General features: G+C 44.1%; 1 protein-coding gene across 7 annotated transcripts; it reads left to right on the forward strand.

Annotated features, from left to right (window-relative positions):
* The first annotated feature begins 21,220 nt into the window (after window positions 1–21,220).
* On the forward strand, window positions 21,221–58,737 carry ISL1 (ISL LIM homeobox 1). 7 transcript variants are annotated; one of them, XM_078675056.1, is made up of 6 exons: window positions 21,221–21,542; window positions 36,390–36,579; window positions 42,549–42,808; window positions 48,137–48,423; window positions 54,823–54,990; window positions 57,510–58,737. In XM_078675056.1, the coding sequence occupies exons 1-6, from the start codon at window positions 21,464–21,466 to the stop codon at window positions 57,639–57,641; spliced, it is 1,116 nt and encodes a 371-aa protein (XP_078531182.1). In that variant the 5' UTR covers window positions 21,221–21,463; the 3' UTR covers window positions 57,642–58,737. The 7 variants fall into 7 exon arrangements, with proteins under 7 accessions (XP_078531182.1, XP_078531180.1, XP_078531179.1 ...); XM_078675054.1 differs by lacking the exon at window positions 21,221–21,542 and adding an exon at window positions 32,250–32,394 and having other exon boundaries at window positions 48,140–48,423; XM_078675053.1 differs by lacking the exon at window positions 21,221–21,542 and adding an exon at window positions 32,252–32,394.
* Window positions 58,738–64,936: the final 6,199 nt, after the last annotated feature.

Genomic DNA, 64,936 nt, shown 5'->3' on the forward strand with positions numbered 1-64,936 from the left:
CCATCACTATAAAGCATATAACAAATGGCCTATCACCAAGAGGTGGTAGGGTAATTATTTGTCATAGAGGCACATGAATATCGGCAGACAGAGGTATTCTATTTATGGATTTTCTTTCCTGAAGCAAATGCAGTATCACATGTGTTTCACTTCTACAAAGTAGAGGAACATCCAACGGAACATTTATTTATTTATTTATTTTTATGATTTATACAGTGCGAACAAATGCCCGTGGGCGTCTCGGCGCTAAGAACAGTGCGTAGAATTCCCCCTAAAAGCTTAGTCGGACGCTATTCTTGGCAAAACAGCCAGGTCTTTGTTTTTCTGCGGAATTGCATCAAGGACGGGCTTTCCCTGATGGCTACTGGCAGTGAGTTCCAAAGCCTGGGAGCAGCCACCAGGAAACGCCTATCGCCCCAGGTGACTGAAAGGAACACACTCCTTTCTAGGATGTTGAAATTCCACTAACATACCAAGAGCATGCGCTCTGGTTTAAAGGCACCCTACAACATCAAAATCACATTACCAGGCTCGGTGCACTAGGTAGACTTACTCCTTCCTTCGTACTAGACTTATGTTAGGTACATTGGGGTAGGCATATTTTAGAAGCACCAGTTGAGTACTTTTAGCCTTTGTTATTTATGTATGTATTTCTATATGGTTTAGAAACCATACCATGCTTTTACAGTATTATTTTATAATTCTATTCTCACTGTACGCATTATACTTTGCAACCTGCATTATGATTGTAGCAGTTCACTTTAGTTGCATGAGAAAGAAGACTGTTCAATAAATCCTTTTATTGAAAACGCCTGTCTCTCTATTTCTCTGCACCTCTGATGAAACGAAGCATCCACGATTGACTGAGTTAAAAATGTATCTATTGTTTCCACGACTTTGAAGATACGTTTATTCTTGGGGAAACAATGTTGTCATGTTTATGCGGTTGTCAGAAACTAATACCTTCTTGTGAATTCCAGAAAGTTTCTAGTGACCTCTGAGCTAGCTGGCACTCACAATTAAGTTTAGTATATTCGATAGAGACCTAGTCGACATAAGTCTTACGTCAAACCTATAGGATATATTATTCCAATGCGCAGAGCCTATTGGGAATATAGGAAATATACTACACATGGGTCACGTGCTTGCTATGCCACCGGATTCAAGCTAGCCTGGCGGACGAGGGGTGATACCCCAAAACCAGTCCCACAATGTTTGTTACTGGTCGAGGGAGGATCTGGCTTGGCAATACAGGCTTGTCTTTTCCCATCTGGAGAAGTGTCAAGACTGATTTGTATCTGGCTGGTTCCAAACTGGAATGGCATGGAAGGAAAAAGCAATTAATTTAACCCAAATCTGTTGTGGGGTGAATGTTTGATTTGTTCAGCATTTTGTCCATCATCTGTTCCTTTTGCATCTGTCGCCCTGAGTGGGAAGGGTATGCCCAGATGAGGGTCTTGTGCTCACTATGCCACCAGATTCAAATTAGCCTGAATGATTAGGGTTTGATACCCAGAAACCAGTCCCAAGATACTTGTTTCTGGTCCAGGGAGGACCTGGCTTGGCAATTCTGGGTGGACTGTTCTCATGAAGAGCAGGGTCAAGACTGATTTGCATATGCTGGGTCCCAAACTGGAATTGCATGGTGAGTAAACAAAAGCATGGATTTAACCCAGATCTGAGACTGGGGGTGAATATTTGATTTCTTTAACATTCTGTCCATCATCTGTTATTTTTGCATTTGTCACCCTAAGTGGGAAGGGTATGCCCAGATGTGGGTTCCATGGCCCCTATGACATTGGATTCAAGCTCGCCTGACTGATATGGGGTGGTTCCCTGAAACTGGTCCTAGTATGCTTGTTTTTGGTCCAGGGAGGACCTGACATGGATTGGCAGTTAAAACTGGACTGTTCTCATAGGGAGCAGGGTCAAGTCTTTTTTGCATATGCCTGTGTACAAACTGGAATGGCATGGCAAGCACAAATATGATGGATTTAACCCATATCTGTGACTGAGAGTGAATGTTTGATTTGTTCATCATTCAGTCCATCCTCTGCTCTTTCCTCATTTCCCACCCATTGATTACAGAGGAGAACTTGAGTCAATGCACCACGATGAATGTGAAAGACAGGTGACCCTTACGGTATCATATTTAATCTGTAAATTGACATAGAAGTATTAATTTTGGGTTACTAACAATCCTATGAATGGATCTGGGACAGTGCAGTAGCAGTCAGAAAGCTCACTTCATTTATTTATAGCATTACACACAACCTGTACTAAGAAGAATGAACAATTCTAAGGTAAAAAACATTTATTACTACAGGAATAATTGGTTTCTCAGTAGGTCTGAAACAACTATACAGAATATTATAAAAACAGCAGGCAGGAACATAATTAATAATGCGAATAAAATGAACATTTCTAGCACTATGCACCTAGTCAATCATCCATTCACACATCTATGCACAGAGTTACACACAACCCATCCAACCACACACAAACTCAGTGCCCCATACAAATAGTCACCCAACTAATCAATAACTAATATACACACTCATGTAGTTAGTGACCAACTGATGCAGCATGTTATACAACAACAGAGACAGTGATGTACACATTCACATAGTTTAGTTACTAATCCATGTATTAAGTGAGACACTTTTAATTACTCACTTAAACAGACAGTCAGACAGCTACTAAATCCTCCATCCAGACTGTTATATATCCACTCAATCTTCAATACAGATTGGTATATATATATATTACATACTTAAATTTCAAACTAAACCACATTCACTGGATGATGTCATCAGTGATGTCATTTGAGATGCCATCAGTGATGTCATCAGTGATGTCACTGACCATGTCATGAATGATGTAATATCTGACATCATCAGCAGTGCATTGCGGGCGCGCGAGTTATAGTTAGCAGAACTAACTATAACGGAGGAATTTTTAAGGTGTTGTACAAGTGAAATGTCCAGCTAACTATAACACCCCTGAAACCTATGTTTTTGTCTGTGAAAAAAAAAAAATATATATATATATATATATATATATATATTTTTTTTTTTTTGGACCAGCAAGCTTGTAGAAATTGCACTCAAAAACACAGAGCCTTTCGTTTTGAAGCGTATTTATTTCAGCATGATAGAAACCGCCACCAACACCCACCAATGTTTCGAACAAAAGATGTTCTTTCTCACGGTATCGTGAGTCCTTATTTGTTATACTTGAAATGAATTGAAGAAGAACAAAATGTAAAGCAGGCTGATTTTTCTTAAGCAATACAGGGACCAGAATGCACTGTTCTGGGTTTTTAATCTAACATTATAAAAGCTGAAAGAAAAGAAGGACTCACGATACCGTAAGAAAGAAGGGCGGACACACGCCCCCAGCGTTTGTCACGCCCCGAGCACACGCCCACAGCCCACAATGTGATGGCCGTACCACACGCCCCCAGCGTTAGTCACGCCCCCAGCCCATGCCCACAGCACAACGCACACGCCCACAAGGGACTACTTTGCTGGCACGGTTCTTTTACCTTTTAAATGTATATGGTGTCCTACGGTACAATTGTATGTCTTGCACTGTATGATTGTGATGAACACCACTGTTTCTTGAAAAGTTATTAAAAACAATTTAAAAAAATGTATATGGTGGCCGTTTGCATTGCCAATGTCCTTCTGCTCCAACTGCTCTTTCCAACGCTGTATTGGGTGTTGTGATTGGTGCTGTGATTACTGAGATTACCCGCCTCAAAGTTATTAGTATGGATATAATAAGAAAGTGAATTATTACTTGGGGTGGAAGTTAGTCCACTACAAGTAATAAAGTCACCCTCTTTCTCCAGGCAAAGGTTTAAGAAAAAATTATACACTCACACACACACACATACATATTAACATATGAACATTCTAATTAGCAGAATATTGGCTTTCTTAGGGGGAAAGCGAGGGGAGATGTTCAAAGTATGTTGAGTAAAAAATATTTTTTTTTACTTTTATTTGACTTTTTTATATCATTTTAACATTTTGAAATGCAATTTATAAAGGCAAATTATAAAGGCCTGTATGTAGAGGAAAAAGGTATATTTATAGTTCTAATTTTATTTTATTTTTATTTGAAGTTGTAAATATTTCTTTACATATTTTTCATTCAATATTTTCTTTTTACATTCAATTATTACTTATTTAATTTAATGTTCCGGTGATGTTATATGATGTATTTTGTGTTAATGAAGATTAAAATGGCTACATTAAAAAAACAATGTTTTACTTTAACATTTAGAGGCTGAGTATGATGGTGGTCAGACCCACACCAACAGGCCGTCAGTGGCAGTCTGATCTCTGACAGCCCTCCGTTCCGACTGCCATATTTTAATGCTGGCATTCAGACCCACAGCAGGCAGAGCCCAGACCGCCTCCTCCGACAGTATCTCAGGTCAGAGTCATGGCTCAGAAAGGCGGCGCTGCTAAGCCAGGCACCGCCGTCAGGATTTGGATACCCCTTTCCGACAGCCTGTTCATGGAAGGAACACCATCATCTACAGGCTGTCAGAAAGGGATTTCGGGGGCCCCAAAGAGGTACCCCGTTCCTCGTGGGTCACTGAAAATTGGCCCTGTGGCACACCTCCCTGCACTATGTTTCATGCACCACATGGTGCATGGCACATGGTCCCTGGAAGTGCAAGAAGCGTCCCTTTTCACAGTGGCTTGTGCAGCTGTACTTTTCCTCGGCCATTGCACAAGCTGCAGTGGAAAGGAGCACTTTGAAACTGCCAGCCCAGCGGTTGCATTCTAATGCAGTAGCCACACCGCCGTCTGCTTGTCGTGCGGTCTCTTGACTGATGCAATAGTGATTGGCAGTCCAACCTACTGCTTTCATAATCACCCCCTACGTTATTTATTTAATTTTCTCTTTCTTTTTTCTTACAATAAAAATAAATGTATTTATATTTATTTTAAATTAAAAGCATTTGTTTAATGTTTTCTTTAAAAAGCTCATGTTATTTGCTTTTTACAATTTAAATAAAATGATTGATATTATTTTTCAAGTTGTTTTGGGGTTTATATGGGAATAGGTGGGAATTTACTTTGCTATATCTATTATTAGAAATATATTTAAATTAATGTTGTTTATTATAAGTATTGTATTAACAATTTTTAATTTAAGAACATTATATTTTGAGAAGCAACATTTTATATTTTTAATTTATATATACATTCATTGAATTATTGTTCATGTTTTTAAAACACAAATATAAATAACTAAATAATTGTAACCATTGAAAGTATTTTTAAATGTTTTAAATATGAATTTAAAACATATTTTAATGTTGTGTTTATGTGCATTGTTCATACATTTTTTATTTTTAAATTTATATATGCTATTTTTATTTTATATGTTTCAATTCGAAACAAATAATTAATTAATAAGCTGTTATTTTCCCAGTTTTGTAATATTTATATTATTAATAAAGTTTACAATGTTGCAGTTCATATACATTTCATTTATTTAATTATGGATTTTTATTTTTAATTGCATATAAATATAATTTTTAATTTTGTGAGTTTGTATTTATTTTTAAATGTTCACATTTGAAAAAAACATCTTATATTGTTTAATGTTTATATTTTTGAACATTTATGTAAATTTTAAATATACATTGTAAGTCATATTTATTTGTTTTTGTTGCTATTGATTGATTTTCAAAATAATGTATTGTATTGTATGAATAGTAAATGTTAATTCTTAAGGGCCTAATTAGGAGTTTGGCAGTCCTTGAGTGTGCCGTCACACCAGCACCCAGCTCCACGACTGCCAAACTCGACCGCCGCGTACCTGCCAGATGATGAGTAATCTTGTGGTCTGGCGGACAGTCCTTTTGCATTACCATGGTGGTGCCTTTTGAAAAGGTTCCCCAGTGGGAACACTAAAGCCCGTTCCTGCATATGGCATGGACTGCTTAGTCCATGCCGTGCAGGAAAGGCGGTGACTACACTCCAAGGGGCAACCCTGCAGGCACTCCATGACCCTGAGACAACTGGGGGCCTTGAAGGGCCACCTTTGGTTCCCCACCACCACAGTTTTCATGGTGGCCTCACTGCCATGAGAATTGTAGCGGTGAGGAATGTTCTAATAAGCTTGAAGGTGCCACAGCGGCACCACAAGCATATTTGATATTCTTACTGTTGCGCCACCACAGCGGTATCCATGATCCCCGGCAGTTGCGGCGGTCCAGGGCGGCACCACTGCCATATTCATAATACGGCGGGTGGATCGCCAGTCAGGTTCATAATCAGGCCTTTAGGGTTCAATATCTTCCCCAAAATGGCTACAATTTAGAGTGAGAATAGTAAGAAAACCCCCATTATTTTCCAATACCTTTTTCAAAATGTTTTACATTGGAGTTGGAATAGTACATTTAACCCCTTTAATGTCAAACAACTTCCTAAAAATAGTTTAGACTGGAGTAGGTATGGTAGCCCCTTTAGTGTCCAACGTCTTTCCCAAAATGGTTTACATTATGGTGGCAATAGTAAATCAACATTTTTTACAGTTAAACACATTCACAAAAATGGTTTAGAATGGAGTGGGAGTATTAAATGTAACCCCTCTTGTGCTGAACACCTTGCCCAAAAAGGCTTAGATTGATAAGTACATGGTAAATGTAACCCCTTTGGTATCCAACATCTTCCCAAAACTGGTATCCATTGGTGTGAGAATAGAAAATCTAAATACTTTCATCTCAAACATCTTCCCCAAAACAGTTTAGATTGTAGTGGGAGTAGTAAATCTAACCCCTTTAGAGCCCACCACCTTCCTCCAAATTGGTTTACAGAATAGTAGGAATAGCACACCTAACCCATTTAGTGTCCAATACCTTTTCCAAAATGGTTTAGATTGGAGTGAAAATAGTATATGTTACCTCTGTAGTCTCCAACACATTCCCAAAATGATTTAGATTGCAGTGGGCAGAGTAAATGTAACCTCATTGGTGTCCAACATTTTCTGCAAAATGTTTTACGCTGAAGTTGGACTGGTAAATCCATATATTTCTGTGCCAAACACTTTCCCCCAAATTTTTCATATTTTTGACAGAATGGTAAATATAAACCCTTTAGTGTCCAACACCTTCCTCAAAATGGTTTTAGTTGAAGTGGGAATAATAATTTTCTCTGTGAAATACCTTCCTAAACACGGTTTGCACTTTGTATTTTAGTATATAGTACATGTCAAACTGTTTACATATTTTTTATGTTTATATTTTATATATTGTACATTTTTAGTTATTAGTTTTCATGCATACTTTTTCTACAACACACAAAATACATTATTTTACATGTTACTGGGGTAAAACCTTTTTTGCCCTTTTTGATACAGCAACACATACTGTCGTTTTTTACACTTTTCAAAAACATATTTATTTTTAAACATTTATACAAAAATGGTACAAATTTGTTTTTTTACATATATTTTTAAACATAGGACTCTGTATTTTGTAACATTGTTTAGTATATTAACTACTAATATTAAATATAGTAATGTTTTTCTACTACTATTTAACTTATGTTTTACATAAATATTTTTTTTAGCTTAATACATTGATTAACATTTTTTTTAACGTTTTATTACATTTTTTATATTGAATTTATAGGCTTTTTAATAATTTATGTGACATTTCAATTGATTTAAATACAAAAGATATCCCTTTTTCATTTTCATTTAGCGCCCATATTTGTTACCACTATCTGTATTTTGTGCTTTATTAGTGAAATTCTGAGGTGGATTTAATTTGTGTCAGTTGTGGTTGCCTGCTGTTGTTCGCCAGACAAGGTAATGTTTTTGTTTAAGTTTTTCTTTAGGGTTTTAGACATAGGTGAATGTGGATAGGTGTAGTTAGTGTGGTTATGGTGTTAGTTATGTTTCTTAAAGTTGTTTACTAGTATGTTTATTGTTTTATTATATAGAGTAATGCAGCAGGCCTACCTATAATTTTGTAGTATTATGTCAGTGTAATTAAAGTTATATATTTTCATATATTTTTAGAGTTGTAATGTTATGTTTCTATTGTATTTTGTGATGTATATATTGTGAGGTTGGATATGGTATTTTTTTAACTGTTTTGGAGGTCGGGGTGCAATGCTAGGAGCTATATTTATCATGTTTTAAAGGAAATTATTTAGATTTATCTATAACCATCTTTGGTTTTTAATTTTCTTTGATTTTTCAGCTTTCCTGGATCCGTTTTGTACTTTTATTTTTGGGGGGGTTTGAGATTTCTAATGACTGTGGATTGCTTCAGTGGATTTAGTTTGAACATTTCATTTTTGTCTTTTTGTTTGGGTCATTTACTATTTATTTTTTACTTTTTTGTGGATTGGAATTTTGGGAGATGGAGGTGGATCAAGAACTACAGCTTCAGACTGTAAGTACAATATTTTTATTTATTTGTGGTTGGTAAATATTTTAAGGTCTATATGTATTCTACTGTAACTGCAATAGAAAATATTTATTTTTATGTATGTTTTAATTTGGGAGCTGCTTTCTTTATTCTCAATATTATATCTTATTTTTTTCTGTATGAATACTTTTAATTAAGTTTAAAAATATATATTTTTGCTTCTCAGTCCTAATTTGTAGTTTATTAATATTTTGACTGATTTATAAAAGTAACCAAGTTAATATTTATTTTAAAATGTTTATGTTACAGTAGTTCTAGATGTTGATGTATTTTACTTATGAGTAGATTGGTAGGTATGTAGGTAGTTTATAATAGCGATTTAGCTATCATTTCTAGCTAGTGTAATCCTCTGTTATTTACATCCCAAGCCTCCTACTACTGCTATGACCTCCAAAACAAAACAATTCTTTTTTCAAAATCCAGTAGCGCATACATTAGGCATACGTTAGTGTTATGATATTCACCAAGTATCATGTATATACGTGTGAATGGTAGATGGCGCATTTTAAAAGTTTCACAAATCCTCCACATGCTACATTGGCTTACTCTTAGGAGGTTGTTTTCAGCCGTAAATATGTTTATTTTTCTATTGGTATAGTGGTTGCCGTGCAGGAAGAGGTTCATTGTTATGTGTATTGGTTAAGTGTCCTAAAATCTGTATCTCTTGTTATCTTGTAGGGGCAGCAAGGCTTTGTGTGGTGTTGCTGCTTGCAGGCAGTGGATTGTATGGGGTGTGATAACTGTGAGGTAATGTAGAGTGTGGGATATGTCAATGTTCTATGGAGGGCGGATGATGGACTTGGAACTTGGAAATGGAAGAGGTCGGCCCATGCTTTGTCCAGCAGTTGCAGAGTTGTGAATAGAGGAGCTTTATACATTTATATGAGCATATATCTTTTACTACACTTTGCTTTTTTAAAATGTTATATGAGGTGATTTAAAGTAGGAGTCCCTGGAAGAATACCTGTAATGTGCTCAGGTACTTTAGGAAGTATGTCAATTAAAATTGCTATAGTGGTCTCTTGGGAACTGGTGCTTGCCTCTTTTAAACCTTGCCTTACTTCTGTCTCTGCTGCATTTGGGGAGTGGATGTGTACTCTCATATTTATTACAATATTGTATTTTATTGTAGCCCTCCCCTAAAAACACATTTGGATAATATTTTGTACATTTACAATTCACGTTCTAGGTGTCTGTAGTATATGTGGCACTTTCTGCCATTCTGTCTGAAAGTAGTAGTTTCAAAGTTATTATGTAAAAAAATATCTTGTACACTAATATGCTGTAAATATGATTTAAAACATTTTACATTTTATACGTATACATGTGTTGTTCCTTTAAGTTGCACCTGGTTTTCTTCTGTTAGTATTTAATGTCGTTAAGACTGGCATTCTTTTGCTGATAATTTGTTTGTTTTAGCTACATATTTAAAATACATACCGGTTTCATTCGTTTTTGGGATGGTGGGTTTTAGTTTTCAGTTTACCATGTAGGTTTTGTTTCCTTTTTATAAGTGTGTTTGCTTTTCTTAATTTGAAAGTGACTTTGTCCAGAAGTATGAGTGTGGAGTTGGATTTTTTGGTGCAGTGCTTTGTTTTTTATTGAATGGTTATTTACTCTCTAAGAAATAATATAGATAATAAAAGAGAGTTTATTACTTTATATATAGATTTGCATTTTGAATTATATCAGGTGAAATTGCTTTTGTTTTAATTTTAAAACTTACTTGTGAAGGTGTCTTGTTATTTTTCAAGTTTTCCTTTTGCCTTTTCTTTGTGCAGTTCTGCAGAGTATCATATCCTTGCACCTGCTAAGGGCCTTATAATGAAGTTGGTGGTCTGATGGACTGCCAAACTCACAGTGGCGGTGGGGTTACTGCCACTTTGACGGTCTGACCAGCTTATAACCACCAAATGGAATTACACCAAATTTGGCAAAAAGGTAGTCCTTGGTTCAGAAAGAGTCATTTTTGTTAAATAGTGTAAATCCATTCAGTAGTTCCTGAAAATTTTGAAAAAGAAAAAATATCAATATCTAAGGACGCCGTGGAGTCACGACCCCTTCCAAGCATGAGCTTCACTCTGATTGGCTGGCAACACTCCAAATCAGGAAGTGTTGTCAGCCATCTTGTGACTCGGTAGAACCGAGTCACAAGACAACAATGAAACAAAGGTGAAAAAAAAGATAAGGGGGCAGGGTAGAAACACCCTGATCCCCTAGGCCTGCTCAGGGGGTCCCACAAGGACCCCCAGGGACAAAAAAACCATTTATTTTTATAATTTTGGCGGAATTCGCGCTGGGGTCACGAATCACACCAAAAAATCTTTTTAAAATGAAGAGCTGTGGCGCATTTTAAGTTGAGGGATTAATGCCCCTTCAATTCTGAAGGTCCCTGGGAGCCAACTAGCCCACCAGATACATCCAGTAAGCGCCACAGGGCTGTGTTGCAGAGAGGTGGTATGAGGCCACGCCCCTTTTTACAGCTCTCTGCAACGCAACTCTGTGGCGCTTACTGGAGATACCTTGTTGGCTAGTTGGACCCCAAGGACCTTCAGGATTTAAGTGGCTTAATCCCCCAATTTAAACAAGCCATGTGGCGCATTTGCACAGTGGTGAAGGCAGGTGGCGGGGCCTAATAAGACAAGTATGCAGACGCGCTCTGTGGCGTGTTTTAAGTTAGGGGATTAAGTCCCCTTTTATCCTGAGGGTCCCTGGGGGGCAACTAGCCCACCAGGTACCTCCAGTAAGCGCCACAGAGCTGGGTTGCAGAGAGGTGTAAAAAGGGGATGGACCTCATCCTCTGGGGCCAAATATAAATTAAAAGGGGGAGAGGGCCACGTCACGCCCTCCCTGAGCCTTATTAGGTTTCGAGGACACCATCCTCCAGGGCCCTATGTATTTTAAAGGGGAGGGAAGCCACGTGGCCCACCTCACAGAGCCTTATTAGGAAGAGCAGTTTCTACACCATGTATCTGTGATTCACTCTAAAAACAAAACAATCAGTGCAATTTGGAAGATCTAACATTTTATCATAGGTAATCATTAAGAACAAATTTACCGATGAAAAAATAGAGAGAGCAATAGATAGCCTGCTTTACAGGTGGGATCACCTTTTTAAAGACTACCCCCCCAGATGTACCCCCTCTGTAGTCACTTGATATAGCATGTACTTTATGTAGAGAGTTAATGTGCAGATCCGGGGCCATTGACTACCTTTGCAGATAGTTTTTTATGATATATAATAACAGGCTGCCACATCATTTAGCATATTGCAGCTACCATACCTTTGACTTGGGCCGTGTGAAATTTAAATTATGCGGGCATAATTCTCGTCATTTTTTGAATTTCTCGTCTTGCTTGATATGCAGAATTCCTGAAATTACACCATTGCATCACGTCACGTGTTTACGCGCCGATCACAGCAAACTTTTACCGCAAGAATGCAGGAATAAAGCAACCAGTCAGAACGAGAAGCGACTGTTCCTCCCACCACTTGTGTCTTTTGTGCTATATTTTTACCACGAGATGCATTCCTCATCAACAATTTATACTAGGATGCATTGTGCTCTAAAATCTATCTCTAAGTGATGGTTTCTCATTTTCCGTAATTATGTCCAATTTTTGCCTAATTTTCCCAATTTTTTTCACTTTTACTCAAAAGCAATTACACTAGTTTTGCACACCCCTATCTTTGACCTGGTCCACATTGGCCTCGGTTTGGAATGGTTCGTAACCCACTGAAGTCAGATAATATGGCCCTGTTGTCATGTACAAAGTGATCCTAAATGCAACCCAAAGTTCAAATGGGATTTTTAGGTTTCGCCTGCCAAAAGCTGCGCAATGCGCAGCTTTTCAGCGCAGGCGAAATCTTATGTTTTACAGTATGTGCACTTTGTCCCACCTTCTCTTCCATTGGCTAGCTCCATAAATGGAGGCTAGCCATTGGAAGAGCGCTTTTGGTTTCCATTTCCCCCGACCGCCGCCGGAAGAAGTCCTCGGGTGAGTGCTTGCTGTCCATACCCACCCCCCGCCGCATTCATTGTGCTTGCTGCCCCTTGCCCTGCTCCATCGTTCGGTGTGCTGCCCGCCACTCCCCCCCCATCTGCAGCAACTCATCCTCCCCAGTCTCGCTCTGTGTCCCGGGATCGGCAGCCCTCCTCCCCTCCCTGTCCCGGGGTCGGTGGCTCTCCTCCCCCAGTCTGGATCGGCCGCCCTCCCTCCCCCTTCAGTCTCTCCCTGCACGTCCTCCTCCGGGGGGGGGACGGAGGTCGGTGCATCAGGACAGGAGCTCTGGGCACAGTCGGGGGCCTTGCACCGCTGGTGTGACACTTGGTTGTGTTTACATAGATCGCAAAGGTGTTTTTGATCCCCAAGCTTGCATATTTATTTTTATTTCCTATTGTACATTTTTTTTGTCTGTTAAAAAGCATGAATGCGCATGGTTTCTAGGACTTTAGTTTCAAGCCCCCGCCCTCCTGTCTCCCTTCTTTTATGGTATATGAATGCATCGCCGTGCAGTGAAGCGCCCCCTGGCAGTGCCCCCTGGGTGAGGAGTGCGCTGCATTCCTTCCAGTACATACACACGGAAGCTTCTACATCACGCAAGCGCGAGCCATGGATGTGAGGGGTGCGGGTGTTGTTTCACAGCCTACATCATTCATTTTATAGGCCTGGAAGCATAAATGTCTGGGTAGGCCCCGCCGAAAAGAAACCCCGTCTCTTACCTGATGGTTGCACGCTCTCTCGTGCAGCCTACATCATTCATTTTATAGGCCTGGAAGCATAAATGTCTGGGTAGGCCCCGCCGAAAAGAAACCCCGTCTCTTACCTGATGGTTGCACGCTCTCTCGTGCAGTCGATGAGAGCCCGAGAGATATGCCTAACTGATCTCTGCAAATACAGAATGACTTTATGAAGGGGTTATACCGAAAGCGCTAAGACGCCACCCCAGCAGCCAGTGTGCGTTATGCAAGAACCATTTAATGTATATTTTAACAGTTTGATGGACTTTCAGTTGCCTTGCACCGCTGGTGTGACACTTGGTTGTGTTTACGTAAATCGCAAAGGTGTTTTTGATCCCCAAGCTTGCATATTTATTTTTATTTCCTATTGTACATTTTTTTTTTGTCTGTTAAAAAGCATGAATGCGCATGGTTTTTAGGACTTTAGCTTCAAGCCCCTGCCCTCCTGTCTCCCTTCTTTTATGGTATATGAATGCATCGCCGTGCAGTGAAGCGCCCCCTGGCAGTGCGCCCTGGGTGAGGAGTGCGCTGCATTCCCTCCAGTACATACACACGGAAGCTTCTACATCACGCAAGCACGAGCCACGGATGTGAGGGGTGCGGGTGTTGTTTCACAGCCTACATCATTCATTTTATAGGCCTGGAAGCATAAATGTCTGGGTAGGCCCCGCCGAAAAGAAACCCCGTCTCTTACCTGATGGTTGCACGCTCTCTCGTGCAGCCGATGAGAGCCCGAGAGATATGCCTAACTGATCTCTGCAAATACATAATGACTTTATGAAGGGATTATACCGAAAGCGCTAAGACGCCACCCCAGAAGCCAGTGTGCGTTATGCAAGAACCATTTAATGTATATTTTAACAGTTTGATGGACTTTCAGTTCTATAATTCACCGCAGGCAAGGGTCCTAAAGCACAAGTGAACATCTGGACAGCTGAACATGCGAGGCACGTGTCCTGTCACATATGGATGATCATGACACATGACGCGTCATAGAAAGCCAGCTTGTGGCAGGTTCATCTCCAGGACGAGCCTTTGGTGGGAGGACACGCAGCCATCAGCTAAAGAAACAAACCCCACGCATCGAGGCGACAGCTGCAGCCCCGGCCCCCCTGGAGGGACCCCCACAGATAGTGACAGTGTGAGGGGGCGAGTGGTTTCACAGGTGGGCTTGTGACAACACAGCAAACGACTGCGCACACCCCCGTGGCTGCCCATCTGCGGGACAAACGAGGGCGTTTGCCCCGAGCCAGGGCTGTTCACATCTCTGAACGGGGGCCCCGGGAGGGCCCATTCATTGCCGGGCCCCTCCCCGGAGGCGGTCAGACGCAGCATCCAGACACTGGTGGGGGCAGGGTTCAGGCAACATGCCAGCCATGCCAGGCTGCCCAGGATTTGTGCCAGACGGCTCTGTGTGTGTGGCTCTGTGTGTGTGGCTCTGTGTGTGGCTCTATGTGTGGCTCTGTGTGTGGCTCTGTGTGTGGCTCTCTGTGTGTGTGTGTGGGTCTGTGTGTGGGTGTGGGTCTGTGTGTGTGTGTGGGTCTGTGTGTGTGTGTGTGGGTCTGTGTGTGTGTGGGTCTGTGTGTGTGTGGGTCTGTGTGTGTGTGGCTCTGTGTGTGTGTGTGGCTCTCTGTGTGTGTGTGTGGGGGGGGCTATGTTTGTGTGTGTGGGTCTGTGTGTGGGGCTGTGTGTGTGTGTGGGTCTGTGTGTTTTTGTGTGGCATTTGCCAGAGATTAAACTATTGGCATTGTAAATGACAATGCCATTTATTCATCTGTTTTCAAAACCAACACATAAATACAAATGTTGTCATTTACAATGCCAATAGCTCAAACTTTTCAAAAGGCGAAACCATTGCATTGTAAATGCTTGTTAAAGTTTGTGGGCAAGAGTTCCTATTAGGGAACCTAAGCAGCTGACAGAAAAACTAATTCCCAAAATAGTTTGTGATTAGAAGATGTGGATGCTTTCAGCATGACCTCCCTGGTTATGATACATGAATTAGAAATGTGTTTATAGGTGTTTTTATTTTCTAAGATCCTATAATTGCTCCCAACTTTCCACACCCATTTTCTTTATGTGTTAAATAGCTGTCTCCTGTAGCACCATTCTTTGCAGCTGTCATCTTGATTCCACATATTGCTGGGGCAATGGTAACCCTTTTCTTCAGGTATTTTCTGTTCTGAGCTGTACAGTATAATTCCCCTATGAAACACTTGGGGGCAGATTTGCCCAGTACGCCACTTTTGCGCCGCCGTTGCGTCACTTTTGTGATGCAGCGGAGGCGCAAAGCCAGCGCCATGCTGCGGGGTATTTACAATGTGACGCATCTAGGGAGTTGCGTCACCTGCGCCACATGAAACCTATGTCAGGTTTCATGTGGGCATTCTGGCGCAGGGGGGGGGGCGTTCCGGCGCAGGAACGCCTTTGAAAAGTGGCTGAGTGAAATTCACAATTTTACTCAGTCACTTTTCTGACCCTGCTGCATCAAAACCTTACGCCTGCTTGTAGCAGGCATAAGGAGTGACGCAACACAGCTAGTATAGGGCGCACCGAGCAGTGCTGGAGTTGCATCGCGCTTGCAACACGACTCCAGCACTGCGTCACCTTTACGGCATCAGATGCGTCATGCATCTGCCCCTCCTTACAACATGGTGCGCCGCATTGTAAATGTGACGCATCTGTGGTGGCGCAAGGGGGGGATTACGTGATGCATCTGTTCTGGCACATCCCTGCTGATTTGCAGAGATGCGCATGAAGTCGTAAATCTGCCCCTGAGACCCTATGCCTCTACCTGATGTATTTGTCGTATCCTCAATACATTTTTACCAAAAAAGAACATTCTTCTGGTTCATTGACCTAATGTTTTTAGGGTAGCATATTAAGCATGTGCATAATACCTGTGATGGTCTTATCGGATGAAAAGTTACAAAGTGTGTGGGGGGAAATGCGTATTGATTGTAGTAACTTTTAAGAGATGATCACTCAAGCCCATAGCTGTGATTTCAAACTGTAAAATGTGTTACTGGATGGACAACTGAGTTTGAGAGGCCTGTCTGTCTCTTCTAAATGTTATTTTATTCATTTATTTAGAGGCTTTTGTATAGCGCCAAAAAAGCTACTGGAGGAAGCCACAGAGCACTAAGGGGCATATGTACAATGAAGGGGCGGGCGTGTCAGTAGCCTCCTGGGCCAACGACACGCTCTGCCACTTCAGAAATGCAAGGCTGCACCATATTTACAAGAATGTGATGCAGCCTTGCGTTTCCCCTGCGATGGCACAAAGTTTAACAACTTAGTGCCAACGCAGGCACCCTTGCACCAGAGTGCGAGGGTGTCTGTGTGCAGGGGAGGATTGGTGATGTGTAGGAAAGTGTCCCTTCCTGCACATAAACAATCCTAAAATGCCATTTTGTAACTTTCATGTGTGCTGTTTCATGCAGCACACACGAAAGTTACAAAATTGCATTTTTTTAAAAGGTTTGTTTATGTACAGGAAGAGATGCCTTCTTGTGGATAAAAAAAATGACATTTTGCTTTTTCAAGGTGTGCTGCACAAGGCAGCACACATGGAAAAAGCAAAAACGAGAAGAAATAAGGCATTTCTCCTGGTTTCGCCAACTTAAGACCAGGATTTTCATGGTCTTAATTTTGGTGCTGCCTCCTATGTACGCCAGCCTTGTACATAGGGTGAAAGGGGCCTTATGTACAAGGCAGCGTTAAGTTAAGTGGGTTAATGCTGCCTTGTACATAAGGCAAGGCCCCTATTGCCACGGGAATGTCACAAAAAGTGACGTTCCCGTAGCGATAGGGGCTTGTACATATACGCCCATGTGTTTGATAACAGTGGTTCGGGCATAAGTGGGATGTTAAATATTGGAAAGGACAGCAAAGGGACTGGATTATCTGGGATGCAGAAGAAGTAAGCGCCTCATTAAAAACCTGGCTCTTCCCCTAGCTCACATCTGTTCCCTAGCTAATTCCACGAGTTCAGCGCTGGGATGCCCCAGGGTAGCTACCCGCTTTACAAATCTGCTTCTAATTCCAATTCCAATTCATTAGGAGTTTGACCGTGTGCCATATATGGAGAGGCCCATTTTAGGCGTCTAATCTAAAGGCCCCAGTCAGAGTGCCCAGTTACCAGCTGCCAGGCTTCTATGGATGTCAATTGGTGGTGGTAGCCTGGAAACTAGCTGAGGGTTGTTTTTCAAAAAAATATGGGGCATATTCACAAGCCCCTATCGCGTTGTGGTGATGATAGGGGCCTTGCCCTATTCACAAGGCAGCGTTAAGCCACTTAACGTGGCTTAACACTGCCTTGTGAATAGGCTCCCTTTCACTCTGTGTTTAGCGTGAAAGGGGCGTCCAATGGGTGTTGTGGTAGGCGTTGTGGTAGGCGTTCCACCACAACACTCTTTGATATTTATGCTGCCCCCTATTTACAAGGGCAGCCTAAATACAAGCTAACACCAAATTTAAGACCAGGAAAACCCTGGTCTTAAGTTGGCAATATGAGGATAAATGCGTTATTTCTCCTTTTTTGCATTTTCGATGTCTGCTGCCTTGTGCAGCACACATGGAAAATGCAAAATGCCATGGTTTGTTTATGTACAGGAAGGTGTCCCTTCCTGTACATAAACAAACCTTTTTTTTAAAGTGCTGTTTTGTAACTTACAAGTGTGCTGCATGAAGCAACACACATGTAAGTTAGAAACTGCCATTTAAGGTGTGTTTATGTGCAGGAAGGGACACCTTGCTGTACATAAGCAAACCTCCCTGCTTGCAGATACCCTTGCACTCTGGTGCAAGGGTGCCTGCGTTGGCGCTAAGTTGTGAAACTTAGCGCCATCGCAGGGGGAAAAGCAAGGCTGCACCATGTCCTTGTGAATATGGTGCAGCCTAGTTTTTCTGAAGTGGCGGAGAGAGGCGTTAAGCCAAGAAGGCTAACGCCTCTCTCCGCCACTTCCTTGTGAATATCCCCCTATGTTTTTTAAAGCTGCCTGGATCTCGGAAGGTTGCTTTACTGCCCTAGATGTAATTTAAGGGAATTCCAGAGGGAGGATCCGAGGTTATGACGTGGAACTGGGGGTGGAGTGCAGATTCTGGCATGTTGGCCTTAGACTCAGGGAGGAGTGGTATGAGCCAAAAGTCCAGAACAGATGGATGCACGCCCTGATTCCATCCTATCCATTGTAGAAAATAATACTGAATAATATAGAATGACTAAATGTCCTAAATGGAAGCACAAATGTTAGACAGAGTATTTCTAATCTGAGAGAGCCTTCTGATATGTACATTAGCTGAGTGCTGCGTGATACATGTGACGTTTCTTTGGAAGGCCCAGTCCTGTATGGCTCTTAGGCCACGCCTGCCCCTTGCTGGGCTTCAGTGCACTCTCCCTGAAGTCTGCAGGTGTGCCCCTTCGTTAAATACGCATCAGCAAAGAAGTACGTGAATAATCTGCAGGAACTCTGGTCTAGTTTCCTTTGGTTCCAAATGGCGTGCATGCTAAACTCACCCGTGTTAAGAGTGTGTCACATAAAGGCACTCTTGGAACTTCCTCAGCCCTCACAAGGCGACACTAAGGATGCCAGTGAGGGAGTGTCTGAGATTTAGGGGTAGATTTACAAGAAAGTGACGCATCTTTAGGGGATACGTCACTTTCCCGCACCACCACCTGCACAAGCTTGTTAAATAGGACCCGGGCAGCAGCTAATGTACGAACAGCGCCAAGAAACCTATTGTGTAAGTGTGCTTGACAAGTTCTTTTTAACATAACATAACATAACACCCTGAGAAACCCTTGCGCCACCATGGATGGACTGTATTTACAATATGGCACACCATGGCGCAAGGATTGACATATGCGTCAGAAATTCTGACACATCTGTTGGGGCAAAGGTCACGCATTGCTGGAGTCATGTTGAAGCATGACACAAAACACCAGCAAAGCATTCTGAGGCCTATTCCCATTACATTGCATCATTTCTTACGCCTGCTTAAAGCAGGCGTAAGGTTTTGACACAATGGCATCCTAGAAGTGGCGCATTGAAATATTGTAGATTTCACTGGGTCAATTTTACGAGGCTTTCCTGCCTGGGAACACCCATCCTGCATACATTATACGTGACGCAGGGCTTTACAAAGTGGCGCTTCTCCCTAGAAGCGTCAGGTTGTAAATTGGCTGCATTTTTTACGCCGCCACTGCAGGACAAAAGTGACGCACGGGCGGCGCAAAAGTGTTGCAAGGGGCTGGTAAATCTGCCCCTTAGACAGGAAACACGTCCCTGATATGGAGCTGTGGCACGCATTGGCTCTGCTCCCCATTGGTTAACTGACCTCTGCCGGGCCCTTGGGGAGGTGGGGCATGAGGGCCCTTCACACGACCGCATCACACGGATGCCATATTACAGTCATTCTTTGGACCTTTTTAGTCAAACCACGGATTAAAAGCTTAGAGCCAGCTTTTCCTGCCCTAAATAATCTCTCCAATGAAAGGACCCTTCAGCTGAGAGCAGGCAGGGAGGTGTGAAGGGAGGGGCAACATGGCCATGTGAATGCCTCCCTGATACCACAATAAATACAGCGAAGGGGATAATTTTACTCTGCTACACGCATCATCAGTCCTGGGTTTGCTTTACACCACCCTGTCTTACCAGCAGCTTTCAGAACTAATTTGGGAGAACTGCACACATTCTTACTTGTCCTGGTGGCTGGGAAATGGCTTCTCTTTTACAGAAAACGAGAGCTGAGGTTCTGCCTTCCCCTTCTGTTGCTGTTTCCCATCAGAATGTCTCTAGCGGTGGGAAACGAACAAGTGGAGCGCCTCACTTGAACACATTCAACATTCAATGAATAACCGAACTTCTATCTATCTATCTATCCAGCTATCTATCCATCCAGCTATCTATCCACCTATGTGTCTGTCTGTCTGTATATTACTTTCTATTTCCGTCCGTCCGTTTGTCCTCTGTCTATCTCTGTCTATTTCAGTCTATCTGCCTATCTATCTCTGTTTATTTCTGTCTGTCCATCCGTCCGACGTCCGTCCAACGTCCGAGTGTCCGACATCCATCCAACGTCCGTCAGTCAGTCAGTCAGTCAGTCTGTCTGTCTGTCTGTCTTTCTGTCTGTCTGTCTGTCTGTCTGTCTGTCTGTCTGTCTGTCTGTCTATCTACCCATCCTCATATGTGCTTGGTTGTGTCATGCACTCCCACCACCGACTGCTACTGGTTGTGTGTATGTTTGTATCTGCCTGTCTCCCGGTCTGTGCCTCTACCTATAAATTTGCCTCATTTACCTTAATCTGAATGGCTTTCTGTGACTCTGTGCCTTTGCATTTTTGCATCAGTGTCTCCATTCATCTCTGTCTACCTCTCAGCCTGTCCCTCCAAATCCCTGTCAGTCTACTTAGAGTTGAGTCTTTCTATATGGGCATCTTCCTTCCTGTCTGCCCCTCTGTGTGTGTTCCCATGTGCATCCCTCCGTCCCGTCACCTTTGTACATCACAATCTCGCCCCCTCCCTATCTTCCTTAACTGTCCGTGTGAGCACGTCTGTCTGTCTGCGTTTGCATGTTCCTGGATACAGTCTCTCTTTGTCTCTATTCTACCTGCCTCTCTCTGCCTGTGTGCGCACGTCTGTCTGGCTGCGCCTGTATGTTCATAGATCCGGAATCTGTATATGAGTTATTCTCTGCCCGCCTTACTATCTCTTCATCTCTGCCCCTCTGTGTCTCTCTGGCTGTCTCTGTGTACCTCTTTCTGTCTGTTTTTGTAGCTGGATATCTTCCTCTGCGGCCGGCATCTTTCTGTCCAGTTTTATACTCAATGTCAAGACGTCACGCAAAATATACGTGTTACTGAATAACTAAAACAAAAGAGAGGCACCGCCTGTGCTCTGTGTTTTTCGTTGAAAGCTCGCGGCTTGCAGTGCCCCGGGCGGCGCTGGGAAACTCTAGCGAGGGGGAAGCGAAGCCTGGTCAAAATGAAATGTATCACCAACTTTTTAGCGTCCGCCCGGCGTTTCCTGCTCCAATAAACGGAGCCCTCGCAGGCCCGAGATGGAGGGCTCGCTCTATATTTAGCCATCTGCATGGCTGATCCCTCAATGGCTTTGCGTCCGCGCGCCACATTAGCCTCTGCTAAAAAGACTGTGCTTCATTGTGGGGCCGGGTCTGAGGGGCGCTGGGCTAGGATTAACATGCAGTCCATTAAATCAAAGTGAGTGCGCACGTCGCTGTGTCTCCCCTCATGGATTTCAGGATTCTGCCAGGATTACACCCGCGCTCTGCTGGGGCCGCTTGCTTAGAGATAAATCTGCGGCTGTCAGGTACGTGGGGCAGCGGGGGCAGGGTGGTGCTTCTGGACGTGTCCCCGGGTCCCCAGCGGCGCTGTGAGCTGTGCTGGCGGGCGGGCGGGAGGCACAGCTGGGCTCACGCTGGGCTTTGTGGTGCCCAGGCGGCACGGCAGGGCTCACGCTCCACTGCGTGGTGCTTGAGGCACAGCAGGAGTCACGCAGCGCTATGTGTGCTGGCGACTTCACAGAGGTCCACGCAGCGCTGTGAGTGCTGGCTGCACCACACAGGATCAGCTGGTGGCCCCACACAGGCTCACGCAGCGCTGTGAGTGCTAGCAGCACCACAAGGGCTCGCGCAGCGCTGTGTGATGGGGGCTCACGCAGCGCTGTGCGTGTGCTGGCAGTACCACACGGGCTCACACAGTGCTGTGTGTGTGGGTGCAGGCTGCAACACAGGCTCGCGCAGTGCTGTGTGGTGTGCCGGGGCATTTCCAGTTTTGGCACTGTGTGGTGTACCGTTGTGTGTGTGTGTCAGGGGCATGTACAGGTTCACGTGGCGCTGTGTTGTGTACCGACGGCACCACACAGGCTCATACAGCGCTGTGTGTGTGTGTGTGCTGGCTGCACCACCGGTTCACGTGGCGCTGTGTTGTGTACCGACGGCACCACACAGGCTCATACAGCGCTGTGTGTGTGTGTGTGTGCTGGCTGCACCACCGGTTCACGCGGCGCTGTGTAGTGTGTCAGGGGCCTGGCTAGGTTCATACAGCTCTGTGTGGTGTTCTTGAGGCGCTGCTGAGCTCACGCTGCGCTTTCTAGTATACACGGGGCACGGGTTCAAGGCTAGCAGCGCCGTTTCCCCTGTGCCGGGAAATTTTGATCGGACCCCCGTCGCTGTTCTCCCAGGAGCTGGGCGTTACGTGATGTATTTGAAGCTTTGTTATTATGTTGGCCAGTTTGGGCTTTTGCAAGTACTTTCCTTTGCACAGTATGCTCAGGGCGGACGGCTTATTTAGAGCCCGAATGTACATAAAAACGCCGGCTACTCACAGGCGTCCGGGGCCGCGCTTATCATTACGGATCCGGGGTTAACTATGAAATGTTCCCATTAAAATGTGGACGTGGAGCGTGAAATGAATTGTGACATATGTCGTTAGTTTAATATTTGAAACGGTTCGGATATTTAATGTGGAAAACCGCAGCTATTACCTCAGGCTGGCAGGGAAGGAGGGTTTGCTGTGAGAGATCACTTTTGTGTGTGTCTTTAATTGTGAGAAGATCCGTGTGAGAGCGGAGCGTGTGTGAGACAAGGGCAGAGGGAGGTATATTGTACGTAATTGGGATCTGTGCGTGGGTTTCAACTGGTGTGGTGGCGCTCCGTTGTCGTTGTGTCGAGTGTACCTGTGCGTGTGTGACGCATCATGCAGCCGTGTGAGGGTTTGTCCGTGGATGGGCGCCAGTGGGCGCGAGCCTGGGCCCCCGTGTTTTATGCGCTTCTTTGGCTGTATCTGCCTTGATATTTCTGAGCGTTCACGTGACTGCTACGGTGTGCGCGATCTTGAATCAAGTGTTGAATAATAGGACACCTTTTATTTCTATTCTGTATTAACATTGTACACAAAATACACCAGATTTGTATAGCGAATATTGCTTAGGAGTCAGATAAATCTTTAAGACACAGCCCGCCCTGATATTAAAAGCAAAAGAGATTATTTTTTTCAGATAAACATTATGTATGATTTTATTTATTTATTTCGAATAAAAAATGTATGCATTGTCTGTCAGATCGACAGACTTAATTTTCCTCATCGTGCAAACACTGAAACAATTGCGATTTTCCGTGCATATTATATTAACCTCACGCCTCTTTCGGTCCTCTCACCTTCTAGAGCTAGAAATTGCAATGCTTTATGATTGTTTATTTTCATGAAAGCAACATAACAGATCATGTTTTAATTAATGTTTATTGTCACGGCACTGCTGTCACGGAGGTTTGATCGATAACCACAAACTGTATTGAACTACTTTTTCCTAAGTCTTGGGTGCTTCAACTCACACTAAATGTAGTCTGGCTGAATGTTTAATCTGCTGCATACACTGCGTCGTGGTATTAATACACAGTGCGTCTCGAGACCAGGTGCCCCTTTGATTCCCAGAAGAGACGGGCCCGCGTGCATTTGCCGTGTTTGTTCGCTGTACAGTGGGATTTATATTCTAGTCCGTTCTGTGCCGCTCAAAGGCCCATTCTGTGCCGAACAGCGGGAAGGTGACCTGCTAATGGGACAAGCTCGGAGTGCTTACAGTCGCATTTGCCCCCTGGATGTGCTGAAATATATTGATCGCTTGTACAGCCGTATACCATCCAGTTCACGACTGTGCCAAGGGGGACATGAGTCCTAGAGAGAGAGAGAAAAAAAACGTTTGTACTTTATGAGCTGCAGGGAAGAACTCTAAAACGCCTGTTTATGTCTCTCCAGGCACGCGTAAATTGATATGATAAAGCGCAGGTCCGGCGGCGGTCTGGCCCTGCTGATGCCCGCGCTGTCAGGCTACAGCGCACCGCCTGGGAGCCAGGGTGGACAGGCCGCAGGGGGCCCGCTTGGCATCACGTGAACAGGTCCACGCTGGCATATGGTCACAGTGCCGGCTGTAGCAGGCTCTCGTCAGCAGCCCCATGTGCAAGAACTGCTGGAACTCTGTGTCCCTATGGAGCCCGGTGGAGCGGCCGCAGGGGGTCCGGGTGCAAGCACACACAGATCCAGACTGGCATACAGAGGCCTGGGTGTGACCCAGTGCCGGCTGTAGCCGGCTCTCGTCAGCAGCCCCTCGTTCAAGAACTGCTGGAACTCTGTGTCCCTATGAGGCCCGGTGGAGAGGCCGCAGGGGGTCCGAGTGGCATCACTCAAACAGATCCAGACTGGGTACAGAGGCATGGGTGTGACCCAGTGCCGGCCGTGCAGGCTCTCGGCAGCAGCCCCTCGTGCTGCCGGTGCAGGGACACTGTCCATGTGGGCCCGGTGGACAGGCAGCCGGGCACGGACTGGTCCTCGCTATTACCTCTAGGGCGAGCCGGGCCCCTGCTGAAGGGGCAGCTTCTCCCGATGCCGATGCGGACAGGCTTCCGGTCGTGCCAGCTCCGTTCCTGCTCTGGCATTAACCAACCTCTCGCTCAAAAGCTGGCGGCTCAGCCATACGAGCTGTTTCTTCAATACCCAGTTTAAGGAACGCAAACTTGACCCTTTTGCATTCCAGGCCGTGCCTGGCTTCAACATGTCGCTGTCAACGGCAAGTGACTAAATCATACCAAGTACGTTGTTTTGATGCTGAGTTTACAAATGACTGGTAACCTCACATACCATGTGTCCAGTTTAGATATCTCGATGTATTCTGCGAAATGTTGGGCATTCATGTATTAACGAAGCAGAGAACGTTATAGAAATTCAATAACAATCGTATCGACCGATCCACAGACCTGCCATTCCATTCATTCATATTTCCGTCCACCTACCAACACTCCTGGAGCTGAAACCCAGGTATCCGATCATCTACGCGCTGTCCTTCTGTCCGTGGAGGTGGTTACCATTCAAACAAAACATTAGTTTAGAATTCAAAATGTTGACAAACAAAAAATCAATGTTCATCATAAAACTACTGATCAGCATTAACAAGTTGACTCATTTTTAAGTATAATTATTTGTGTCCCCAATAGCACATCTTCGTTGTAAAATGTCGCTTTTTGTTTACATGATTATATGCGTAAAAGCCACAACATGCACCTCGCAGCCAAGGGAATACATTCCACTCCTGAGCACACGAGGTCGCTGTTGTGATCACATTTGCCAAATACTGTCTTAAAAATGTTACCCCCTCTTATACGCGGCAGTTGCAGTTTTCGGTCCAAGGGGCGTAAAATTGGGCCGGTAGTAATTAATAATTCGCGCATTTGATGAGGAGAAATTTTAAGATACAGTACACCTTTTGGGACGTGCCGTCGCAAAGCTGCTCGCCACACACTTTAAATGGCAGATCGTGAAAAGTGACTGGCTCTTACGATGACGAACAATAAAGTAGTTATTTCATGAGGAGTAAACGCCTATTGTTCAACTATCACTGGTGAAATCAATTACTCTTGGTGGTTGCGTGTCTGGTCTTGTTTATTCCCGCCAGTCTGATTAGAAAGTGGTTTAAACCCTGCATACTCCGTATTGGTTTTTGTTTCCACACGACTGAAATGTCGCTGTTCCGGTCCACTGTAGGGAAGTTGTCCGTTGCGTTACTGAGAGGGTGTCAGTGGCCGCTGTCCAGCATGTCTCTTCGGGCACGCTACCTTGAGCAATGACCAAGTGCCCCCAACCCATCGCTTCTTGGTTAACAGAGCTGAAAAGGGTGCGCTCTGGTGAGAGGCGGCCCAATTTAGACTCCCTGTATGACTGCTTGTTTGTGCTGTGCACGAGAGTTCACGCGTGAACACGTTCACACGTTAGTTGCCGCATACCATAACATAACATTCCGAACCAACATCATCCCACCAAATGTGCTTATTTTTCTCTAGAAACATTTCCCTTTGTGTGCACTATATTCTGCTAAGAAAAACGAAATAATCGCGGTTAAGGTATATCTTCAAGACATGTGCCGCATATATTTTACTTTCCAATTTAAACGCGGTGCTTCCATCATGGTGTGTTGAGGGTACCCTTTTGTGGTCGGTTTCTTCACAGCGAGGGAACTGAGACACGCTATCCTGCTCCTAGCACATAAAAGGTAGAGGGGGTGTGTGATCAGACGCCACACACTACTAGCACTGCCCACCTTGGTTCCTCTCATGCACACCCACCTGCTCAGACTATCACATGCATGCCTTGCTCCTAGGGTGCTTGTGAAGTGGACCTTTTGATGTGAAATGCGGCAAGTATGGAGATGGACCAGTGGGTATTGTTATTTGGTACTTTTATAGCGCTGCACGACAAATATGGCCTCAGCGCTGGAGCAGAAATAAGGGTATCAACGACAATTCCCACTTCCGTTTCCACGTTACGTGTATAGTTAAACGTTTCTGAGCTCTTTGGGTTAGCCTCCTCTGATCTTGCTCAGAATATAGTGTCAGGGGTCGGGGCCACTGTCACTGAGGAGGAAGAGTAGGGTCGCCTTCAATTCTAGACGCCAGTAGGAGTCAGGCGTTCCTAGCAAACAGAACTGGAGGGACGCTGTAAATAAAATCCTGACTGCGTCACTGGGACGACGTAGGACGTACAGCTGCGTCAGGCGTTGCATTACATGACGCAAGCATTACAATGAGAATAGACACTGATCTGAACTAGGGTTTCGGGGGAGTCAGCACGTAGAGCGTTGTAAATAAAAAAGAGGCCAAGGCGCCTGGAATACTTGGGTTTATTCAGCCCCAGAACGCCCCTCAGCCTCGCCCCCCCCCCCTCACAGCCAATGCACGGCACCCTCCGAGGAGGATCATCAACTTTTGAAGGAGGGCGATGAAGGAGGACCTACTGTATAGGGGAGCAGGAGGGTGAAGGGACAATGATGGAAAAGGGAACATACAAACGTAACAACAGATTGGCGACTTGATTTTCATTCGAAAAGTTGCGGTGGGTAAAGTTGACAGTTCAGCAGGTGCCGGTGTACGTGTTTCAAACTTTTAGCAGGTGCGTGTCCTTCGCTGAAATGTTATTTATAAATGCTCAGTTTGTTTTTATGACGCGGTATCATCTCTGCAGTACAGGCGGCCGTAGAGCAGAGAAGCCAGGGCCCCCGCTGCAGCCGGGTGGACGGGCTCAGATCCGAGTAAGCGCTCTAGTGAGGGCGCCTCAAGCTACGGGGGCCGAATGGGCACATGTGATGTGCTCCCGTACTTCGCCCAGACCCACGCAAACGGGTGCTCTTTCGAACGGTCTCACAATGACTCACTAGCGCGCGCTCTCGTGAGTGCCCTCCGACCGGGTACATAATGTACTTGAGAGAAGATGAGACCAACCCACACTGTAAGAAGCATCTAAAGAGGCGCTTCCGCACACTTTAACCCTTCTACCATTTATTGTTTTAACATACGATAAAGACGGGATTCTAAAATAGTCCTAGGCAAAACCACTAATTCATTTTGAAGGTGTGCTCTCATAAACCCCACAAGCGTCCTCCAGCAAGGTACTGCCCCGCACCCCCAAGGGTTCGATGTGAAGTGGTACTCTCGTCCCTTCCTGGGTGAGCCCAGAGCTGCTGTCACTCACTCGAGTTCCGGCGCGATCACTACAGGTCTTCAGACTCGCTCTTTAAGTCGTGTGCAGCAAATTTACTCTTTGTTGCTAAACCGTTACTTAACCTCGTGACAGCCGTAAGAGCCTAAGGGATAACTCTCACAGCCCACCTCAGTGCCGGCTAAAGAGCTACTCCTCTCGCACACTTCCAGAAGAGCCTTGTAAAGAGTTACTCTCACACAAAACCACAGCAGCCTATTAAAGAGTTACCCTCACACTTCCATAAGAGTCTAGTAAAATTATTGTCACACGCATCGATCCCCGCCCCACAGTGCCCCCTGACAAGGTGTTCTTACACTCCTGCACTAGTGCCGGCCGGAGAGTGACTCACACGCCTCATAGTGCCCTCCCACGAGGTGTTCTTACACTCCTGCACTAGTGCCGACAGAAAGTTACTCACACACCTCATAGTGCCCTCCCACGAGGTGTTCTTACACTCCTGCACTAGTACGGAACGGAGAGTTACTCTCACACTCCTGCACTAGTACCGACTGGTGAGTGACTCACACGCCCCATGGTGCCCTCCCACGAGGCGTTCTCACACACCTGCACTAGTACCGAATGGAGAGTTACTCACACGCCTCTGATCGTGCCCCCTGACAAGGGGTTCTTACTCGCCTGTACTAGTGCCGACTGGTGAGTGACTCACACGCCCCATGGTGCCCCCTGACGAGGTGTTCTCACACTCCTGCGCTAGTACCGACTGGAGAGTTACTTTTACACGCCTGCACAAGTGTCGACCAGAGAGTGACTCACACGCCCCATAGTGCCCTCCCACGAGGTGCTCTTACACTCCTGCACTAGTACCGAATGGAGAGTTACACACACGCCTCTGCTCGTGCCCCCTGACAAGGTGCTCTCACACTCCTGCACTAGTGCCGACCCGAGAGTTACTCTCACGCGTTCTTTTTGTGCAGGCAGCAGAGGTACTATCTGGAACCTTCAGTAGAACCCACTAAAGACTAAGTTACTCCCTCACTCCTTTAGTACTGACCGAGGATTTACTCTCTCACGCCTACTTATTGCTGCCTGAAGCAACGCCCTCGCATTAGTGCCGGAGGAAGATTGGATTGAACACACGTCTTATGTCGACGTAAACCCACTCACACATTCACAGGTGTGCCTTGTGAACAAGATCTATCACCCCATGCATTCATCCGAAAGCTCTCAGTGTCTCACACACACCATTAGTGCAGCTTGAAGAGGCCTCTCAAACACCCGCACTTGTGTTTCTGAAGAGGTACTTACGCAGCCCATTGATGGAGTCACCCGAAGTGAACTGTTGGTGTCATTGGAAGTTGCGCACACATACATTCCCACTAATTAGTGCTGCCTGACGATGTGTTCTCGCAACCCCCATACATACCGTCTTACCAGGATCTGCTTGATACGAGGGTCATCGACAAAAAATTATCAAGTACTCCCACATTAGCGCAGTCTTATGATTAACTAACTCTCTTCCCTGGTACACCACTCAGGGGGTACTCTCCAACACCGTGTGCCTATATTCTGAAGAGGTAAATAACATCACTCCATTAACCGACCCCACAAAAGCCTTCAGGAGAGGTAGTCTCACAGGCCACCGTTAAAACTTCTTAGAAAAGTTCTCATATAACTATTAGTTCCTTCTGAAAGTGTCCTGTCAAATACCCAATAATGCGTCCTGAAAAGGTAAGTTGGCACACACCCATTGTTACCTTGTGAAAAGGCACTTTGGCAAGCACCCATTAATACCTTGTGAAAAGGTACTCTGGCAAACATCCATTGGTAGCTTCTGAGAATGGGATATGGGAAAAACCTATTAGTACCCAGTGAAAAGGTACTTAGGCAAACACCCATTGCCACATGCTTAAAAGGTATTCTGGCAAACATCCATTGGAACATTCTGAAAAGGTACGCTAGAAAATACCCACTGGGCCTTCTGAAAAGGTGATCTGGCAACACCCATTGGTACCTTCTGAAAAGGTACACCGGCAAACATCCATTGTTACCTTCTGAAACGGTGAGCTGGCAAACACCCATTGGTACCTTCTGAAAAGGTACACCGGCAAACATCCATTGTTACCTTCTGAAACGGTGAGCTGGCAAACACCCATTGGTAGCTTCTGAAAAGGTAATCTGGCAAACACCCATTGGTACCTTGTGAAAAGGTGATCTGGCAAACACCCAATTGGTACCTTGTGAAAAGGTACTTAGGCAAACACCCGTTGGCAAATTCTGAAAAGGTACTCTGGCAAACATCCTTTGGAACATTCTTAAAAGGTACTCTGGTAAACATCCATTGGTACTTTCTGAAAAGGTACGCTAGAAAATAACAATTAGGCCTTCTGAAAAGGTGATCTAGCAACACCCATTGGTATCTTCTGAAAATTTACTCTGGCAAACTCCCATTGGTACCTTCTGAAAAGGTGATCTGGCAACCCCCCATTGGTACATTCTGAAAAGGTACTTAAGCAACCCCCCATTGGCACATTCTGAAACGGTGATCTGGCAAACACCCATTGGTAGCTTCTGAAAAGGGACTCTGGCAAACACCCATTGGTACCTTGTGAAAAGGTGATCTGACAAACACTCATTGGTACCTTGTGGAAAAGTACTTAGGCAAACCCCCATTGGCACATTCTGAAAAGACGATCTGGCAATCATCCATTGGTACCTTCTGAAAAGGTGATCTGCCAAACACCCATTGGCACCTTCCGAAAAGGTACTTAGGCAAACACCCATTCACAAATTCTGAAGAGGTACTCTGGCAAACATACATTGGTACCTTCTAAAAAGGTATGCTAGGAAAAACCCATTAGGACCTTCAGAAAAGGTGATCTGCCAAACACCCATTAGTAACTTCTGAAAAGCTACTCTAGAAAACACACAATAAGACCTTCTGAAAATGTGATCTGGCAAACTCTTATTGGCAACTAATAAAAAGGTGAACTGGTGAACACCCATTAGTACCTTCTAGAGCTACACTCACGCTTCCTCAGCAGTGTCTACTAATAGGCCCTTTAGCAAACCACCATTAGTACCTGCTAAAATGTTATTTCTAGTCATTCTCGGTAGTGCCTTTTGAAGAGGTATTTTCACACACCTTCTTGATAGGAACGATGACATACCCCAATAATACCCACTGCAGAGGTACTCTCATACACCTTATTAGCACCTTTTTGAGAGGAACTGTCACCCAATTAATACCTTCGTATGAGGAACTGTCACGTATCCCAGTCATGCCTACTGAAGAGGTACTCTTACTTACCCTATTAATACCTTCTTACAGTGAATCCTAACATACCCATTAATGCTACTGAAGTGGCACACGTGTGCCTCTTGGAGAGGTGTACTAACACACCCTATGCATGCCTCCATGACAAATTTCTACAACATACTAATTAATACCTCGTGTGTCAATAATCCCTCCCAATAGAGCCTTCTTAAGAAGTATCACCTCTATTCGATTAAATATGTGTTCCAGGGATATTATCACTCATTTTATACACAGACGTACACGCACACAGACATACCCCCTGTTTACTAAATAAGCAGTGCAACAAGTCAGTCGTTGTACTACACCTACCTCCAGTGATCCAAATCCCTGCAAACCACCCCCCCTCTCCCCCCACCTCGTTGCCAGTGAGTCATTGGAGCATTCTCCAGAGGAATTGGCAGCAGTGCTTAATTTGTGCTGGTGTTTTCCAGTGTTCGTCACCGACACTTATTTATAAACATGGGCAGATATTTATGAGAATATACCACCACGGGTGGCGCTGTCTGTATTTTTTAAGCAGAATTAATTAATGGAGCATTACATTGTTTAATATATCTTTAAAAAATAATAAAACTCAGGCTTAAACCTGAAGTTTAAAGTGCCGTGTGGGTTGTGGTAATTGCAGTGGACTTGTGTAAAATGCGCTTATATTTTTACAAAGTAAGCAATGACTGTAAGGCTTCCTGTCGTTCACTTAGACTCACCCCCGATGAATGCCTGCAGATACCCACTCCAAAGAGTGAACTTCCGGGAGTTACTTTCACACATTCTCATAAATCTCCCCCCCCCCCCCCCCCCCCACACGCACACACACACGCCCATTACGTCACGATGAAGAGTTAGCGGTACTCGAGCGCGGTCCGTGGGTGAACTGTTACAGAATAACAAAGTACACCCTTAAGAGTTACCCTCACGCCCCATAGAGTCAGTGCATCCTTTAAACGCGCTATCACAGCCTACGTTAGCCCTCCATAGAGATGCTATCCACTCTTCAGTGTTGCCCTGAAAATCACTAAACGGTGCTGTAACGAACTTCACTCACAGACCGTGCCCTCTAAGGGGACATCTTCACACGCAGCTCATGGGCGCACTGCGAAGAGCTGCCTCACACTCCAAGAGTGCCTTAGAAAGAGTCACCAGCTGGCTGTCCTAAGAGGTACTGTCGCACGGGGAATGGCACGGGCGTGCCCGGGGGTGTGGTCTTACAGTCACTGAGGGAATATACCTGACCACCACGTGCAGTATCACTCAGCAAGCAGGTCACTCTGAATGGGTTCTATCACATCTGAACAATCCTATGGCCGATCAATGCTGGGCCCTTTGAATGGGGTCCTGTCATATACATTCACTCCATGTATTCTGGGTACGTTTTTGAACATCCCCTCTGCAGTGCACCCTTAACGCCCTCAAATAGTAGAACGCTAAACCCCTATTGAGTGTGGACTGAACCACGAAGCTGCACTGCGACCTGCCCACACTCTCCTGCGCACTACACTGCAATGTCTATAAACAGACACACCCAGGCACTGTGCGGGAGAGACGGGACCTTCCTCTATCACTCTGCCCTCTGAAGTTCAACCAGACGTAGGTAGTGCCACGCGCTCTGCGGAGTAAGGAGCACAGTGTGCAGTTGAATGAGACAGTGAGTGCGCCTAAAGAGCTGCTGGGGTGGCTGGCATGGCACCGCCATCAGACACCCGCCTGTGGCAGAGCGTAGGGAGGCTCGGCGCTCATGGCACGGCTGGCAGGACTCACGGAGGCTGCAGCGGGTCCGGGCAGCAGACGTGTGAGGGAAGTACTCGAGGGTCACAGGCCACAGTGCAGCCAGAGAGCCTCTCACAGGAGGGCACCCTACTTGCCGGTGTAGTGGCTCATAAATGGGCAGGATAGCGCTGGTAACCTTCTGCTGGGGGCACTCCTCCTCGCAGGAGGTCGGAGGGCGCGCAGTGAGGAGAGCCCACGGCAGGCTTGGCCCTGGGCAAACTCAGAGGGGCCACGGGCCCCTGATAGTGACCTCCCTGCGGGTCACAGGGGAGCGGGCAGCGTGCTGGGAGTGAGTGGGCCGCTCCTGGACGGCTGGTGTGATTTGGTGTCACGGCTGGGAGAGGATCCCACCGAAGCAAGCGTGGGGCCGGTGGGGCAGCAGGGAAGCCTGGCAGCACAGGGCGCAGAGGGTGCCCGGCGGCTGGTACTGTAGGGGCACTGGTAGGACTGAAGCCTGGGCGCCGGGCCCCTCTGGCAGCAGGCACGGGGCTCGCGGCAGGGTTGCACGCACCCCTCGGCTCACAGTAGACTGCTGGCACTGGCTGCGCGCGAGCGCTCCCCGCGAGCCCTGAGCCGCTCGCGCCGCCGGAGGGGAGTCCGCGCGCCGTCGGTGGTTGGCCCTCTTGGCAGGGCTCGCGGCAGGTCTCGCGCGCCCTGGCGCAGGTCGCTGGTGCCGAGCAGCCTCAGCAGCCGCTCTGTCCGAAGGGTTTCTGGCAGGAGGGCCGCCTGCGCCCTCGCTGGTGGCGGCAGACACAGCCTGAAACGTGAACCGGTCAACAGCTGCTCGCTCTCCCCGGCGCGGCCAATCAGGGCGCGGCAAGGACGTCACCGGCTGGCGCTTCCGATTGGCCGGGCTGGTCCTCCAAGCAGGTCGACGTCACTGAGCTGAGCGAGGCAGCGCCAGGGGGAGATGGGGGCCGAGCCCGGAGCCGCAGAGAAGTTTGAAGGAAAAAGATAAGGAGGAAGAGTAGAGCGCGCGCTGCCCCTCTCCGCCGCCGCCCGCACCGCACGCACCGCGCCCAGAGCCGCGCGCGCTGCACCGCCCTGGAGCAGGCACAGCACCCAGCAGCGCCGGGCACCTTCAGCCGCAGCCGGGCACCCGGGCAGCCCTCGCGCCTCACCTCCTGGCTGCCGCGGGGCTCACACCAGCGTGCACCATTCCCCTCTGGACATTATTCCCTCTTTCAGACATGGGAGACATGGGAGACCCTCCGAAAAGTAAGCAGGCCATTACTTTTTATTTTTTCTTATTGGTAGCCACTTGACATTTCTTCTTCTTTTGTGTGCTCGTCGACTTCATTTCGGCCACCTTTACTGGAAGAGTCTTTGCAGCCCACTCTGACAGCGGCCCGCTTCTGGGCGCTAGAGCTGCCATGTGACACACAGCACCAGTTCCCCCCTGAGGCCTGCAGTTCTGCTGTTCCGGTTGTCATTTCAAACAGACACTGCAGGATGCACTTTGGAGCTGCCTGAGGGGCAGTTGTGCATCTAGATATCAGATGTGTTTACGGGTAGTTGCAAAGTGTTATTTGCAGATCATTTATAAAGCATTTGTTCACGGTCGTGAAACATTACTTCGACTTATGTGAATTATCCTGTGGTTTGCTATTTAAAATGTAAGCCAGGTGAACACCACGTCCTTGGCTTTTTCTCCCTTTCCGATCTTGTGAAGTCTGTTGTGAACCAGGGGTTGTTGCCGGTGGCGTCACCATAATGTGCTGCATGCTGCAGGGCGGGCCCTGCTGGGCTGAGGAAAGCATTTATTGAACTGTGTTCCTTCCTGGCCCGGGTCTCTGTCTCCTGTAATTTAAGTCGGCCCGACAGATTTGCTTGAGTCTCTGTTATGTCTTTCTGAGAGGTGCAGTTCTAAACACTCTGCTGCATTTAAAGGTAGGGTGACCACATTGTGAAATCCCAAAAACTTGATATTTCTTAAAAAATAGAAAAGGTACTACAACTTACACATCATTCGAAGGGCACATTGATAGCGCTCATCAACAAAGAAACACAATCTAAAAGAATTAAAGCCAGTCTCATATCTGTTAATTAAATTGCTTTTTGTTACCTGCTTATAGCTAGCACTGCTTTAGAGCACATACAAACGTGCATCAATTGGTCCCAGTCGGTTCCCTATGAAAACTGGGACTTGAGCCAAATTTGCAGAAATCTTCTGGGACAGCTGGTGAAAACTAGGGACTGTCCCGCCCAATCCGGGGCGCCTGGTCACCCTAATTTAAGGCAACAGCATGATCTGTTGATATAATTGTGTAGCCTTATACAATAAAGTGACACATACAAATAACAAGATAAATGAGAACACCTATTAGTGTCCTTGGGAAAATGGTGTGCACTGCCTGAATGGAGCGCCTTATTTGTGCTTTGGCTACACTACTACAAATATATTGTGATACGTTTGTACATGTTGTATTCCACTGCTTCGTACTTGGGACAGTGCGTGGCCTAGTTTTTGAGACCACGAAATCTCTTTCCTTCTCCTTTAACACGGTTGTCACGCGGTGCTCTGATATAGCGCCATGAAGTTGCTTTCTTTCATGGAATTGCCAGTTGTCGGTGAGGCTGTAGTATATATTACAGGAAGCCCATTTCAAACCATTAGTATTTGTTCCTCTGACTCAACGTTCAAAATATGATTGTCCAGCGAGTGCGAAAGAGCATCGTTATGTCTTATACAACACCTGCAAATTAAATATTATTCCAAATGGAATTTGGCGTACATTTTAAGGACCCGTCATATCATTGTTTTATCACTTTCCATTATTCTCTCTAGTAGCTGTTAAGTTTTACAATGCGATCTTCCTAATCCACGCACGCATACCGTTTGTTTCCAAAATACACAAATGAAAGCTGAAAATTGTTAACAATTGTACGACGAATTGAATATTCATTTTCTGCAAAAGCAGGCTGGTTTTTAGATTGGTTTTTTTTAGGTGGCGGATGGGCTCTTAATTCAAATTAATATCAATGTGAATTTGGGGGATTTCTTCAGTTTGTGACAGTTCGCTGCATACTGTAACAATTCTCCAGTTTAATTGGTGTGTAGAATTGTAGCATTACCAAACTATTGTGAAAAGGTGCAGTCCGGAAAAAAAAACACTATTTTTATGAATTGAAAATCTACAACAACAAAATATATTCCCGCAAGTTTATGCCTCCTTTGTCTGACTGCTACTTTTGATTTACGTCAATTAGGCCCCTGCTGGTCTCTTGCACGTGCACTATTGCAGTTAATGTGAGAGGAGGGCGTGCTGCTGTGCTTTTATTGTGCACAGGACTTTGAAGGGCTGGCAGTAACCAGCAGTAACCAAGGGCGCCAGGCATTCGCCAGATCCCCTCCGCTCCCCAGCACGTGCATGGCTTTGATCCTCTCGCCACAATGATAATTGTGCACGCACGTGCACAAGTCAGATAGAGGCGGGCCATCCACTGCTAGCCAGCTGTCTTACCACGTCATTGTTTGAGGGCACGCTTTAGTAGCCGCCTCTAAGCGCTGCAGTCTGTTGTGCACTTGTGACATGGGGGTGTCCTGCGAGGCGAATGGGAGCCCGACCGCTCACGTCTTTCTCTCCCCTCCAGAGAAGCGCCTGATCTCGCTGTGCGTGGGCTGCGGAAACCAGATCCATGACCAGTACATCCTGCGGGTGTCCCCGGACCTGGAGTGGCACGCCGCCTGCCTGAAGTGTGCCGAGTGCAACCAGTACCTGGACGAGACCTGTACGTGCTTCGTGAGGGATGGCAAGACCTACTGCAAGCGGGACTATATCAGGTAGGCCTGGGCACTGGCTTCTGATGGGGCAGAGGCCTGCAGCGAGTGGTGGGCACTGGTTCTGTGGGACACAGGCCTTCAGCGAGCGGTGGGCACTGGCGTCTGTGGGGCAGAAGGCTGCAGCGAGCGGTGGGCACTGGCGTCTGTGGGGCAGAGGCCTGCAGCGAGCGGTGGGCACTGGTTCTGTGGGACACTTCAGCGAGCGGTGGGCACTGGCGTCTGTGGGGCAGAGGGCTGCAGCGAGCGGTGGGCACTGGCGTCTGTGGGGCAGAGAACAGCGGGCACTGGCGTCTGTGGGGCAGAGGCCTGCAGCCAACGGTGGGCACTGGCGTCTGTGGGACAGAGGCCTGCAGCGAGCGGTGGGTACTGGCGTCTGTGGGGCAGAGAACAGCGGGCACTGGCGTCTGTGGGGCAGAGAACAGCGTGCACTGGCGTCTGTGGGGCAGAGGCCTGCAGCCAACGGTGGGCACTGGCGTCTGTGGGGCAGAGGGCTGCTGCGAGCTGTGGGCACTGGTTCTGTGGGACACAGGCCTTCAGCGAGCGGTGGGCACTGGAGTCTGCTGGGGCAGAGGGCTGCTCGGCCACTTCTTGGCGCTATAAATAACATGCTAGTGCATAGAATAATACAAGTAGAGAAAGGCATATGTCTGGAAAATTGAGTGTTAGATTTGTGTATATCAAAGTCTATGCAGTAAAACGATAAGCAAAGTAAGATTTAGTAAATAACCCACAAAGGGACAGGACTAGTCTTTCGAGGCACTGTCTTGTTTAAATATCTGCTCCTAAGTGGTGTACCTGTCGCATCGCAGCTGTGAACAAATGCAGCACGGTATACAATGGCAGAGCACATGTGCAGCTACACTCATCACAACTATCAGTCTCTTGACATTTCAGGGTGAGCTCCCTAGGCCTAGATAATTATGCCAATAAGTGAAACAAAGCGATTGAGCATTGTAAGAGTGGCGTGTGTTTGTGTTTATGTGTACGCGTCTACGTGTACACACACGCAAATGTGTATCGTATGATCTGTGGATGGTTTATATAAAAATAACATTATATATATATGTGTGTGTGTGTTTCTACATATGTGTGTGTGTATAGATCCTTGTAGACTCTGTGTGTCTGTATGTGTGTGTGTTTATATATATATACATATATCTATGTATATATATATATATATATATATATATATATATATATATATATATATATATATATATATTTATATACACATACACACACACACACACACACACACACACACACATATATATATATATTGCTCGACAGGGACGTGTGTATCCCTCTGGCATCCTTCCCTACGCCTGCGGTGTCGGCCTTGCTTATCTTATCTGTGCTGATGACTTAGACAGAGACGATCATTTGGCGCAAACAATTGCCGTATTTAGATAATGAGGCGCTTGTTTCCTCTCTAAAATCGCGAACTGATAAAATGAGTGGGGGCCGGTGTGTGCCTGGCACACCGAGCCAGAGCGCCCTGCCCCCATTGGCCATCTGTGCGGGTTTGCAATATTCGTCTCCTGCCCACCTTGCTTTTTGACCTGCAAGGTCCTGGACGCCAGAGTCACCACACGGATGGCACCGAACACAAATATTTTGTTAAAATATGTGTTCTACGGAAATGGCAATTTTTATTGCTAAAACTTGACACGTGATTCGTCTTACCTAATGCTTAAAAATACGTGGCTCTATTAGAATTAGTATTTTTAAATGAGTTTGCATTTGACGCAAAAAATAAATTGTGGCCTATTTCATTTATTTTTTTTACAATTTCGGCTGTGGTGAAAAAAGTGCGCCGCCCTTCGGGGTCTCATGAAGTGAAGCGGCTGCCAGTGGGGAAGGGTGCGGGTTAGCACCGTAGGTATTATCTTGGAACCCTGACTTGGTGTTTCCTCCCGGCTTCAGCTCTCGAGTAAACGTTGTGTGATTCTAGACACACCACTCTGTCTCACAGAGCACGATATTGTACTTCGGTGCCATTTAATATATTACACGCAATGTCGAGTCCAATAACACTCACCCCAGCGCGTCTTTCTGTGCAACTAGCTACACCCGAAAAGCTGTACAACTAAATAAATAAATATATACGTAGCGTATCTGTTGATATACAATTGTTCAGGACGTCCTTAATTTACCACGTAGATAACACACTGGCAGGCACGTGCCTCGGCAACATTTCCTGAAATAGTATGCCTTTTGGGCGCTTCCTAGCAATGGAGACGGGGCACTACACCGTAACCCTGAGAGTGCACTGTCCCTCTGTGGGGCATACAGGCGCTTTGTAGGTCACTTCTCGCGGTGGCATCAGTTATACTTTTACGTGTTTGACGCGCCCCTTCGGGCGAGATGATAAAGAATCATGGCTGCCCGGAGCGGTTCACGCAGGCTGCGTTTCCTGCATTATGCCTGTTTCCACGGACATATAGAGACAATATTCGCCGTTGAACCACCCTGCCAAGGCGCATCTTTTTACCCAACAGGGCCACTTTTGTGTCTGAGTCCGGCTAATTTCGGCTCAGTAGTGTTATGACAAATCTAAATAAAAGTAAATTAAATACTCGCAGATGCTATTAAAATAGGTAAACAGCGTGAGACGTTCGCACGCGTGTACTTCTTACTAACAAACATGTTTTTTTGTGTGGATTACGAAGTACAAATATGCACAGTCCTGTTTTTTTTGTTATTTTTTTCTGGCCAGAATAAAAGCTCGGTCGGATGGGAGGTTAAGTTTTGATAGGAGAGGCTTTGCTCTTTCAGTCAGGCAGAGCAGGGCAAATGTGGGGCCAGTTAATGTGTTTGAGCAATATTATGCTAAAAGCACACAACTGCACGTGTTTACTCAGGGATGCAAGAGGGGGGAGGGATCCTTCGGGCGGCGCAGCAGAATAAATGTTAGTTTTGGTGTCAGTCGGTGGCACGGAGCTGGGGTACAGCGCACAGGTGGGCGGCCGGGCGCCCGCGTGAGACCTCAGATATGCACCTCGTACTTTGGGCACCTACAAGATGTACACCTGCCTCCGAGTGACATTTGTTTAAGCGAAATCTATAGACGCACTGCCTTAAACGGACTGTCGTAAAGCGCGAGTGTCGCCACCCGGTTTCGCGGCGCTCTACAGTGCACACATCACAGCATAAAGTCACCGTGTGTTGTCGGCAGAGGCTCCGGTCACTGTTGCCGTGTTCACACCACCGCACTAGTGCCTCCGTTGCACTTGGCTGCAATGACGTGGTGTAGATTCCTCGTGTGCTGGATGTTTGCTTTTGTTTGCTGCTCACTAGTGCCTGGTTGTGTGCGTGGGCGCTTTTTCAAGTGAGCATATATTATTGCTCATTTATTTAGACATGCGGGGTCGGTCTGGCCCATGGGGCAGTGCAGCCTGACAGGCTCGTCGGACAGGTCTGTGCGTGATTCGTCTTTTTTTGCTGTTTATGGTTCGCTGTTGTGGTCGGTAGGCCGATGTTTACTGTTGGTTTCTGTAATATTACCAGAAGCATTCACTGCACCATGCTCAATGCACGCATTCTCACATACGATGTAAACCAGCTTCACAGCGTGTCTTTACAAGTTCGAAACTGCCGCGATGTGAGGAAGCGGCCACTTATTGAAGTATCTGGTTCCCTAAGGGGAGACGCTTTGTTTTGGTGCCCGGGCTTAGTTTCTGTCCCGGTCCGCACCCTGTAGACGTGTTAACACTAAGTGTAGAAAATGTTGCTGGTGCGTAGCAGACACCGGGAGACGGCGCTTATACACACGGTGGCAAGTGCATCTTGTGAGGGTGGACGCTGAAAGCTTCAGTAGTATAGACACACTGTGAAATCGACTGCTTGCGAGGATCCACGCTGAAAGCTCAGTAGTGTAGACACACTGTAGAAAGTGCTGCTTGCGAAGTCCCACGCTGAAAGCTCAGTAGTGTAAACATGCTGCAGAAAGTGATGCTTGCGAGGACCCACGCTGAAAGCTCAGTAGTGTAGACACACTGCAGAAAGTGCTGCTTGCGAAGTCCCACGCTGAAAGCTCAGTAGTGTAAAGATGCTGCAGAAAGTGCTGCTTTCAAGGACCTATTACTGAAAGCTCAGTAGTGTAAACATAGTGCAGAAAGTGCTGCTTGCGAGGACCCACGCTGAAAGCTCAGTAGTGTAAACATGCTGCAGAAAGTGATGCTTGCGAGGACCCACGCTGAAAGCTCAGTAGTGTAAACATGCTGCAGAAAGTGATGCTTGCGAGGACCCACGCTGAAAGCTCAGTAGTGTAAACATGCTGCAGAAAGTGATGCTTGCGAGGACCCACGCTGAAAGCTCAGTAGTGTAGACACACTGCAGAAAGTGCTGCTTGCGAAGTCCCACGCTGAAAGCTCAGTAGTTTAAACATGCTGCAGAAAGTGCTGCTTGCGAGGACCCACGCTGAAAGCTCAGTAGTGTAAACATGCTGCAGAAAGTGATGCTTGCGAGGACCGACGCTGAAAGTTCAGTAGTGTAGACACACTGCAGAAAGTGCTGCTTGCGAAGTCCCACGCTGAAAGCTCAGTAGTGTAAAGATGCTGCAGAAAGTGCTGCTTTCAAGGACCTATACTGAAAGCTCAGTAGTGTAAACATAGTGCAGAAAGTGCTGCTTGCGAGGACCCACGCTGAAAGCTCAGTAGTGTAAAGATGCTGCAGAAAGTGCTGCTTTCAAGGACCTATACTGAAAGCTCAGTAGTGTAAACATAGTGCAGAAAGTGCTGCTTGCGAGGACCCACGCTGAAAGCTCAGTAGTGTAAACATGCTGCAGAAAGTGATGCTTGCGAGGACCCACGCTGAAAGCTCAGTAGTGTAAACATGCTGCAGAAAGTGCTGCTTGCGAGGACTCACGCTGAAAGCTCAGTAGTGTAAACATGCTGCAGAAAGTGATGCTTGCGAGGACCCACGCTGAAAGCTCAGTAGTGTAGACACACTGCAGAAAGTGCTGCTTGCGAAGTCCCACGCTGAAAGCTCAGTAGTGTAAAGATGCTGCAGAAAGTGCTGCTTTCAAGGACCTACACTGAAAGCTCAGTAGTGTAAACATAGTGCAGAAAGTGCTGTTTGCGAGGACCTACACTGAAAGCGCAGTAGTGTAAACATGCTGCAGAAAGTGATGCTTGCGAGGACCCACGTGAAAGCTCAGTAGTGTAAACATGCTGGAGAAAGTGCTGTTTGCGAGGACCCACGCTGAAAGTTCAGTAGTTTAGAGACACTGCAGAATGTGCTGCTCGCGAGGACCCACACTGAAAGCTTCAGTATTTTAAACACACTGCTTAAACACACTGCAGAAAGTGCTGCCTGTGCATGGCTGACACTGAGAAAAAGCTTTGCTATTTTATACACACACAGTGAAAAGTTCAGCTTGTGCGTGGCAGACACTGGGACACAGAGTTGTAGTAGCTATGGAAAGTGCTTCTGTATCGGGTGGACACTCGAACATAGAGCTTCAATGGTTTATACTTACTATAGAAAGTGCCACGTGTGCCGGGTGGACACTGGGACTGGGACACAGAGGTTCAGTGGTTTATACTCACTATAGAAGCTGATGCTTGTGCATGGGTGACACTGAGAGAAAGCTCTGCTATTGTATACACACACAGTGGAAAGTGCTGCTCGTGCGAGGCAGACACTGTGACATAGAGCTTTTGTGAGTTATACGCACAGGGAAAGTGCTGCTTGCGCGTGCCAGATACTGTGTCACAGAGCTTCGATGGTTTACACTCACTATAGAAAGTGCCGCTGGTGCCGGGTGGGCGGTGAGAGCTTGAGTGGTTTAAACACATTGCAGAAAGTGCTGTTCGTGCACGGCGGGCACAGGGGCTCAGAGCTTCAATGGTCTATACAAAATGTAGAATGTCCTTGCTGGCACTGGTTGTACAGAACATAATGTGAAAACTGTGCAGTTTCGCTGAACTAACGTCCGTCTTCTCTTTCTGTCCCTGCTGGCACAGGTTGTACGGAATCAAGTGTGCGAAGTGTAACATTGGCTTCAGTAAGAATGACTTTGTGATGCGCGCACGGTCCAAGGTGTACCACATCGAGTGCTTCAGCTGCGTGGCGTGCAGCCGGCAGCTCATTCCTGGCGACGAGTTTGCACTGCGGGAAGACGGCCTCTTCTGTCGGGCGGACCACGACGTGGTGGAACGGGCCAGCCTGGGGGCGGCGGACCCTCTCAGCCCCCTGCACCCCGCGCGGCCTCTGCAGATGGCAGGTACTTCTTCAGCTACGTATACATGAGCATAGTCAGAAAAACACCCTAACACTGAGCTGAGTAATTGGACTAAAGCACCCCACTGCCTGCAACCCACGGAGACCCGGCTCTGATTTCAATATAATATATTGGCGTTTCAATGTCACCAGCTGCCTCTAGGTGGCAGGCACGCCCATTGTCACTCTACCCTCCACTCACCCCCATGCCTCTTTCTAACATGTAGGCAGAATATGGCCTTTGAGTCGACTGTCCACTGTCCTGTCCCAGAAGCTTGAGAGCACTCATTCGCATGCGTGAGCACAAAATATACACATGCATTCTTATACACCCCAACAGCCATTCAAATGAAGCTCTGTGCCCACGAATGCCATTCCCCACACCTACGAATGGTAAAATACACCTCCACTCACGCATTTTACTCGGCACACTACTGTCTCCTTACACACCGCATGTTCGTGTACTCACAGGTCCTTCGCTTGCTCTCTAGCTTTCACACCGACTAGCATTCACACACTGACAAGCGCCGACACCCACACATTTCATCCTCTCAAACTCCCACACATAACTGAAGCATGGAAAATGACATACTATTTTATTTCACGGATCCACGTAATGTTTTTTTCCCGGGCTCATCCAACCAAATCCACGAAAGTGTATTTTATGACCATGTGTTGCAGCCACAGGGCCCATTCACCACTGCAAATTGTAAATCTTCCCCTACACATTTTTCTGATTTGTTTTAAATTGACCAAGGTCTCCAGGAGGGCCCCTGGGAAGCTGCGGTTGTCATAGTTTCCCCATAAGTATAGTATTCCTGTTTTTTTTGTGCGAATTCTATTTACACTTAACCATACATTGATATATCTAGGTGCTAATAATACAATCTAATTTCGCCAGTGGGAAATCTTGTTTTCCCTAGGAGTGCCGCCACTCCTCCCCCCTCTTCGTGTTTATGGTGGTTCCCTGCCCACCCAGCCCTGGAAACAGATTTACCCCTGGGCGTGAGCGAGCCTTTCTGAGGTGGCAATGTAGTGGGATACAGTCTGTCAGTTTATACAAACAAGTACGTTTGCTTTTGTTCGCATACTTTCATTGTATTCTAATCCTATACATGAAGCCTCTCTTCTGGCCACTGGGAAATCACTTTACAAGTTTAATATCAGCTTTTGTGACGGTCAGAAGCAGTTCTGTAGTCATGCAGAGGATATATGCATGTGTGCGCTAACCAAGCTTGCACACACGGCTTCATGAATTGGGCCTACAGTCCGTATTAAATCTGCCACTGTCCTAGCGATGGCGATGCCATGAAACACTCTGACATACATGTGCAGGGAAGCAAGGGATAAACTGTATTCCATGGTGCACACACAAAATCAGATGGGATACTCCCTAGTAACCACATACAGAGGCACGCAAGCACACACCTGACTTTGTATGATGTGGTACAATTAATCTTCCAAAAATCCTGCATACAAATACTGTTCAGTTGTAATTTTTTTTAACTCCTTAGTTTTGATGTGCACTTTCAAGGCTCGTCTTTACCCCTGCAACAAAGTATCTAAACGGAGTTCAGTTGCTTTATTGTAAAAAAAATGTTAAACTATCCAGTAGGATTTGATTTAACATTAAATATCACAGTATTGCAAGCCTGAGGTAATATTGTAAACCAAAGCAATTTTAGGGACAGGCAGACCCTGCGGTCCGGAATAACTACGGTCATTATGCTTACTGCATATGCTTATGTATCCATCACTACTAAGTTGAACATGCACACAGAATATACCTAGTTAAGCAATTCTGTCAAATCATGTATGGAAAAAGCATATACATGTAGGAGTAAATGTAACTTATGCACAGAGCCTCTTTTCCATGCAATAGACCCCTATGGCTATTACAATTCCTTTTTTTCCGGAAGATTTCCTTTTCTTGTTGCAATCGTCTTATGATTGATTAGTCGTGTTGCTAAATCCATTTTGAGCATTGTGTACGCACTGTAACTATTCCTCACAGTGTCAGTTTAGGAGCAACAGAATGCTAACTTATTATTTCCAGCGTTGGCCAATCAGCAATCTTTCATGTTGAATGTATTCATTTATAGATATTGGAACACACCATCGACACTCCAGTTTTGCTTATGAAAATGGGATGATTTTGCTGTTTCATCCCTTTATTCTCCCACTTTCATTTGGCCTCATCTGTTTCCATATATCAATGTAATGCTCACCCGGCACAAGGTACACATGTGCTGTGCAATGTTCTGTTCACAGATCCGACACTTTCATCCCTTAGTGCACTATTATATGTGCATGTGCTAGTTTGCCTTTTTGGGGTATAATTTCCATTGTTGATCAGCAAAGACTGTTGTGACTTGGGTCATGTGGAGAGGGGTCTCCTGGAACTTGTGTCAGAAAATAATACAATTGTAGAGCTGGACAAAGCCCAGGGGTCATTTTTTGAACCCCCAGCCTTATGTGCAGGAACTATCAGTATGTGCATGTACTGACATCATTTATTTGAAATGCTTGTTCCAGAAGAGTCATTGCTGTCCTAATACTCTTCTAGAATTAAAGCGCTTTATTACTGGACTCTATCCCGTTCTTCTTAATGTGCGCCCCTCCCAACTACAATCATGCAAAATCATCAAGATTTACATAGAAAGTAAACCCCAGTGTCCTTTCCTCTGGTAGCGTCTATGCACAATCCAGAATGGAGTACTCTCTGTCGAGAGAATATGTCATTTGCATTGCTGAAGACAAGCTCATAACCCTCTGTAACCAATGGACGACATTCTTTCAAAATGATAGGAGGAGTGGTTGGCCTGTCCAACCTTCTGCCGGAGTTTGTGGCCTTCAGAGGGGGGCTGTGGAATCCACGCCCACGTGCAAGGGAAGAGCCTGCATGTATGAGTCATAGCGAACAAAAGGTACATGTCGAAGGGATAATTATCTAGGTGCTGTCATTGAATGCTCTGGCGCCGGAACCCTCATGATGCAGCTCTTTAACAGACATTTGTATTTCACTGCTGCAAAAGCAAAAATAACTAGGCCACAAGTTACCTTCCAGAGGCTGCAGCACTTCCCTGATCACGTCACCCGGTAACACTCTAGGGAGCCCTGAGCTGACATTCCATAGATTCTCAATACATTTAGGAGTACGAGTGCCCCAGCCCTGGAGAACTCAAGTGTATTTATGTGCATGCTGCAAATCACACTTAGTAAACAATTCTTCACTTAAAACAAATTCAGAGCGTATTTCCACATAAATGGCTTCCTATGCATTAGGAAGCATTTGGGCTACATATTGGGTCAGTGTATGTATGAGGAAGGCATAAGGCAATGTTTCCCAGGATTGAGTTTAATCACCAATTTGACTCATAGTGAATGAAGGTGGCTGAAGGGTAACTTGGGCCACATTGTTACCTTGAGCCAGAAAATCCCATTAAATTCATTTTTGCCAAACGTTCATTTCATGTGTGTGCCTGTGAGAGCGGGACTGGAAGGGACATAGACTTAGTAACTGCAGGCTGGCACTTAGTGTGTAATTTAAAACTGTCAACAAGCTAATCTTTCGTAATTGCCTTCAGAGTGAGCCTGCTTACTTGAAACACTGAATGCCATTCGCTGACAATTCCACCTAAATCCCGCTACTATAGGCTCGGCTCCCTGCCCAAAGATCTATGGTGGCCCTTCCAGAGGAGTGAGCAACAAACTGTAAACATGTCTAGAAGCCAGGCAACTGTAGCACAAAAAAAGAGCAGCGCAGGTAATTTTTCCAGTCAGCGATGGCTAATTTGTCTGAACACTGGAAATATCTATCCATATTGAACTGGTTTTAGATGACAAAGCCCCTGGTACCTCAGGGAGAAGAGAGATAATCTTTTCCATGCCTTTGGGCAGACTGCACCGTCTGCTGCGCTTACAGCTTCACTTAATCAGATTTTGCTGAGTATATTTTAACCAAATAAACATCGTGTGCCTGGTGTGGGAGCTGCTGCTCTCTTCAACAAACAGTTAATGCATTCCCTGTGACCGCAGCGGTGCACACATTCACTGCGGCAAGGCGCAACCAACCACACTGGGCATTGTCATCTTTTGCATTTAGAAAAAGGCCAAGCTAGCCTGGTTTCCACTACAGATGGACTGCAGTGCATGCTCGTGGGTGACAACACCACCCCTCCCATATGGAACCAGCCCCCTCTGATGCTCACCGTGCGTCACACAATTACTCATTCCATCAGGCCTTCTGGCTTCAAACACCGTCGCTCAGAAATGTCTATTGTCGGTCATTTAGGACATGGGTGCCCTGAGCCACACATAACACTTTATAAATGGAAGTTGATCAGTAGGATGTTCAGTCCAAAGTGTTACCTCGCTCAAACGTCATTGTATACTGCTTCCCAGATGTATATTGTGCTGCGGTGATCTATCCCAGGCGAGAAGAGCAACTTAATGTTGCAAGTCTGGCTCTGGTGTGAAAGTATTTGTTTTTAATTTGAATTTAACACATGTTAAATAATATGAATTTGCTGCCCTGGTCCATACACATATTTCAGAGTTCTAGATGAAACATTTATATAGGATTCTGATGTGAGGCTGTCGAGCTTGAAGAATAGTAACCCTCTGAGCCCAGGTCAAACAGTCCCACTCGTGACATGATTGAGGGTTTCAGATGGGCTGAAACAAGGGCAGAAACAAAGAATATCATGTAATGGCTGGGCCGCAGTTTCTTCAGTAGTTGTTAATGGCGGTGTTCGGTGCCTTATTATTATCATATTTAAAATACAAACACATTTCACAAACGCACAAGAGGAGAGTAAAGATGAAGACCAGTTGCCAGAGCAGGCATGTTCAGAGGAGCTTTTGAGGAATGGGGCCTCTCAGGAAGTAAACCCAGAACTGAGCAGGGCCCGACTTTTCACACCCTAAACCTATTTTGCAGATCTAGGGTCATATCTACTCAACCATTTTCACATAGTCACAGAATGTGTGTAACCCTTTCCTACACCTGGCCCCTAATATTCTAACACATTTCTTAAAGAGTGACCTCAGGAGGAAATTCCATGATATGTTGTGCGGTATGGGAATTGTATGTTTTATTGTTAATAGTCAACTGATATATTTAGAAAACCCATTATTATTACTAACTGCAATGTATTATTTGCAGATTTTAAAAAAGGGTTACAACTTTAAATACTTCCACAATGTACGTTTGTGTGTGTGTGTGTGTGTACACACACACAGTCTACTCAGTTAATATCATTTGTCATGCAGGCACACTCAGTGTTGCAAGTTTAAAAACTGGACTCTTTCTCCTGGACTTTCCTTACAGCAGAACCTATCTCTGCCAGGCAGCCCGCTCTCCGGCCGCACGTCCACAAGCAGCCAGAAAAGACCACCCGAGTCCGAACTGTCCTAAACGAGAAACAGCTCCACACCCTGAGGACCTGCTACGCGGCCAACCCTCGGCCTGACGCCCTCATGAAGGAGCAGCTCGTGGAAATGACTGGCCTCAGCCCCAGGGTCATCAGGGTATGGTTTCAAAACAAGCGCTGCAAGGACAAAAAAAGGAGCATATTGATGAAACAGCTTCAACAGCAGCAACCCAACGACAAAACCGTAAGTGGCTGCAGCTTCCGAAGACCACGCCAATGACAAGAATTGTAGCAATGCAGAGAGACATAGGGAGGGAGTGAGATATAGTGAACTTTTTATAACACAGTTGAATTATTTAAGTGTCCTTATATTGCTATTGAATTTACTGAAGTGGATGCATGATGTATGCTTGATGTGAGCAAGATTTGCCTTAAAATTGAATTGTAATCATCGGTCACAGCAGTATAATGATCTTGCATGCAGAATTGCCACTTCCCTTCATGCAGTCAGATATTATATATATATATATATATATATATATATATATATATATATATATATATATATATATATATATATATATATATATATATATATATATATATATATATATATATATATATTTATGTATTTATTTATGTATTTATTTATGGATGTTTTATAAAGTGTTAGAAGTCAAGTGCTTTAGTGTGCCATAACTGAACGGGATAAAAAAAGGGGAGAGGAAAAAGCATGAAAAAAATGTTAATCTATAAACATTTGCAGCAGAGTGTCAATCCAGTTCCTGCTCTTCGGTTTCACCAGTAAGTTCTGGCTAAAGAGGGTTGTTTGTTTTCAGCTCCTTCCAGAGTCTGCATTTCCAGCTCTGAGCTCAGATTTTGCAGGGCTTGTGGCCTAGTGTAACTAGTGTTTTTTCCCATAGTGTTTTTAGCTGGAGAGTAATATATCCATTGCTGGAATCTCAGGTTAGAAGTCGGTCACAGTGCCACGTCAGCTTGCTTGGTTGCTTTGGCTATCAGGCCCAATATGTACAGTCCCAGGATGCTTGTTTCCGGTCCAGGGAAGACATGTCTGAACTGGGGTGGTGGAGTGAGCTAATAAATGATGATGAATTACACCCATATCAGCTCACTGGGGGTGAGTGTTTGATTTGCTCAAACACTCTGTCCATCATTCCCTTTGGTATGTTCTGTGAGGCATTCAAAGCGCCTGGATCCTTCTCGTAGTCCAATGGCAGCTATCTACAGACCTCACTTCCGGGGTTGTGTTCTTCCTTTGTGGGCTCCAGCTGCTGGGATTTGTCTGTGAGTAAGAAATAATTTATTGATTCGATTATTTAAAATCGTTACACTAATTACATCCAACACTAACAGAAAAAAAAAATGAATTTCTTACCAGATTAAGATCAGTTTAAAATAGTAACATATGTTTAAAACTTTTTTTTTAACACACAAACTCAAAAAGACATCAAAACAATCTTTAAAGTAGGTATTCGAAAAATGTCAGCATATTGCATAGAAGTCATCCTTTAAGGTAGTCCCGGTTGTTGATAACCGTCTTGTGCCCATTACCACCAGTCAGCTTTTCAAAGAGTTCACTTTGTTACTTACTATGCATATACATTATCCAAACCGAGCAAGTTCTGTTAAATCCATAGTGACAGCTATTTCTACAGGTTGTAATGCTATATATTTTAATACATTTATTTAAGTAAGTGCTATTCAAACTTCAGAACAGCAACAATGTAGGGATTTGCATTAACCGAGGCTTCCCAGTTTAATATTGGGGGATATACACACACACACAGAGGTACAGAGGGAAGGTTCCACCAGGATGCCCGCTACTTACACTATGCAGTTAAAATTAACAAGGGGGATATTTTTGCTCAGCATACATAGTTGAGGGTGTGCAGTGTTTCTTAGAATATTCTTTTAGGGCAGGAATGACAATGAAACCTTGGATATGATTCCTGGTTTCCTAATTCTGTTTATTGGTCTTTGGAAGTTGATATTGAAGAAGGCCATTTGAATGATACACAACTTCTCCTGGCTTTAGCAAAACAAATAGTAATTCAATTCAGATTGTTTCAGATCTCAGATGACTGCATGTTGTTGTAGTGAGGGCAGCACCATTGGCATTGTGTCTCACTGCAGAATTAGTTTGAAAAAAGAGAGATGGCTTAAACATTGCTGCTAAAGCAATGCACATAATGTAATCAAAATAACGGGCCGTTTATTGTCTAATTTTCCCGCAATCAATAACGTTTGTAGATAACATCCATGCAGGTATAATACTTTGTTTTACCGTGTGTCTTTTCTTTGGTATGTACTGGATAACTCGTTAGCTTGACATAAGCCTTAATCTTACTAAATGTTTCTCAATTACAATTTAAGGTCAACTGTATTCACGGAGTAGCTGCCCTTTTAGTTTAGTTAGATAGCTGTAATAAACAGCTGATCAGTTAATGGCCTCGTATGAAAGTTATGTTTATCTAGCAATTGCAAACTTAGTTTTGCTTTCCTGATTAGTTGCGCTTTAGTGTGTATTTCCCCTGCTTAGTAGTGTATTTGTATATAGTCAGACAATAGACTGAAAACAAAATACACATTCTCCATACTCATTCTCTTGACCTTACACAAATGAGCCTTCCATAATCTGTATGGTAAAGAGAATTTAGTCTGTTCCATTAGACAATTGGAGCCACATATTAAAAATGCATTATGAGAAAAGAGCCTGTGAGTGTATCTTTCCTCTGTGCAGAGGAGGAGGCCTCGAAGCTTTTATACCGCCATTAGACTGTAATATTATTTTAATCTCCTTAAAAACTAGGCTCGTCTTTTGCTTTTGAGACGGGGACCACAGAAAGCATCACGAGTCTAGGGACATTCATATGTTTCCAAGATTAGTACAGTCCACTCTCTGACAGAAATGCCTTTGCCTCCCTAATAGGCTTGTGGTAATACCGGCTGTTGCCTTGAGTGCAGTATCGGACTACAGGAGGTAGCCCTTAAACCCTATAGAGAGTAGGGTACACATCTGTAACATACAACAATGTTGCCTCGAGTGCAGCAGCCTTTGTAGGCCGGCATGACGTGGACTCCCATTTTTTTTAACATACTTTATTGGTATTTTCAATTCTGTCTAGACATTCACGATACAAATCTTAATCTCATGTCACTGGTAATAGCATTTTAGTCAAAGGCTACTTAGCTAGGTTACATCTATTTTATCTGCTTATAGTATACCTTGTTATTCTGCAAGCATATCTGAGAACTTCAGTCTTATGAGTGTATTTGTCCTCATATCCTGCTTCACTGTCCCTCCCCCCAACTTCCCCAACAATCCTCCCTCCCACCCCGCGCTGCTGTCTACTAGGAAACCTATCGTCTCTTGCCATGTGTATGGTCTGGGTCACTCTCTATATTTGCCAAATGTGGTGGATCTTGCCCGTCTCCTCCGGTCTTCATGACATGGACTCCCATATACTACTTTTCTGTGCTCTGACGTGACATCATCGCTCAATTAAAGCCATATTCAACTGGTGTGTTGTCCAAGGTTCACAAAAGCCTGACACAGCTGCCGGGTAGAGGGAAGAGCTCCTTCAGAGAAATGAGGACAGTTTGAAAGCAGTGCTCTGGAGTGGGATTACCATTACTGACGAACATAATGTCCAACTTCTGCATACCGTTCAGGAAAAAAAGAATAATGCCTGTTGTTTTAGACTGAGTCACCAGCAACCTTTCCCTGCTGAAAATGAGATTTCTTTTTACTGCACTTTGATTGCATTTTTTTAGTGTCCAATAAATACTAAGTTATATCACTACAAAATTGAAAATGTACTGTACTGTACTGTAGTTGTAGTTATATGGCGCTTATTACCCCTCAAAATGCGTCGAAGCGCTTTTTGTCTGTAGGACACCACTCTGGAACCAAAAAATGTGCAGAAACGGGAACAATAAATTGAAATTTGTTAGAGTTCATTCATCCCCTGCACACATGCCTGAATGGCTAGCTAACAATGGTCTGCCAGTGATGGGAGGCGTGGAGATGCCCAGACTGCGTAGGCCTGATTCTGCTTATATGCCAGTCATCTGTATGCTGGACCCTCGAGCCTTGAGGGTGAGGTCCCCAGGTGGGCACGTGAGGTGGACCCTCGAGCCTTTAGGGCAAGGGCCACAGGTGGACACGTGAGGTGGACCCTCGAGCCTTGAGGGTAAGGGCCACAGGTGGGCACGTGTGGCACGGCTCCTGCACGACCTCTGGGTGGGATCGAGGGACCCGGATGTTTCATGAAGTATATTATGAACAAGTGCCGCAGACAGACACTTCCACTCTGTACCCCGGAGACAATAGAAAGAAGGGGTGTCTACTTCTGAAGTTTTTTCTGACGGGAACAAGGCCCCGCAAGGAGTGAGAGTGCTGTACAGAGTTCTAAGCAGATCCCAAGGAGCACAGACTTGCACAACACAGTATATTATCCGACGAAATCTGTCTCTAAAGATTGTGGGGACGCTCCCTGTAAACAGGAAATGTCAAAATTGGATGCTTAAAATTATTAGCAGAATGATCAATCCGAAGACACATTAATAATAACAGCAAAACAATATTTCTAACTGTACAAAATGCTTGATTTTGTTTAGCAAGTCATTTAAAACCTAGTTCTCCCATTTATAATGCTGCAAAAATAACAAGTGGCAATATAACAGATTTAATGGAACTCCATATATATGATCCTGAAAGTAGGGAGGCTGAGTTGGCATTTCCAGGAGTTATTCTCTTGAACGCAGATCACAGGAGGTGTCGGCAGAGAGCACTCAATCACTGTTCAGCTTTATAACTTTTTATCAGGAGAGACTGAGGTGGAGTCTGGAATTGCCCAAGGGTTGAAGCTGACTGAGTCAAACAGGGTCCTCTTTTCCCTGTTTTCTAGGATGGACTGCTCTTGGCGGATGGTGAACTGAGGATTGGTCACCAGTGTCTCAGAGAGCCTACTGGGTGTGCCCACCCTTCTAACCAAGACAGAAAACTAGCATAATTTCTGTATGAGTGTGAAGGTACCCAAACAAAGAGAGCTTACCTCCCGAATAGCGCTGCGAAGCAATCAGCTTACCCAGTGGCTGGAGAAGAAAAGAAAGAACAGGAACAAAGATGTTAAGAAAATCTATGAAAGTTAATAGTCTAAAAGGGCATAGGTAGAGGACAAGAAGGAGTTGAGGTAAGTGGAAGGAGATTGTACGTTTTAAGTATATGGTATATGTAGTTGAGAAGAATAGAAAAAAGACTGTGGCATTTTTCCTCTGGTGAGCAGTACCAGGACGGAGGTGTGATGTGATGGCGGAGAAAATCTTAGCTGGACAGTCTTGCTATTTCATTTTTAGGAAGAAAGGTAAATTCTCATTGGGGGAGCAGAGGCCAGATTTTTTCTCTGGAAGGGAAGGGAGGTGGATGCCAAGAAAAACATGATAGGAGAATATGTTGTTTAAGCCACTGCCTCTTATCTTCTCACTGGCTACACTTATTGTGCTTTCACAATAGTGTTATTTGTGGTGTGGGGGTGATGGAACCTGATGCTGCCTGTAAAACAAATTTTTTTTAATGTTCTGTTTAGATTATTAAGCTCTGTGTGCTTTTCATCTCAAGCTTCCCAGAATATCATAGACATCGCAAGCGTAACTTGCCGTGCTCTGTTGTTGCCCCAGAGGTACCAGGAACCTGTTATTCTGAAACACCCAACTACAGATAATGAGTGCACTACAATTGTGTATAATTGTGGACTTTATTCACAGATTTAAACAATCTGCACCTGAGGATAACCATTATGATCTATAATGTATAGATAGGTGCGAAGTGTTATAATAGAAAACCAGCCGCGGCCGGTAGTAGGTGTAACTGCAGGGTGGTGACGTGGGGAGGGTGAGGGGCAGGGTGGGGGGTAGTAATGTATGGATTACGGAGTTTAACAGGTAAGTAAACATATAAATAAATACAACGAATTTCGTTGTGTGCACTGCATCACCAAATGCGATGCAGTGCGCGCAACAAAATTAGTTTTATTCATTTATATGTTTACTTACCTGTTAAAGTCCGTAATCCATACATTACTACACCCCACCCTACCCCTCCCCCTCCCCACGTCACCGCCCTGGAGTTACACCTACTACCGGCCGTGGTTGTAGAAAACAAAGCATTGATCTTAAGGATGAGAGGGATCGAATCAGTGGCATGGCAGCGGCATACAGTGGAATTGAGGTATTGGGTGGCCTTCCTCAATGCAAGCTTATTAATAAAGGTGGAATAACTTAAAGTATGACATTTCAATGAGTGACTCCCATAAAAAAAAAAAAAACAATACTTAGAGATTTTGTGCTAGAGTCAATGCTGCTCTATCACAAGGGGAAACGTTCAAGGTGAAATGCAGGAAGATGAGTATGGAAATAACTCACCAGAAGTGTTTGGTCCATGCATGTGTCACAGGTTAAAACTGGAAAGTAAGAACAGCAAAGTGATTCAAATTAGAGATTAACAATTGAATGAAAGGAGGTCATATGGAGACTGTATACATACGTTTCAAAACCCTCTTATTTACTCAGCCTGCCATAAAGTTACCCAACCTCCTTCTCATGACTTTATGCTTGTTTACAGAACATTCAAGGGATGACGGGAACGCCTATGGTGGCGGCCAGTCCTGAGAGGCATGATGGTGGTTTACAGGCCAACTCGGTAGAGGTGCAGAGTTACCAGCCGCCCTGGAAAGTTCTCAGCGACTTTGCCCTGCAGAGCGACATAGATCAGCCTGCCTTTCAGCAACTGGTAAGTGGCATTCCTCAGAAAGTGGAATCTTTAGGGGCAGATATCTAACATGCCATCAGTTTCTACACTAAAGAATGGAACTTCAAGATTACTAGTCATACATGAATTGATCCAATATAACTACATGGATTTCAATTTGTTATGCATGAATCTGGCTTTTCAAAGATTAGTGGAAGCTAGTGGTTGAAAAAAAGGGGGAACAAGTCCTCATTATGCCGTCACTATTATATGTAAGTTCATTCACAATGTTGGTGAACTTTGTGCATATCAACATGAAAAAAATTCATCATCAATTATAACAATTTAAAGAAATTCCCATATGTTTACTTATTTAAGTATATAGCAGTTTCTAAAGTGATTGGTGTCATCTTGTGATAACTTCACAGCACTACTAAGTCTTGCCTTATAAATTTTAAATATAAAAATTGGCGTTCTAAGTGTTTACTCATTTAATCTGGGAATAGAGATTTCTTCATATATTATTGATGATAGGCTATGCATATGGCGAAATAAGTACTCCAGAGGAGTCGATGGATGCTATAAAAGTAGTCCAACTCTATGGCAGGTATTGTCATCACCAGGGGTTTAGTGGGATTAGATGAAGAATAGCCTAGTTCTAAATTATTTCCTGAATCGAATCAGACTGGACTCAGAGAGGAAGTCTAAATAAAGTTTTTTCCCCACTGTTAAGCCCTGTTAGAGCAGATTTTGACTTCATTGTCTCCTTATTTGGCGACTGCTAGATAGGCTTAATAATGCGAATATGCATTTTAGATAGTGGTGTGCAAAGTTGCAAAGATGAAAAGATACATATTATGTAAAAAAAATTGCAAATGTATATATGTGTACCAAATCCTCACTAAATCCATATTTAGTGAGATAATTGTCTTTCAGAATTGTTTAGCTTAAAATTTCTATTGCAAAAAATTATTTACAGTTGTTTTAATGCACAGGTGAAATTTAGATAAGAATTTAAAACTATGCAACAACCAATAGTCGTTAATTTTGTAAGCTTACGTTAAAAATTGTTTGAGCAAATCTCACTCTATCCTAGTTCATCTTTGTCAGTCTGCAAGATTACCAGCAGGCTCAGAAATGGCAAAGCTTTTCAAATTGCTATTTGGCCTCATACCATAAGGGGCATCATAGAATTGCACAAATTCATTCTGCTGTTGTTTGATGGGAATTGCCACAAATTAGATCTTTCTTGATGCATCTTACTACACATTATACCAAGAAATATCATTAAACATATATTAATTCTATTTAACCATCACTGTTATTTTGCAGTTTGTGAACACTTATTTAATATGCTCCTCAATACCGAATTAACTATACGTTCAGCTCTCAACTATCCTAATTGTATAGGATACAAAGTGAGTAAGTTGAACACAAAATGTAGAAATATTATTAACAAATATTTTACTAAAACACAAGAAACTAAGCAGCAGAGACAAGTACAGAATATTGCAGCCCATGCCTGCCAGGCCCTGAGCATTGGTATAAGCATAAAATGATGTCTCCTATAATAGAATGTCAAAATCAGTTCACCACAATAGCCGGCTGCAGTATCAACACAAAAGTGTTCTGTGACAATTTCCTTTATTCAGCCCTTGTAAACGGTTGGCAACATACCTAATGTGCCTATTGTGGTAGGATAAAAATATGGTTTACAAAAGAGAACTGTTTACATACATCCAAATAGGCTTAAACTGACTTCAAGGGAGAGTGAATTAATTTCAAAACAATTGCCAGACTTTTAAGTTGTCACTGAGTTAATTCTATATATATGTACAGTAAATTCTCCTGCTATGGATTATCTAAGAACGTATACTCCCCTGTCTGCCTCTTCCTCAAATTACCCTTTTTAAAGTTTGCAGCTTACAGTAATGTTTTTTCATCAAGCCCATTTGTCTAAGACACACTTTCCTTACATATCGGGGCCTCTCCACAGCTCTTGCACTTAAGCTCTGCACCTGGACATTTCAGATGAATGTTCAGGGCATTGTAAAGACGTGACCCAAACACTCCCACCAGCATTCTTACCATTTAACTTTACTTGGATGACCAGCAGAAAGCCCCTTGACCTGAGGCCATTGCTAGTGGATACTATTTTATATAGGTATCTCTGACCACTTACCTTAAAAATCTATCTCTGGTATATAGCTAAGGGTATCAAGCAGAAAATTCCACTAGCACCATTAATAAATCTATAAAACTATTAGAATGTGAAAAATAAACTACGGATAATTAAATGAAAGGTACGGTAAGTTATATGTAGCATCGTAACAACGCAAAATGCAATGAAAATTAAAGGCGAGGGCACTCTAACCGGAAACTATACTTGATTGTTAATTCAAGAAAGAGAATATTATATGTGAACACATTGAAAAAATGAGCATATCCAAAGAAGGGCATATTATGTTATGGGATTATCAGATGTTGACTGCTTTATTTCTATGATATTGGTACTTATGGCAGGATTTACTATTATTTCCTTCTTCTGCTTTTAATTGAAGACCTATTTCCCGCAGGTAAATTTTTCAGAAGGGGGACCAGGCTCCAATTCCACTGGAAGCGAGGTGGCATCGATGTCCTCCCAGCTCCCGGACACACCCAACAGCATGGTAGCCAGTCCCATTGAAGCATGAGCGACTTCATGAACTCACTTATGGCTTTTCCTGCTGGAGCAAGAATGGGAATTGTGACCTTATCCTCCTTAGAAGAAAAGAAACTAAGTATTTAATGACCGCGTTATTATCAAACCGAACATAGGCAAGACAGCTCCATGAAATGCACGATGTCTGTTTTAACGACAAGGTGGTATGGTAGCAACACTGTGAAGACAATCATGGGATCTTACTAGGATTGACAACGAAAAACAATGTCCAATGAACGGAGGAGTACTTCAAAGACGTTTTTTATGACGTAGAGGATTTATATTCATGGCTCTCGCCCTAGAAAATATTATTCGGCATTCCCCACCCCTGTGCAACACAAACGACAGATATAAGGAGAAATGAGTTCCACGCGCATACCAATGGTGCTGTTTATCTATTGAACACGGCTCGACCTTTGCCTTGCCAAACAGGAGATCTAGCAGGATTCCAGTGGATCAGGCTGGACGTTGCCTCAGCAGAATGGACAATTGCTGGTGGGATCCTTTCTGGATTTAAGGTAGAGCTGAGTTGGCGTGCAATGCTTTAAGCTCTTATTACAAGGGGTGAAGTTGGGTCTTCACTAGCATGTGGCTGTATTTTTTTAAGGGGGAGTGAATCCCCTCTCCCCGTCCCCCCATTTCTCAAGAAGCCCTAACCCACAACTGACACTGCTTTAAAAGGTTTTTGAATATTTTTTTCGATAACCTCTCTAGAGAGCGTTGCAACAAGGTATACCTCTATTTTGCCACAAGCGTCTTGGGATTGTGTGTACATTGTGTCAGTCCAAGAACATTTTCCCCAAAGATGTGTATAGTTATTGGTTAAAAAAAAGAGTGTTTCTCGCTCTCTCTCTCTGGAATAAAGAGAAGAATAGGAAACTTTTTTTTTGTTTGCTCTTGCATTGAAAAAATTATAAAGTAATTTATTATTTATTGTCGAAAGACTTGCCACTTTTCATGTAATTTGACTGATTTTGTTTGCTGAAGTAAAAAAGAAGAACAAGTTTGTATTGTCTTGAATTATATGTTTAATTCTATGTGTTCTGTCTATTTCTTAAATATGTGAAATAAAAGCGCCATATGTAGAATTGTATCCTCTTAAGTATTTCACTATAGTCAATGAATGAAGGAAGTAATCTTCTCTAACAAACGTGTGTCTGTGTGTGTGTGTGTGTGTGTGTGTGTAGCAGGGGGATTTGCAGACTTGCGGAATGGAAACTGACCAATATAACATTTATATTTTAATGTTGAGGCAGGTATGTTCATGATGCTACGTGGTAAACACATGAGCAAGTATTTAAATCCCTCTCCCCAGTTTAATATATTATTTGTACAAATTGATTACTTTGGTAAACAAGAAAGGAGTCGGAAATCGAAGGCCCATTCCCTGCCAACTTTGTTTTTGTGCTTTCTCATTTCATAATGATCTCGTTCAGCTATTCACATTATGGATTTCCCTCATCTCAGACTTTACTTCTGTGTGCCTAGAAGTCTGTCAACACATATCCACTGCTTGTAGGGGAATGTTGTTAATTGCCCTCCATACTCTGCTTTATGTGCATCATGAATGACTGAGATTGGTTTGATGTACTGTTGGAAGAATGCGATGAAGTGCAGGGTCTTTCCGTGGTGATGTTGCCTCCAATTCACTGACCTTGTCACAACCTGATTGTCTGGTATATTTTGTATGCTTGTATGGTAGTATGTGCCAATAATACTGAATGAATAACTAGTATATATATATGTGTGTGTGTGTGTGTGTGTGTGTGTGTGTGTGTGTGTGTGTTTGTGTAAGGTCATACAGTGACCGAAACACGAAATGACTGAATGGCTGATTAAGTGCGAATAAATCTCTTCGAGATGTATGAGCCTGGTCCTTTGGTGGATGCAACGTTATGGGCGGTTGTTCATATCTATCTATCTATCTATCTATCTATCTATCTATCTATCTATCTATCTATCTATCTATCTATCTATCTATCTATCTATCTATCTATCTATCTATCTATCTATCTACCCCAATTCCTTAGTTCAAGAATCGGACACCTACACAGGAGCTGGATCAGACGATCAGTTTCTTGTTTATTTTAGTTTTCGCTGTTAAACGTTTTGACACTTGCTCACACAACCATGAGGCCGAAGGTTGAGTATTTTATAAACGTCACCAAATCCCAATATCGGTGGCAATATAGAAGCATATTACACGTTGCCCATTATCTATTATTTATATTACATGTATATATGTTTTGTGGTAACTGGCTTAAATATGCTCTTTTCTTCAAAGTGCAGCTAACAGTGCCCACTGACTGAAGTGACAATGTTTAGGTTTTATGCACTGGCTATGCGTTTGTTTTTTGTCTCAAGCTTTACATAATATTGCTGTATAATTTGGTCCTGGATGCTGAATAATTCTAGTATCTATGAAAATGTAAAGGTCTGCAGGGGGATTTGTGGGCCGTCATGTCAAAGTATGCAGCTCATTCTTTGTCAGTATTTTTCGTCCATTTCAGTTAGCAACAATTTTATTTGGAAATCTTAAAATATGTGGCAACTTATGTTGTACATGTGGTAAATCCACAATTATGCAGTTAATTGTGCAGCCACTGAGTCGCATAATTCAGCTGACCCTCACCATTAGCCACTGTAATATCAAACAGTAAATTATAAAAAATAAACACAAACTAAACATTCCCCTTCCATAATTATGCAGTAACCTCTGTATCCGTGGAACTGCATTATTCCACCGTGTATGACCATTACCCATTGTTTTACAAAAGTCTATGCATGAAAAGCAACCAAAGGCTGAACACTCTAGATCTAACTGGTGTCCATTGTTTGCTTTACCTCGAAGAGAACAGTTTCAACAATTACTCCTTGTTTCAGACAAATCGTGTGTATGAACTACACAAATGGTGTTTTTTTATTCTACCTTTAAAATGACAACATTAAATAATGTTCACTTCTTTTTACTGCACCCAACCAAAGAGTACATGTCAGTATTTTAGGTACTGTCTCCGCTAAACATTTTCCTGTTTGAAAAAAATTATGTTTTTCAAGCTAAGTGCACCAATATAATTATGTAAAGCTAAGTGCACCAATATAATTATGTAAAGCTAAGTGCACATATATAATTATTTAAAGGGAATGTCCATAACGGGAAATATGTGCAATATGGTACTGTATTGCCATTTTGGGGTTCTGGTGACATCTGGGAATCAGTCAGCTTTCAGCTCCGTGGTTTATGGGGTTATGATATCACTAGAACACTTCGATGGCAACACTGGGTCATATTACTATCCTCTATATGTTTATATTTTACAGATGTGCATTGTGTCACATATACGAGGTACTACCATTGTTGAGTGTGGGAGGATCATGACTCAAGAAGGGTGACGCGGGGAGTCAGTCATACTACCTCTTCCCTCGCTCAACTACATTGTACTCTCTGAGCATCTGAAAATATGGTTTCATGTATGTCAGCCACACACACACACACACACACACATATATATATATATATATATATATATATATATATATATATATATATATATATATATATATATATATATATATATATATATATATATATATATATATTTAAGGAGAACCAGAGCACAATTGCACTGCACAGGTCCATAAGACAAGCAATGAAGCTTAGGGGGGCGATAAACATGAGTCTCCCTTGAACTATGATAATAAGGGATTTCACCTGTGCAAAGTGGTAATAATTGCCTGACCCTACTTCTATCACAGCACTTGCTCCTTTCCTCCTAATAGCATGTGTGTTTGGGATACAGACACATGAGTGCGCCCACACACACACAAACACACACGCACACACACACTATGAGGGTGAAAACAAATATGGATCAATAACAGATATTGTTTGCAGAAACTATACTCATAAACACACATTTCTTATTTTGGGCAACAACATACTGATAAACACACATGATTATATTTATTATTATCATGCAAAGGTATATGTCCAAATTAGTACCATAGTACACAGGATCTTAAATGAGCAAAACTGTGCTTATGTGCTCACACATGGCATGTTCAGAATTATTTTTTTTCCAAGGGAAATAACTCTCTTAACAGCCATGAGGGCTTTCCACCATGATTTCACCTTGCTGCACAATCGTAATCCCTAGCATCCTGTTTTTTTGTTTTTTTAACAAATGCACAAGAAACGTGCCTTGGCGTTAACCATATATGCCTACGTGTAGAGTGTAAAATGTTCTTTAATACCATTGTTGAGGGAGGCGTAGTAGGGCATTATGATGAGCGACTTGAGGCTTCTCTCTCATGACTTACCACCACTTTCATTCTCAACAATTGTAGTAAATAGCATAACACTTCTTGAGCAACCAGATATATGCTACTGCACGTGTGTGTTTATATTGGTTTTGAGAAGTTTGTAAATAATACCAGAATCTCCTAAATGAAATCCGGTTATTCATTCTGATACGCCTCTGTTTTTAGATCATGATGTAAGGATTGCATTGCTTATCGTTTACATTTTTCAGCGGATAAAGAATTCCTGGTTGTGACACCAATGACTTGCCTATTTTCAAACTAAAACAAAACAGACCCTCTCTTCATTTACAAATATATCAGCGGACCCATGTGTGTTTATGTGCCTATAGGAATGTGTGGCTGCGCGTCCCATTCTAAATATACACCCATACTGATGTTCTATGTATCTGTAAAAAAATATGCCTAGGTAGGAATCTTAATATGATGTCACTATTCTCCTTTGTGAAATGAGAGCCGCGAATCCTGTAGTCTTTTCCTCCTGAGGAGTGAAATATAAGATGCAATATTGGGTAGTGCTGTCCCAGCACCCACATTCCTTGGTAAATTACCCTAAATGTTTGGGTCATTCGCTCCAAAATATCACACAAACGCCAGGGCACGAATAAAACGATGGGGTATTATGTTTTTAAACTATGTTTAAATTATGCCATTAACAATTATGCAAGACTGGTTGAATCCCGAGTGAAATCAATATTAGCTTTGCATTTCTGAGCACTTTACAAAATAGGTCCTAGTATTACCCAATTAATCGGTACTCGATTACCCACCTCGAGAAGAATTAATTGCTGAGTTAATTTCATTCCAATTTGTGACACGTGAGTCACACAGATGCCAGTGGTGTATCTTAAGTAGGCGACCCATCTTGCGGAATACTAAAGGACCCCGTGCATGACGACTCGAGCCTATCATTATACTAAGGGCTTCTGGTGTCACGATAACACACCTAGAACCTAGAGGATGTAATTGACGTCAGATGCCAGAGTTTGTGATATGGAACCCTAACACACTCGTTGAAATAAATGTTATAGAAAGCATGTTTTATAACGTGTTTTGTTTACCCCTTGAAAGGATGGCAATAATTCATGGGAATTACGTCATAGCAGTTATTATAGACTTAAATGTGTGTCAAATACCAGTGAATTAAAGAAATTAAATTCCATGATACCATGCCTTTGAATTTGGGTTTACGAAAGCACTGCTGTTTGACAGACATCACAGCCCAAACATTTGATATTAGCACATAAAGGGAAAACTGCATCGGACTGTCACTATATATGCCATTGCAGCTCTTCTGCAACCATAAACCATCACACCCAAATGAGTCACTGATTTGATTGTCGGGTTAGCTAAAATGATTGAAATCTATTATGATATTTCATAAACAGACCATACATTTATATGCATAAAACTTGTTTTTTACATATTCTGTAGGAAACAGATCCATAAATCTAGAACTGAGGTATTGAGCATCTACTTTAAATGTATATGAATGGCTGAATTGTATTTTAAATATTTACAAAGTGTGTGTCAGGTAATGTCAATGCGTACAGTGTAGTGCTCTTCTTGGAGTGCACAGTGGTGTATTTCGAAACTGAACCAAATCTCCTATGCAGGAAAGCATTCTTTGGGTAGTGAAGCCTGTGCCCTGCTACATTTCCAAAGATGACATTGAGAACATTCAAATGTGCTGGAAAGATCTGCACTTTCATCTTGATCACAAGTGCTTACCTACTCTGGCAGTACACCTGCTTGACAACATCCCTAGGAAAGGCAATAGGTCAATCACACAACCAGGGAGCTAGAGGTCTGTTTGCCATACATCCTCTCCACATGAAAACATGTCACACAAGGCACGGCAAGAGTAATATTCCAATATTTATTTCAGGAATAAAGAAACTATTCATTACAGAACATTGGACACAAAAAAGCACAGAGATTTGGACGGAAAGCCCTCACTCACTCTTTTGTGGCATGCTTCATCACCTCCAGTCAGACCCACCATGTTGAGATTATACTAAAGTAGGAGGCTCTGCCTCATTGGGGAAGGAGATCAGAATTTGAGTTCTCTGTCCATGAATGGGGTCCAGGTATTACCTTTATTCTTGAGAACACTTGGCTGACTTAAAAATTAAACGTGAGGATGCTACCAGAGATCTATGTCTCGAGCTTCACATCCAGTTGACGTGATGCGTGAGACAGGTACCCAAATCGTTGTGCATTTTTTGTGTTTGGTGTTTTGTAAACCATTGTTTTTTTTATTCCTGAAATGAAATTAATATAGGAATATTACTTTTGTCATATCTGCTGTGTGATCAAATAGGTCTCACCTTGTAGACATATTTGTTATGGCAATCCTTTTTGCTGGTGTGGAGGACATACGGTGGAAGAAAAATGACTTTGTTTGCCTAAATTGTGCCGTCTTGGCAAAAACAAAGATAAAAAGAGGTGGTGAAGCAACCACTGGTGCTATTTATATCATTCTGGAGGCATGCATGCGTCACCATGAATGTGTGCCTATAGAATGACATGGGTGTTATTTTTTTATTGACTAATTTAAGATGGCAAATGACACTTAGATGGGTACGAAAAATTGACATTCTACATGCACAAAGAAACTTTTCTTGTGGTGGATTCCCTGGTCGCAAATGATAGCTGTCAGGCCCTCCAAAAAATACAACTTGAAAAAAAGGAAATGCCTTCAGGTGTGGGAGAAGATAGGAGGGATGGGGAGGGATAAAATAAAGACAAAGCCGGTTGGGGGCGGGAAAAGTTTCACATGGGGAAAGACCAACACAGAATGTTAGAGGAGGTCTTCGGCAGGAATAAGGACACAAAGGAGAGAGCGAGAAAACACATACATTGTCATACAGTTCTTCACAAAAAAAAAAAGTAGTTCCCTAAAAGTAAGTAGTGCCATAACAAAAACAATAAAAAGAGGGAATGCTCTAGGGGAAGGACAAACAC

Source organism: Lissotriton helveticus, chromosome 2_1, assembly GCF_964261635.1.
Source record: "Lissotriton helveticus chromosome 2_1, aLisHel1.1, whole genome shotgun sequence".
Taxonomy (NCBI): domain Eukaryota; kingdom Metazoa; phylum Chordata; class Amphibia; order Caudata; family Salamandridae; genus Lissotriton; species Lissotriton helveticus.

What these genes read in the sequence shown, in the direction of transcription:
- ISL1 (XM_078675053.1), top strand. Translation starts at nt 32,301, where the DNA reads ATGGGTTCTATCACATCTGAACAATCCTATGGCCGATCAATGCTGGGC. An exon ending in ATTCACTCCATGTATTCTGG is followed by an intron (nt 32,395 to 36,389) that starts GTACGTTTTTGA and finishes TCTCCCCTCCAG; the next exon opens with AGAAGCGCCTGATCTCGCTG. An exon ending in AGCCTGCCTTTCAGCAACTG is followed by an intron (nt 54,991 to 57,509) that starts GTAAGTGGCATT and finishes TTTTAATTGAAG; the next exon opens with ACCTATTTCCCGCAGGTAAA.